The sequence below is a fragment of the Rhea pennata genome, unplaced genomic scaffold (genome assembly GCF_028389875.1).
Source record: "Rhea pennata isolate bPtePen1 unplaced genomic scaffold, bPtePen1.pri scaffold_40, whole genome shotgun sequence".
In the NCBI taxonomy this organism is placed as follows: Eukaryota; Metazoa; Chordata; class Aves; order Rheiformes; family Rheidae; genus Rhea; species Rhea pennata.
In genome coordinates, this window is record NW_026907681.1 from 1500864 (window position 1) to 1556531 (window position 55668).

Genomic DNA, 55668 nt, shown 5'->3' on the forward strand with positions numbered 1-55668 from the left:
GTTCTTGCTTGGGAAGTTGTGTCTGCCTCAGCCTCGGACAGGCTAGCAGCAAGGTCATGGCTGAGGCATGTGTGTGTGAGGTCACTCCTGCCTTAGCAGCTGACAGACCAGCAGTAGCCACATGGCTTGGCTTTTGATGGGAAGGTTACTTGTATTTGATCAGCTGAAAGTGGGAGTTTAGTAAGCATTCTGTCTGGGGACCCTGGCAAGAATTGCAGAAACTGCAGGCCTCCAAAAACCTAGTGACACATTGCAAAATATGCTCAGCTGAGATGGACATCTGAACTGCCAGGTCAGAAATGACTCCCTTAGGTAAGAGACGAGTATCTGAAAAGATGGGGACCATAATACTGAAGAGAATCACAGAGTTATTTGCATAAAACAACTTCAGCTTTGCAAGCCAAACTATGCTCCTAAGGCGTTAAACAGGATAGCTTTGATAAAGGATATGCACTGTAAGGTTACTTTGGGCTCAGGAGGCCTTTAGGACTCTCTGATGTTTCTACATTGTATATTTAACTTTGTATTAGTAAACTAAACTCCTTCCCCCCGCCCTAGGTGGAGGTTCTTGAGGGGAGGGAGGTGGAAAGCAGCAACCTCCTCTGCCTAAAGACAGCGGGATGCTGCCCAGTGAAAAGAGCCGCATCATGTAAGGAGCCAGCTTGGTGCCTGATCTTGTGCTGATCATTTGCACACACCTTGTGAGCCCAGAGGTCCTTGGCCACCTTTGGTGTTAGTGCAATAGATTCTCTGTGTATTTGGGAGAAGGAGGCAAGGGAAGGCAGTGAGCAATGTGTAAGTGCTCCAGGGCAAAGGCTCACAGCTCAGTCTTGATGGTAATAAAGGAAAGGCACAACCAATTGTTCCCTTTTATGGATTGTGCCCAGGGTGACAGAGTGAAGATGTCCCATGTCTTGGAGAGAGCCTTGCCAGGAGATGAAACCCGTCTGCAGGGGACTGTTATGTTTGGAGTGGTAACAGTGTAGTGAAGGGCCACGAGAGTGGCGCAGGTGAGCTTCTCCTCCGTGAAGGTTTGCACCTTTCAGGTCACTTGTGACTCAGTCCCAGAAAGACCAGCAGCAGGCACCTTGATGCCCTTTGTGCTTGCGAGGTGAGTTGTGCCTCTGAACCTGGTAGGCCAACAGCATGCCGCTAGCTTTGGTGCAGATGGTGAGGTCCCTTGTGTCTCAGTGCTTCATGAACGGGGAGCAGGCCCCTTGCTGCTGTTTGTACTTGTTTAGGGCAATTGTGCCTGAGTTCCTAACAGGCCAGGCAGATCTATGGCTCCATGGATGCCTGTGACGTCACTTCGGCCTCAGGAGCTGCCAGTCCCGCTTGATGCATATTGCTGATGTTTGTGTTGGTAATGAAATTTGGCCTCCGTGTCTGCTAGGCCACTAGTGGACACAGTGCTCCTTTTTGTACTTGTGAGGTGACTTTTGCTTCAGTACTTGATTAGACAACATCAAGCACATGGTTCCTTTTGCCCTTGTGCTTAGGGCCTGGTAGTCCAGCAACACGGAAGCACATTCCTTCGATGCAGATTCTGTTGTCCTTTGTATCTGTACTAGGTGATAGTTGGTGGGAATGGTCCGTGTTGTAACTTTTGTATCTATACTACCTGATAGTTGGTGAGAATGGTCTAATATTGTAACTTTTTAGTGCCTAGAACAGTACCACTGTGTTAAGCAGAGTACAAATAAGTAACTAAGAAGGTCTTGGAAATCTGTGAGAAAGAACAGCGTTTGGTTACATATAGATTCTGTGGCAGGAAGCCACAGAATAACCATGAGAAGCAGGCAACATGAAGGTCTCCAGTTGAAGAGTAATGAAATAGTGACCCCCAAAGTCAAAGTGGTCCCCGAAATAAGTCTGCATGTGTGCGCAGTATCATAGCCCAGTTATGCAAGCAGGGCAGAGTTGGGCTAGACTCCCTGCACTTGTTGGCCCCATGTGCCGGGACTCCCACCTACCACCAATAATCATAAATACCGGAATTTTGCCAGAGGAGAGGGAGGCTGCTACACAGCAGAGGGCCACGTTGCCTCCTCGGGGATGCCTGCAAAGATTGTGCCTGTCGACTCTCTCTCTCATCATGCAGATGATCGGGACAAGCATTGGAGTGGTCCTTCTTGAGACTACCATCGAGTCCGTCTGTTTGTAAGTATCTACTGATAAACTGCTTGCTGCTGAAGAGTGTTTGTGTGAGAGAGAGTTTGTGCTGACTTGCCAAACAGGACATTTGGCCCCCGGGAATCTAACTAGGGCATCATTGTTGCTGAAGAATCTGACAGGCCATCAGCAGACCCATTGCTGCTGTTTCTGGTTCTGAGTTCTGGTTCTGCATGAGTACCTGGCAGAGCCGCAGTGCAGACATTAGTGCTGTTTGTGCTTCTGAGATTTTTGTGCCTCTGTCCATGAGAGGCCACAGCACGAGCATGGCTTCAATGCAGAGTGTGAGGACACTTTTGTTTAAGTATGTGAGAGGCCAGGGGTAGGCACCTAGCTGCTGCTTTTGCTTGTGAGGTAGCTATTGCCGTGCTGTCAGATATGCCAGCAGATGGCTTTGATGGAGACTGTGAAGTCACCACTTCCTGAGAACGGGATAGGCAAGCTGCAATTAAATTCCTTTGATACGTATTTGAAACGCTTCTGCAACTGTAAATGACAGACAACAAGGAGACACATTATTACTCTCTGTGGCTGTGAGGTCAGTTCAGCCTCTCTGCCTGACAGGGCCCTGGCAGGCCCATGGCTGCTCTTTGTGCTTGTGAGGCCCCTTCTGCCTCAGGCCCTCGTAGGCCAGTGATAGGCGCATGGCTGCTGTCCGTGGTTGTGAGGTGGCTTGTGCAGCAGGGACCCTGTTAGGGGTCACTGGCAGGCCCCTGGCTGCTGTTTGTAGCTGTGAGGTCACTTCTGCCGCAGTGTGTCTGTTAGGCCAGCGTTGCTCACATGGCTGCTCTTTGTGTTTCTGGGGTCACTTCTTCCTCAGTGCCGGACAGGTCGCTGCTGGGCCCTGGCTGCTGCTTGTGGTTGTGAGGTCACTTGGACCTCCGTGCCACAGAGGCTCGTGCTAGGTCCACGGCTGCTTGTGAGGCCGCCTCTTCCTGAGTGCCTCATGGGTTTCTTATAGGTGCATGGCTATGGTTTGTGGCAGTGGGGTCCCTTCTGCCTGAGGCCCTGACAGGCCAGTGCTATGGCCGTGTCTGCTCTATCAGGCTGTTTGGTTACTTCTGCCTGAGGCCCAGATAGGCCACTGCTAGTAACACGGCTGGTGTTTGTGCTTGTGAGGTCCCTTACGCTGCAGAGTCCGACAGGTCAGTGCCTGCCAGTGAGGTCATTTTTGCAGTAGTGTCTGGCCAGTGCCAGGCCCATGGCTGCTGTTTGTGGTTGTAAGATCATTTCTTGTGGTTGTGTGGATTGTCTCTTTCTAACAGTCCTCGAGGAGAGGTTTGTTCTGTATCTGCAGCTGCAAACCTGTCCCTGTTTGCCCTCCTCATTTCCCTGGGTCATGTCTATAGTTGCTGTGAGTGTCAGAGATGTTGGTGCTGTGGGGTCACAAAGATGACTGAAGGGTTGGAGCATCTCCCATAGGAGGAGACACTGAGAAAGCTGGGACTGTTTCTGCTGTAAAGCAGACTGCTGGTGGGGATCCTTTCCAGGTATCTAAATATCTGACGGGAGGGTTTAAGGAAGATGGAGACCATGACTCTGAGTGGTTCTCTAGCACCCAGCAAGAGGAAGAGAGGCAATGGGCACAAAATGGCAAATCATGACTTTCCACCTGAGGGCAGAAAAACACTTTTTCACTCTGAAGGTAGGTAAGCGCTGGAAGAGGTTCCTCGAGAAGTTGTGGAGTCTTGGCTTGATGAGATACTCCAAACCTGCCTGACCCAGTCCTGGACAACCTGCTCTAAGCCCCCCTGCTTGGTCAGGTGGGTTAGACCAGGGGATCTCCAGAGGTCCCTGCCAATATCATCTATTTTGTCATTCTGTGAAAACAACAAAACTCACACTCAAAACAACCGTTCAGAGAAAACAATGAAGAAACCAGAGGGTTGCTAGCAGCAGCTAGATTGTCTAGGTTGTTTTCAGTGTCTGTGGATGTGGAAGGGAAAGAAAGAGAGGTTTTAATTCCAGATCTGTTCTTTTCATGCCATGTGCATTAAGAAGAAGAAATCACTAGTCAGGATATCAGGATGGAGGCATCTGTGATGCTGCTGACAGGAGGTTGAAGGACTACAGCAGAGGGGCCTGGGTGCAGCAACCGCCTCATCTACCTTGTGCACCTGAATTTGCCCATGTGCTTGTTGCTCGGGCTGCCCTTGTGGGAGCATTTCACTCTCTCTCCTGAGTCAGAGAGCCTGGGAAAAGCAGCCGCTCAGCTGAGGTCTGAGCACCAAATGCTGGGGGTGCTCGCTTGGTCTGGTGCAAGTACTGTAGGTATTGAGGGATTGTTTAGTTTCTTTTGGGGAAACAGTTTCCTGATGTGAAGAAGTAAAGACTAGTGCTAGACCAGGAGTGGGCAGAAGGGGTGTCCATGAGTCTGTTCTGCACTTTCCTTATTCCTGGCATTTCTGTTGATGTGCATCCAGATACAAGACCCCTTGCACTTCCTTTTCCTCACAACAGCCACACTGTCGGCCGCCTTTGTCACACAGACGTGTTGCTTGCTCATGGCCAACTTGCCCACCCGGATCCCTGGGTCCTTCTCTGGAAAGCTGCTCCTCAGCTGGTCAGTCCCCAACGTGTCCTGATGCCTGGGGATTTTTCTTCTCATGTGCAGGACTTGAGATTTCCCATTGACAAACTTCATGAGGTTCCTCTCTGCCCCTTTCTCCAGCCTGTCAATGGCCCTCTGCATGGTGCCACAACCTGCCTGGTTGTGCAGTAAATGTGGACCAGGCAGCACTCGTGTGTGCCTGTTGTGGGTAATGGGCTGCAGAGGGCTGTGGGCAAGGAAGTGCAAAGGCTGGAGGGGTAAATGCAGATCTGTGGATTTATACAAGTGCTGTGCAGTGCTGGTGTGTCCACATGAGCAGAGCTGCTCAGCCAAGGGCTCCGCGGGCATGAACCCCTTTTTTGTAGTTGTAGGGGCAGAAAGGATTGCATGTTGGAGTGTATCACAAGGTAACTGCAGGCACCGCTTCTGTGCTCACAGCTCCTGCCCGACCTTTAAAAACGTTGCTTCATTTTGAAGTAGAATATCCCCTTTCGGGACTTTTTTTTTTTTCCTTTTAATTTCCTTTAAGCTTAGGTACTAGATTTGTTCCTTGATGATTAACAATCATGGAGAAGTATTCAATGCCCAGTTAGCTAGTAGAGGCAAGAGAGACAAAATTTGGAGTGGATTTTTTTTGTAGCTGTTTTTTAATTCAGCTATTAATCCTCTGGCATCCAAACAAGAAAGCAGGTGAAGGTATTCTCTAATTACAATTTGGCTAACTGCATTTTTAAAGCAAAAAAGGTGTTCCTTGGGAAGCACAAACCCATGTGAAACCTGTAGCAGCTCCCCATCCCTGTGCAGGGAACAGCCCAGGACAGCATCTCCCATGGCATGGGCTGGGACAGTGGTTGAGTGGTGACCCCCCACCACGGGGTGCAGATAGAGCAGAGCCAGGACCAAGGCTGGGCACCATTGAGAAGGGGTTCTGCCCATTTTTGAGGCTAGTCACCTCTGGGAGCCTCTGTCCTGCACCTGAGGGGATGCGCTGGGTCCCCCGGCCCAGATGCAATCCCATCTAACGTGCTGTAGGTGACCTTGCTTGTGCAGGCTGGTTCAACTAGATGATCTCCAGTGGTCCCTTCCAACCTTAACGATTCTGTGATTCTTCCTTTGCCTTTGGTGTGCCAAAATCCTCTTGTCTTTTTCAGCACAGATGCTCCCCAGCCTCTCTGCTCCCAGCCTGAGGCTTTGAAGAGTGTTGGGCTGTGCCGGCTGGTTGCGCTGAACTCAAGAACTCATCATTTGTTAAGGAGAAGAATTTCTTGGAGCTTAGCAGTTCTACACCTACGACAGATGCTGGACAACACTGAATACGCCAGAGGTATAGGAAAACTAGAAAGATTTGTAAAGCTCGAAATGTAATGGAGCTGGTAATACAGAGTCATGGTGGGATAGCTCACATGACTGGAATGCGGTCGTGGATGGCTACGTGCGTTCTAGGAAAGACAGGCCAGGAAGGCGAGGTGGTGAGTTCCTCTTTATGTGAGAGAGCAATTGGAATGCCTCGAGTTCTGCCTAGGAGTGGAGGAGGAGGCAGTCGAGAGCTTATGGGTGAAGATCAAAGGGCAGGCTAGCATGGGGACCCCGTTGTGGGTGTCTAAGACAAGTCACCTGACCAAGAAGAGGAAGTCAATGAGGCCTTCCACAGACAGCTGGAAGTAGCCTCCCAGTCACAGGCCCTGGTTCCCATGGCAGACTTCAACCACCCTGACATCTGCTGGAAGGACAGCACAGCTAGGCACAAACAGTCCAGGAGGCTCCTGCAGTACATCTATGGTAACTTCTTGACACAGGTGGTGGAGGAGCCTACGAGGAAGGTTTTCTTGCTGGACCTTGTCTTAAGCAACAAAGAAGGACTGGTTGTAGATATGAAGGTTGGGGGCAGCCTTGGCTTCAGTGACCATGAGGTGGTGGAGTTGAGGATCCTGCAGGAAAGAACTAAGGCAACAAGCAGGACTGCAACCCTGGACTTCAGGAAAGCAGACTTCAGGCTCTTCAGAGACCTAATTGGTGGAGTCTCATGGGTTAAGGCCCTAGACGGAAGCGGGGTCCAAGAGAGCTGGCTAGTATTCAAGCATCACTTCCTCCAAGCTCGAGTGAGGCATCCCAAGGAGAAAGAAGTCCAGCAGATGGGGCAGGACACTGGCATGGATAAGCAAAGAGCTCTTGGCCAAATTCAGACAGAAGAAGAAAGTACACAGAATGTGGAAGCAGGAAGAGGCTAGTTGGGAGGATTATAGGAATGCTGTCAGAGTATGTAGAGATGTGACGAGGAAGCCTAAGGCCCAGCTGGAATTAAGTCCAGCGAGGGATGTTAAGGACAACAAGAAGGACTTCCTCCTATACCGCAGCAGCAAGAGGAAGGCCGCCCAGCTGGAATTAAGTCCAGCGAGGGATGTTAAGGACAACAAGAAGGACTTCCTCCTATACCGCAGCAGCAAGAGGAAGGCTGGGGAAAATGTGGGCGTGCTGCTGAATGGGGCAAAAGCCCTGGTGACGAAGGCTGCAGAGAAGGCAGAATTACTGAATGCCTTCTTTGCTTCAGTCTCCACTGCTAATGGCAGCCCTCAAGAATCCCAGAGGCTGAAGACAAGGGAGAAAGTCTGTAGAAAGGAAGATTTTCCCTTGCTTCAGGAGGATCGGATTAGAGATCTTCTGGGCAAGCTTAATGTTCACAAACCCATGGGTCCTAATGGGATACACCCACGAGTACTGAGCTGCAGATGCTCTTGCCAGACCACTCTCCATCATCTTTGAAAGGTCCTGGAGAACAGGAGAGGTGCCTGAGGACTGGAAGAAAGCCAATGTCACTCCAGTCTTCAAAAGGGGCAAGAAAGAGGTCCCAGGTAACTACAGGCCAGTCAGCCTCACCTCCATCCCTCAAAAGGTGATAGAACAGCTCATTCTGGATGCCATCTCCAAGCATATGGAGGAAAACAGGGTGGACTGTGAGGTTGATTGAGGATTGAGAACTGGCTGAACGGCAGAGCTCAGACGGTTGTCGTCCGTTGTGCAGAGTCTAGTTGGAGGCCTGTGGCTAGTGGAGTTCCCCAGGGCTCAGGACTTGGTCCCATCCTGCTCAGCTTATTCATCAATGACCTGGTTGAAGGGACAGAGTATCTCCTCAGCACGTTTGCTGACGATACCAAGCTGGGAGGAGTGGCTGATACAGCTGAGTGCTGTGCTGCCATTCAGAGAGACCTGGCCAGGCTGGGGACTGGGGCAGAGAAGAATGTCCTGAGGTCTGACAAGGGCAAGTGCGGAGTGCTGCACTGAGGGAGGAATAACGCGAGGCACCAATACTAGCTGGGGCCTGACCTGCTAGAAAGCAGCTCTGCAGAGAAGGACCTGGGAGTGCTGCTGGACAACAAGTTAATTATGAGCCCGCAACGTGCCCCTGTGGCCAAGGCAGCCACAGGTATCCTGGGGTGCATTAGGAAGAGGTTAGAACCTCATTAGGGTCTTGGCAGCAGCAGCAATGTTGTCTGTGATGTTCCTTTTCCCACACTGGCTCTTTTTGCATGCATTCAGATGTGCCCATGTGTAGTAAGAGCACCTGTGGAAGATCTGGTGAGGACTCAGGCAACTGGCAGAGCACGTGAGAGCAGCCCCAAAGGGTGCTCTCTACCCACTGACCAATCCAGTCAGGGCGGACATGCATATTGCCCTTTGTCAATGATGTCTAGCTGCTTTGCAGCCAGTTGCTACTCCAGCTGCATATAGTCGAGATGAAGAAATAGCTCTAGTCTGACCAAGTGTGTAACTCTCCTCAGTGTGTATAAGGATCTGAAGGGAGAGTGTCAAGGGGATGGGGCCGGACTCTTGTCGGTAGTGCCATGCGGCAGGACGTGAGGCAACGGGCACAACCCGAAACACAGGCAGTTCTGCCTGAATATGAGGAGGGAGTTCTCTACTGTGAGAGTGACAGAGCACTGGAACGTGTTGCCCACAGAGGTTGTGGAATCTCCTTCTCTGGAGCTATTCAAAGCGCGCCCAGATGCACCCCTGTCTAACCTGCTGTAGGTGACCCTGCTTGAGCAGGGGGGTTGGACTAGAAGATCTCCAGAGGTCCCTTCCAACCTTACCCGTTCTGTGAAAAGGGCCTTTAGGGGACGCGGAGTGACTCCTGGCTGGCCATCCAACCTGGGTGTCCAGCAGCTTCCCAGCTGTGACCGCTCTGCGCGGTTCCCGGGGCTCCCCATGCACTTTGGAGTAGAAGTCATTCATTAAAGTGAGGTCCTCCTGAATGGCTGCACAACTCTCTGGTGTATCAACCGCTTACGAAAGCCCCATAAACAGCACCTGCTGCCCTACTGCCCTTACGCACTGAGCCCATCCATTCATTGTAGAGTTACCTTTCTTATGCCATGCTGAGTATTCCCAGTCCCCTTCTGGGGAAAATATGTGTGGAAAGGGCTCCGGGGAGGATTTTCTCCATCACCTTCTCAGGGATCAAGCTGAGGCTGACAGGCAGACAGGCTGCCAGGTCTGCATCCTCCTTCTTGCCGTGCTTGTGGGTAGGAGTGATTTTTACTTTCTTCCAGAGCTCAGGAACCTCCCCCAGTTTTATATACGCTTTTCAGGGAGTACTTCATACCAATTTTCCTACCGGTTACAATTTCATTATTCGCTCTGCGCTTGCACTTTCACCTTCCTGTTAATTAGCTTACGAAGTGGAGAAGAGGCGGTGACATCATTATCATGGCATTTCCATCTCATTATTCATTTAGGGGTGTCTAGGATAACATGTTAATAAGCCTTCATGAACCGACAGTCACTTGTGGGTTATTCCGCTGTTTTTGAGTTGTCTACCTCTCACATTCTTTGACGTGCTGTGGTTTCAGCAAGGTCATTCCGCTGCAGCTGGTTATCCCTTGCAATGCTGTTTTTCTCTCCGCCTTGGCCTTGAGTCGTGTTAACTATTTGCAGGGGTTTCCTCTCAGCATCGCTCCAGCATCGCCATGACAACAGCCAGCTCCCTCAGCATGCAGACTGATGCCTGTCCAACTGGTCTACAAGTCGCTGAGGCCTAGTATGAGCTGGGGTACTGCCTCCCTCCTCCCTGGGACCTTTCTGCAGCCCACAGCTAACTGCTAAAACTCATCGCAGGTTGAAAGGGTCAGCGGGTACACCTGGAACGGGTGAGTGAGTTCGATGGACTGCTCCCAAGATGGCTGGGGATCAGAAGTGCTTGCTGGGTGAGGCAAGGGGGCTTGTTCAGCCTGGAGAAGAGCTTTCAAGAGCACCTCAGGGCCTGGGAAACCTACTCTGCCACCATAGCTGACCCTGCTGGGAGCCAGAGGTTGGGCTAGAGGCCGCCGGAGGTCCTGCCTTGCCTCAGCAAGCCTGTGATTCCTTCCGCTCCAGCTCTTCTCTTGCTGATGTTGGAGAAAGCACTGAGGTTCCGTGGGACCATGGAAGTACATCAGACACAAGCACGATCTGCCCTGGGTCCTGCTTTGCTTCACCTCTTAGTCTCTTTCTCGCTCTTTTCCCCAGTCTAAGTTCTTCCCTCTTGCCATCCACATAGCCTTGCCTCCAAACAGCCCGTCTCTGTTTGCCCTTTCCCCACAGGGAAAGGTTTTGCTTGTCTTGAACCGTCTTCTGGTGTTTTTGAGATGCCTTTGAGATGGTAATTCCTACCTTGGCCAGCAATGCCATTACACTAGCAGCTCCTACTAGTAGTGGTGCTGTGCTGCAGTTAGTTCTGCCCGCTGTTATCTTGTCAGAGGCACCACAAAGTGTGGGTGAGCCGTCTGCACACACACATGAGCAGCTGACACCAAGGAGCTTCTGTCTGGTGGAATCCTGAGAAGCCCGGGGATTCAGCCAGCGGCACCTTCATGAGGATTTACAAGCAGAAGGGGCAAGTCGTGGGAAGAGGACTGCTGTGCATCAGGGCAGGCTGGGACCTGACAGGCTGAGGCGTGGCAAGAAGGGCCTGGGTGTTACAAGGGTGCTGTGGGAGCCTGTGGTGTGCACCCGAGGTGCATAAGGCCAGATACGCACGGGTCTGTGCTGGGAGGAGGGTGGCCGTGCAGACCAGGGGAGTTGCTATGCCCCTTGACTCAGCACTAACATGTCTCATTTGGGGGCTCCCAGGAGCTTTCCTTGGCAGTGGGAAACAGCATGAGAAGAGGAGAGCCACAAAGTGCAGCTTAGTTAGTTTGTGAGGATGAAGAAACGTCGCCTGAAGGGTGGTGCTTTGGTGTAAGAGGTCCCCCTGAGGCAGTGAGTGTGTCATCATCCCATGGCTTTGTGTTTCAAGGAGCAGCCAGTAAGAGGGAAGAGACATCAGTGAAGGCAGGGAGATGCCAGGGTGAGAGCAAGGTGGGGAAGCAGGCTAGCGATCTACAGGGACACACGCACAAGAGGCGTGGGACAGCATAGGGCAGCCTGTGCTGGAGACAGCAGAGGGCTCTGGCAAGGCTGAAAGCCTCCATCGGAACTGAGGGCTTGGTGCCCTCGGCTAGGGCTGTTGTGTGTGCCACCAGGGCCAACCAGGAGACACCGGGGCCTTGCCATTCCCTCGCCCCACTGGGCAGCCTGCAAGGTGTTGTGTCCTTGCCCTGCACTCGCCATTGCACGCCCCCACCCTCACACTGCCCCCAGGAAGAGCCTTGAGCAATGTGCAACGGAAAGGAACTCCCTTCCCAGGGGCTGGGTGTCCGTGCCTGGCCATTTTGCTTGATGAAACACAGGAAGAGGTTACGTGGTGTCAGAGCCACCTGCGCATTTCCTCTGCCTGCCTGTGATTGGGGATCACAATGTTCTGCTCTCATCAGCCCCCCTTGTTGCTAATGGCCTTCAGGGGGACCCATTCACGCTCTGCAAACCTTTGGGCTGGGCTTCTGACTTTGACTTCTTGACCATTTGGTTCAATCTGCTCTCAGAAGCTGAGTCCATGCACTCAGCACCAGAACCCCATGGGGCTCATTAAAATGCAGAAAGCCCTGATGAACCACCGCTCTCCCTTTAATTTTCTTCAAGGCTTGTACGGCTAAATGCAGAGGTTTGGGGAGTGTCCCAGCTGAAAGACAGTCTTCCCTAATATGCCCATCTTTCTGCTTCTAGTGTGCTTTCTTCTCCTCCTTCTGCTTCTGCAGCTTCTGCTGCTGCTGCTTCTGCTTCTTTTTCAGCTTGCAGAATAAGGGAGAGCAACATTCTCCAATTGGTATGGATCCAGGGTGTCTCCTCATGAAGTCAGGACACATCAAAAAGCACTGTCCTGGAGATGAGACACTGTATGTGTTGTCCCAAATCTGGGTTCTGTTACCCGGTGTGGAAGCAACCAATAGACACACGGTGTCAAGATGTTTGTTTATTTCATTTCTGCGCAGAGATGGGTGCTAGGTGATAAATCCACAACGCTGGCACACTTTCTCCCCCTCTTATTCTTGATTTATACACACTTTTCAGGGAATACTTTATGCAAATCTTTCTATTGGTTACAGTTTCATTACATCAGGTAATCGCTCTGCGCTTGTGCTTTCACATTCCTGTTAATTAGCATTGGAAGCGAAGAAGAGGTTGTAACATCATTATCTTGTCATTTCCATCTCATTATTCATTTAGGGGTGTCTAGTTTAATATGTTAATAAGCCTTAATGAACCTAAGGTGAATTCTGGGTTACTCTGACGTTTTTGTCTTACCTCCCCCTCACATTCTTCAAAGCGCTGTGGTTTCATCAAGGTTATTTAGCCAGAGCTCGTTATCCTTTGCAGTACTGTTTTTCTTTCCGCCTTGTCCTTGAGTCCTGTTAACTATTTGCAAGGTTTTTTCACAGGATTTCTCCAACATTAGTGCTGACTTGCCAAAGCGGACACCCAGCCACCGGGAACCTAAGTGGCAGAGCAGCAGGGGCGCGGGCGGCTTCTAGCCCTGCTTGTGCCGCAGGCACTGTGACTGCGTTGCCGGCCCGCACCCGACACTTGCTTCCTCTGCTAGACACCAAGCCAGCATCTCACAGCTCTTCTCGGTGCCACCAGCACTGGGCACGCAGCACCCTGCCTTCTGCCCTGTGAGGATGAACACACACCGCTGAACTTCCTGGCAAATGGGATCCTGCCCAGTGCGCAGTGCTGCACAGATCACTTGTCCCTGCACATGCCCAGCTCTCTGTGGCCCAACATGTCCATGTCACCAGGGGTGCAGTCATGGTCGCAGTTGAACACAGCACTGCAAACTGCTAGCCCCTGCAGGGTCATGGGGGACATGATGAGAACAGGACATGCACCTGGTAGTCCTACACTGTGGCTGCAGAGGGGACGGGGCACCCCCTGTGCTTCCCCATCTCTGCATGGGTGCCAGCCCTTGCAAGCTGCCTGGGGTAAGCAGCTGTTAAGCGTGCCTGCGGTGGCCCTACTCTAGCATGGCTTTCCTTGGTGTGTCCTCCGGAGTAGACAGTCAACCCTCTTCTCCATTTCCCTGCATGGGAACTGAGCCAGGGGCAGCTGTGCTCACTAGGATTCCCCACGTCTCTGCATCCGCCAGCAAGCTCCGCTCAGTCTCCACACATCTCCCCTCCTGTGATCCCTCACTCAGCAGCCCCCAAAAGTGCCCAAGTCAAGGGATGCAGGCAGATCCCTGCCACAAACTGGTAGCAGCAGAGGAGAGCGACAGGCACCACCATCACGTCCATGTGCGTGCAGCTCCGCGCTGACTCTGTCCCGGGGTCCCTGCTGGCAGCTCCAGTTATCTCCACACATCTCTGTAACACACCATCCTCTCCATTCCTCTTTCCGGGCCCACCTCACCTCAGGGCAGGTCTCTATCGTCTGCGCAGGGCTGACCTCCACCCACGCAAGGAGGCGGAAGGTGCTCCCGCCGCAGGAAGCAACCAGCAGAGATCATGCTGTTTGTAGGAAGGCAGAGCTATGCTTTGACAAAGGGTCACACAAGCATATGCACATGGAGATGAGACCACATGCATTCTCATGCAGAGTTACATGCAGGTGTGCACACATGCATTTGCACATGCATGCACACAGGGGCACACACACACACACTGGGACAGTGCACACAGGTTCACACCTGTGCTCATACCACCACGTACGCATGCCTATTCACACAGGGACATGCAAGCCGTGACTTTGCACTGCTGTGGAAAGCACCCCCTGGCAGCACTTTGCTGAATCTGGAGCTGGTTCTGCAGGCAGCACACAGGGCAGAGCTGCTGTCCCATGTACCCAACAGGCTCGAGTCAACCTTTGCTCTTTGGAAACAGCCAAATACTGTCAAGAATGGCAGTGGCAGGGAAACACTCCAGCATTGTGTCCTCAAACCAGGTTCACCACTATCCCCAAATCACCTGCCTCCTGAAAGCTCCGATCTGCATCAGTGCAACAGCGAGAAGCATTTTGCCTTCAAAGTCATTTCTCCACGGCTTCTTGCTGCTTTTAATCACAGATTGCTGAAAGCCTGAGGTGGGCAGGAGGTTTGCAGGCCTCTAGTCCACCCCTCTGCTCTAGGCAGGGCTAACTCCACGTAAAGCAGGCTGCTCAGGACCTTGTCCAGCTATGTCTTGAACCTCTCCAAGAACACAGGGCTCCCGCCTCTCTGGTGCCTCTCCCAGGGCTGCACCACTCTCAGGCACAAGAATAGTTTCCTTTCTACCAGTCCTAATTGCCCCAGGGGCACCTCAGGCCAGCTGCCTCTCGTGCCTTCACTGAGCACCTCTAAGAAGAGTCTGCCTCCATAGCCTCCTCCGGGTGCTGGATCACTGTCTTAGATCCCCCTTCATTATCCCTTCCTAAGACAGGACAAACGCAGCTCCTTCAGCCTTTCCTCCTACGTTGTGTTCTCCAGCCCTGACCATCTTCATGGGCTCTGCTGCACTTGCTCCAGCTTACTGGCAGCTCTCATGGTCCCTGCACAGGGCACTGCATTCCAGATGTGGCCTCACTGTTGCCACCTAGGGGGGATTCATCTGGCTCAACATCTCTGTGAGAAGACTTCTGGGGATAGTGGAAGGCTCCGAGACTCTCTGTCCAAGAGAGGCCATCAGCCAGGTCTGACACACTGGCCAGGTGATGCCGGGTGGCGGCTGCAAGCCATGTCCACACTGGCAATGCTCGAGGCCAGCCCAAGCTCTTCCACAGACCAGCTTGCTAATTTCAAAAGCACTTGGCCAAAACCACTGCAAACTCATCCTCTCTCTCATGCCACCCATTGAAAAAGCTAAGATCCTGCCCCAGTGCACCAGGCCATCTCCACTCTGGCCACGCAACAGGCCTGGGGCAGCTGCCACATCTGAAAGTGCCCCACCAAAGTCATGCAGTTGCCTCAAAAGACGAAAGGCTGAGAGAGTGCCTCTCCTCCGCGACAGAGCCCAGCATCAAAGGCACGTTCTTCTTCCCGCTTCTCACTTGTAGAGTCTGGCAAGGTCCAATCTGTTTCCCCTAAGCTTCGGGGCAATACAAAGCTGATCTGCCCTCTGCTACAAATAGCTGCAGCTGGCAATAATAGCCCTGGCAAACAAGGGGGTGCATGTCAGAGCCTCCCCTGACCTGATCTGAGAGTGCCCTCTCCCGCCCTGAACATCCAAAACCACAGAGGCCTGACGCTGCTTGTCAGGGCAGGCAGACCATAGCGCGCCTGCCTGGCTAAGGCCATAGGTCCCTGCCTGGTGCTACGTGCCAAGCTCCGCTGAGCCTGCCGCACAGCACTGCAAAGGTGACCTAACATGCAGTCCCAATGTGTCTGGGACGCAGCTATGGTTGCCTCATCGGGAGCCAAGGACAGTGCTGGGCCTGGAAGAGGGAACACAGGAGTCCCCATGCAGGCAGCGGGGACCACCACACACGACAGCTTCCTTTGCTGGGTCCATCTGGATGAAGGAGCAGTTGGGAAGCCCTTGCAGAAAGTCTGCTGCTCATCTACTGCTCCAAGAGGCCACCCAAAGCAAGCAAGACAAGAGAAGGGAGAAAGGAGGGTCAGAGCCTCACCTCGGCTGGGGCTGGGGGCGGGGGGGGGGAGCAGACGCGGGGGAGGGGGTGGTGGGCTCTGTACACCCCAACATCCCACACCTTGCTTGGTGACTGTGTCACGCCCTTGACTTTGGTGAGGACAGAGCTCTCCGGCTGTCTCCCATTCCTGGTAGCCCTTCTGAAGGATGAACACAGATGTATAGGGAAAGGACAGGAAAAGGAGCTCTCAGTGATCTCCTCGCCTCTGGGATCCAGAGTGCTGCATCCGTACTAGGTGATACTTGGTGGGAATGGTTCCTGTTGCAACTTTTGTATCCGTACTACGTGATACTTGGTGGGAATGGTCCGTGCTGTAACTTTTGTGTGTCTAGAAAACTACCGCTGTGTTAAGCAGGATACAAATAAGTAACTAAGAAGGTCTTGGAAATCTGTGAGAAAGAACAGCGGTTGGTTACATAGAGATTCGGTGGCTCCCACCAACAGAATAACCATGAGAAGCAGTCAACATGAAGGTCTCAAGTTGAAGAGTAATGAAATAGTGACCCCCAGAGTCAATGTGGCCCCCAAAATAAGTCTGCACACGTGCGCAGTGTCATAGCCCGGTTATGCAACTGGGGCGGAGTTGGGCTAAACTCCCTGCACTTGCTGGGCCCACGTGCCGGGACTCCCGCCTACCATGAATAACCATAAGTACCGGAATTTTTCCAAAGGAGAGGGTGGCTGCTTCACAACAGAGGGCTACGTTGCCTCCTCGGGGACACCCGAAAGGATTGTGCCTGCCAACTCTCTTTCTTTCATCATGCAGATGATTGGGACAAGCATTGGAGTGGTCCTTCTCAAGATTTCCCTCGGGTCGGTCTCTTTGTAAGTATTTACTAATAAACTGCTTGCTGCTGAAGAGTGCATGTGTGAGTGTGTGTGTGTGGGTGTGTGTGTGTGTGTGTGTTAGTGCTGGCTTGCCAAAGCGGACACTCGGCCCCCGGGAACCGGAGTGGAACAAGTGCTCCCTAAACCATCTGTGGGCACCAGCACATGGGGCTAGGAGTCACTGGGTCCTGCTGCCATTTGAGGTATTTGAGGGCAGCAGGCAGGATGGGAAGGGCTCTGCTGGGCTACTTTGTTCACCAGGCACCTGTCATCCATCTCCTGCAGCTCTGGAAGTCCCTGGGATCTGGCACTGCAATGCTCCAGCTGCGCCTCCTCTTTCCTATCCCTCTGCTCCACTTCCATTCACACTTCCAGGAGATCATGGTATGGGGCAATATGTGGGCAAGGAGGTAATCTCAGAGCCACCAAAGGCAGGCAGAGTGGACAGACAACTAAGAGAGAGCTGCCACACTCGCCTTGCCCTGTACAGCAACACATGCCCACAGTCTCTGCTGTATCTCGCCCGGCCTGCAGGCACGGCCCCTCCGTTACCTGGTCCCAAGCAGCTTCTGGAGAGCATAGGCTCCAGCACAGCTGCTTTGTGGCACAGGAGAGGGTGGAGGTGGTGGGCGGGGAGTCGTGCCAGGGCAAGCACCAACACCCTGCTCTCTCTGGCTGCCAGCAGAACCTGCTAATCTGGGCTTTGCACAGCTCAGGAAAGGTGAAAGTATCCCAAAGGCAGGGATGAGATGAGGACAGCGTCAGGTCCTCAGTGCCACAGGGGAGCCGCGGCAGCCACCTCAAACAGCCCTTGCCATGCTGATCTGCACAGGCAAGCAGAGCGCCCCAGCAGGGCAGTCTCAGGAGAGCCAGCCTCCCTGGACTGAGGTTTGCACCTCATGGCTACCTTGTCCGTGCAGGGCAGGCCTTCGCGGTTGGCAGAAAGCACAGGCAGAGCTCTGCCACCCACTTCCTTCAGCAGCCAAGCATTACCCATCTCCTGCAGACGTAGAAATCCCTGGGATCCAGCATTGCCACGCTGCAGCCGTGCTATCCACAGGTGTGCATGCCAGGAGAAGCTCTGCAAGCTGCTCAGGCAGGACTGGCTGGCTTGGGCACAAATCAATGAATAAACAGCCAGAAAGCACAGAGAGATGAACTTGTGCCAGATGGACCGAAAGGCACAAGTTATCACAGGGTTTTTCACTGGCTATTACAGAGGAGCTGCTGGCAGGAGGCTGGATCTGGTGGCAGGATGCACACATACCGGGGAGGAAATGGTAAGGGCAAAATCTCCAGCACAGCTGCAGTACATAGGCATAAGTGTCTCCTTCACACCATGACACTTCTTGCACACCTAGAGGCAAAGGGGTTTTAGCTGGGATAGCAGACAAGGCTGAGCAGCTCAGTCCTTTGACAGGGCTCTCTGGGGAGACACCACTGACATCAGGTCAATGGGTCAAGCCTCAGCCAGCCAGCAAAAGGCTGCAGCTATGTGCTGAGAAGAAGTGGAGAGCGCTCGAGCCAAACTCTCCTCATCATATCCCCACTGCATCACATCAGTCACAGAGGTAAGGTTGGGCTGCTCTGGTTCCAAGGAGCAGAGAGCAGCCTCAGCCCTCCTGCTGCAGCCTGCCACATCAAGGGCAGGCTCCTGCAGTGCAGCAGCCCAGCACTCACCAGGTCCTGCAGCAGGTAGACCATTAGCTTCTTCTGCAGCGCTTCCACCAGTGCCATTTCAATGGAATCCGAGTCATACTGGGCCTGGCAGTTGGAGCATACCCAACTGGGCAGCACTGACCCATCCTAGGGGCAGAGAGAAAGGAGATGAACACAAGTGTGACTCTTCCCAAGAGAAAGCATGGTGCAGCCTCAGCCCTCGCAGCCTAACAAGAGCATTCTGAGAGCCCCGAGTGCCAGGAAGCCATAACCAATTTCGGGAGGGGATAAAGCATCAGCCAAAGCACCAGCACACCTCAAACTGTCACAGGCAGCTAGGAAAGGGGATGAGCAGAAAATAACCTTGAAGGGAGGTTTATCGCTGTCACGGAACCTTCAAAGCAAAAGGATTGAGAGAGAGAGAAAGACAGACAACATGTGAGTTCACGACAGGCCAAGAGCACAACCATGCTAGGGCCTCTGGTGTCCCCAAGAGGGACTTCATGCATGCAGCCAGGGCAAAGGGGTTTTCCTGGGAAAGGAAGGCTGTACCTGCGAGAGGGCAGGGTCCTTGCACAGGTCCAAGTCCCTGCAAAAATTGCACTTCCTGCAGATGACTTCAGGGAGCATGTAGGAGCGGCAAGGGACCCGAAACTGGGCTTCTTCTGAGAACTCACCCACCTCAATGAGGCGCAGCAGGTCCAAGCACAGTTTGTTTACTTGGTTAGTTATTCTGGCATCCAGGGACAACACCTACAGGAGAAAGTGTTAGGGAAGGCCACCAGCAGAGAAGACGGTCCTCACGGGGACTCACTCTGATGCGAGTGCTAGCTGGGCAAAACAAACTGATTGTAGAATTGCAACAGATTCTTTTTTAAAAAAGAAAAAAAGAAAAAAAAACACGGCCCACCCCACTAACCTTGCAGACGTATTTGATGAACTCTAGAGCTGGGTTGTTGAGTGGCAAGTAGGAGCCAGGTAGCACTGAGAACATGTCTGAGGGCTCAGTGGCATTACAGGAACCAGCCATCTTCTTCTGGATCTTCTGAGTGATGGTGAAGAAGCTCTGCGTGAGCTCGTTGGCCACGTAATCCTGTGAGAAAGTGATCATGCTTGGAGAGGAGGAGCAGAGAGAGCTCTTGAGCCATATGGAAGCATACGGGGACAGCAAGGTGGGCAGCTCTCTTCCTGCTGCAGGACTGGCCCAGCAGTGCTGCTCACAGCTCTCCCATGCCTAACTGTGGCTAACCGTACTCACCAGGCATGGCTCCCGTCTCTCCCAATGCCTCCTGGGACACCTGGCTCGTGGCCCTCCTCTTGATGGGAGCGCTCCCAGGGGCATTGCACCGCAGCTCCTCCTTCATGCTGTGGTACACAGCCACAATGTAGGCTGCAGAGACACGTAAGAAAAGCTCCAGATGCAGTCCACGATGGGAGAGTGGCACAAGCGCGACTGTGCTTGTCGACTCTCCTGGGGCACCAATGACTAATCAGGAACTAGTGACCTTCTTCCCCTCTCTGAGAGAGTTCACACTGGTGCTGAAACCACCCAAACAATGATATTTACAGACACGGAGGTGGTTCCTTCTGTACTACATCCAGCACAGTGCAGTCTTTGACTGTAAGGGGTTCTTTGGATCAACATCAGAACCTCCTCAGTAGCACAGAGAGCTTCAAGAAGCTGTGGGGAATGCTGTGCATATGGCTTGGGCAGCAGCAGGGTGGGGATAGCTCTACTCACCAGAGGTAACATTCAAAGTAGGACCAGGCGAGCAGCAGACTGCACTCACCAGACACAATCATGAGGAAGCAGTTCTGACAGGAAGCAGCCTGGGGGAGAAACTGCACGATGTTCCAACTATTCTCCAGCAAGTCCTCCACATTTGCTTCTCCATCCTCCTCCTCTTCTTCCTTATTCTCCTCTTCTTCCTCACTGTCCTCATCCAATACTTGACTCTTGCTAGTGTCCTGCTGGAATGGAGCACAAGCCATGCCCAGGCTTTGGGTTGGTGATGTCATAGCAATTCCCTATATCCAAACCAATAGCTCCCTGCTCAACTCAACCCACTGCACCCCTGTCTCTGCAGGACTGAGCACTTCCCATCTCTTACCTCCCCAGAGTGGACGCTAGGATGCACTCTTCCTTTGATACCTTCGTAATTTGCTGGATCCATCCAGAGCAGGAATCCCCAGCAGTGGCAGAAGGAAATAGTCAGAGAGTGGAAGATCTCCTTTGAGTGGATGCTGGAGGCAAGAGACTGCAGTCACACACAGTGTTGGCATCTTCCCTAGCTAATAACCTTCTCCATGGGAGGCAATGAGGAGCAGGCGATGTTAGCAAGAGAGCAGTTCACTTCTCACATCCAACCATGCTTCAGCGAATGGACTCAGTACAAAAGGCTGCAGAGCAGTCATTAGCAGAACTAAGGGCTGCAGAGGAATCATACCCACGCTTCAACTGCCTCTTGTGTCAAGACGCCTGTCTTAGCAGCCCACACATCATAGCTGGGATGCTGAGAGCTACCAGAGTATAAGAGACTGGGTAGAGCGCAACTGCTCACATTCTCCTGAAGGTCTCTTTAGATTGAATCATACAGATATTTTTGGAATATTGCCCCATACAGCACAGTTAAGGGACAGATCCCTACTCCGGGCATGATGGCGCAAGAACCAGGTGACCTTGTCCGCTTTCTTCCAAAGCTAACTTTGCAAGAAATGCAGTGCTGAGGACCAAGAAGAGGCAAGAATCAGCATCCTCCTTCCACACCTTGAGCCATGTCTTAGCTCAGCCTCCAGAAGATTATCTCCAGGCCTGGCTTGCTGAGCGTACCCTTTGGCAGCCAAGTGTGCCCCACCTGTTGATGATGTACTCCATGTAGCCAATGGCATCCTCAGTTCGCCGTTTCTTGGTGCACAAGATGATCTGGTTGAAGTTGGCATAAACCACTGAAGAACCCAGACGCTTGAACTCAGCCACTAACGGTCAAGCAGAACACAGGATCTGGAGGCAGCAGGCTGGAGGAACTGCTGCTATTTAGCTGCCATTAAACAGGGAACAGCAAACCACAGCACAACATACAATTCAGGAAGGATGTGCTGCTCCAGCACAGCCAGTAGTCAAATGCGTTGGTCTCACCATCTAAGGGAGCTCCAACCACAGGATGGCAGGCACTCCAACAAAAGTTGGACCAACTATGCATCTGGAAGTTACTGGGCCTTTCCAGAGGTTGTGCCACAGGTGCTCAGAAAGACACAGCTATGGGTGCCAATGGAGTACCACCCATGGCTATGTCCGTCTGCTCCACGCACAGGGCATGGCAAGCTCCATTTTCACTTACTGTAGGAAAAGCTTCTTCATCACGTTGTGCAGAGGGCGATGCAAAGCTGGGTTATAAAGCAGTGAGGAAGGAGAGCAGAGCCAGCGGTAAAAACGAATCACCTGGTTCTCTGCACAGATGTTGGGATACTGTGTGATCTCCTTCACCCAGCTCACCACCATGCTCTTCAGAATCCTGCCACGGAGCAGAGATGAGCATCACACCAGGCACATGAGCCCTTCCTCCTTTCACACACTGACATGTTTTCAGATAATGCTAGAGCAAGTGGCAACTCTGCCAAAGCAGAGATGCACTAGCTCTCAGCACATAAGCCACAGGGCAATTATGTGCCTCTATGACCTTGTGGAGATGAAAAGAGAAACAGGAAAGGGCAAACTCTTCAAAAGCATCTCCTCACATATGCTGGCTGAGCCACTAGGGAGAGCTGATCCTCAAGCCTAAAAGGGAGGATGTCAACAGACAAAGCTGGGCTTCGCCTCCTTCCCTCTGCCAAGCCAGCTGCCTATTGTGCTTCAAGGCACCCCACAAACCACATGCTAGTAAGAATCTGGAGAGGCTAAGCCAGCCAGTCAGCTGGGAAGGAGGACCCTGCCCTCTCGCAGGTACAGCCTGGGAAGCAGGACCCTGAGGGCATCAGGCAGGATGAAACAGATGCTCCATCTCATGCTGACCCTTACAGACATACCTGAAGGGGTTGGAGCACAGGGCACTCTCATCATAGCTGGCTGGAATGTTGGCACCTTGGTTCCCTGTCACCATGTCTTCTAGAGATGCCTGCTGGATCACATCAAAACTGATACTCACGCTGGGACCTTCTTCCATGTCATTGATGTGATGGGACTGTAACACTGTGTTTACAGCCAAGCTCTGAATATCCGGCTCCAGACACACTGTGAACAAACACAACCTGTCAACAGGCAAGCAGGGCAGAGAACCAGCAAGGACACAATCCCCTCTCCAGGTATGATGAATGCACCCACTTGCCAGGACTTTCCACAAGTTGTAAGAGCTCTTTACAGGTGTTGCTGCATCTACCGAGTGCAACATCAAGATATTCATATCAGGAAATGGTGAAAGCCTGTATGCTACTGCAGCAGCATGGGAAACTGTGCTGCTCTCCAGACTGCCACACACCTTGTGTTACAGGCCTTAAAGGACACTTTTGGCACATGGCCAGACCTCTCCCCTCTACGGCCATGATGCTATGTACGGACGGCCCCATTCACTGCACAGTTAAACAGCAGAGCACCTTCCAACAGAACTTGGATCTACTTCCGCTCCAGGGGCCACCAGCTTTTTCTGGAAACTGCAGCAGAGGTGCTCAGAAGAACTATCAGTCAGCTTGTTTTGCATCACAGAAAGATTCATCCTAGGGACCACCAGAAGTGATCTTCTGAATGCTGCTATGAGAGGCCACAAACTAGAAAATAATCTGTACTTAAATGCCTACATGCATTTTTCTATTGCATACAGGACTCTATCCCCAGGAGATGCCAATTGCATACATCCTGTCCAGATCATTGCTCAACTTCTGAAGCTGTCAGAAACTGCAGAACTGCTCAGGTACTCTTCTGCCACTGCAGCCATCCTTCTCCTGAGCTCATAGAAGAGCACTTGGCTCGGCTCCCACTCAGTGCTATCTTACCTGTGGAGTAGCAGCCAGGGTTGTTTATCTCCACTGAGGCTCTCTCGTCAAACTCCATAACTAAACGGTTGTCATCAGCCTCTTTACCCCCCAGCTCTGGGCGGGCCGTGGGTGAGAGCCACGCCAAATGGTTGTGGCGATGGAGGTGGTGGGAGAAAAACAGGTCAGAACCAAAGGTAGACATGTCATCAGGGAGATTCCCAATGGGGATGTGGTAATATCTGAGGAAAGGAAAGAGGTACAGTCATCGGGGTAAACACATCAACAGAAGAACTGTGCCAGCATCATAGTTGCTTGTCCCAACAAGCGCAAGAGCACAGAAGGTGACAGCATGTGGCCTAATCTTGGCCTCAGGCTCCTGCAGTCTCCCTTTCCCACCCAACCAGGAACAAAGTAACCTCCCTAGGGGAATGTGGCCATGGCAGCAGGTGGGCCCAGGATCTCTCACCAGGACTGGGACAGTTCCAGATACTGGGACACCTGCTGGATTTCCTCTGCCATAGGGACCTGCTTCCCTTTATTTGCGACTGGAACCAATGGCTGAAGGGGCTTAGCAGCCCCCAAATCCTCTATGTCTCCAGTCTGGGAACTGGGTGTTCCCCCCTGGTGCTGGTTAGCTAGGACCTGAGAGAAATGACAGCAGGAAGATTTGGGGGCTGAGGCCACACTATCAGCAAGAGATGCCCATCAGCACAGCCAACTCCTTTCTCTCACTCTTATTACCTGTCTCTTGCCTTCAGAAGTGAAGAGCTCATTAATTTTCTTTTGTTTGTACACATCATTCTTCCCTAGGAGTTTCTTGTGCAGCCAGTCGGGATGCCGGACCCATGTGACAGGATTCTTTACCTGAGGAATATTGTCAAATCACACAAAAGCAGTCCCCAGAGCCAATGCCCTCTGCCTTTCCTCCCGTCACCACAGACCTGCAGCCCTCCTGTCCTTTCCCACCTCCACACCTGCTGCAGTGCTGCAGCAAGAGTGATGATTTTCTGCATGGTGCTGCCTAGTCTCTCAATATAGTAGTCCCAGTCCAGAATCTGGGCAAGACGCACAATAGTAGACAGTGAAGTAGATGGAGTAGAAAGGTGCTGCTCTGGGCTCTGCTGGGTGATGCAGGGACCAGCATTTCTCCTTGCTTGCAGTACTCTCCACAGCACTTCACTTTGTGACAACAAGTAACTGCTGCCCACATAGTGCCTCCTGAGGGAGGAGCTGCAGCCTAGTGCAGGAGAATCAAAGGCTGTGCTGCTCCATAGGGGCGTTCAACTCACCGCCCGCATGCTGAAGTCCTGCAGTGAGGGGCTCTCCAGCCATTTCCGGAGGTAGTGCTTCCGTACACTGGGCTCTGCTTGGAAGACAGCAAGTGGGATGGCCCTGGAGAAGATAGGGAAGCACCAACCAGCAGCAAGGTCACTGGCAGCACAGCACCCCATCTTCTCAGCCTGCACACACCTCTCCGGGCTTCTCCTCTCACCCCTCTGCTATGCCAACAAACAGCAGGCAATTGCACAGCATTACTCACCATTACAGTCTCTTTTATGGTCTAAACCAGTACACCAGCAATCACTTGGTCATGCCACATCAATTCACCCTGCCATTCCCTTCACATCCTCCCAAAAGTCCTGGCCCCTCAAGACAGGTTTACCTTTCTGTGACTGGAGACCCTTCTGCTTTCTTAGCAATGATAAACCGGCAGCTTAGCCCTGCATCCTTCACCATCTGGGCTCCCAAGAATTCTGCCAGACGCTTGGAAGTGCTGATGCAAGTGGATTTCTGCTCCCCGGAGTCTTCTAGCCTGTGAGACATGGAACAGTTCTCTGAGATCAGCTCAAACAGCTCTCAATCAGGCATGTTGGCAGCCTGAAAAAAGGAACAAGGAAAAGAAAACACTATCAGGAACCTCATGATCAAACCTCATTGCTATTACATACATGGAACATTTAAACTGATTGTCACGGCTGTCTTTATGAGGAGTTTGTGAGCAATCTCTGCTCCAGTTGCCAACATGACCTATGGAATATAGAGATCATGGACATGAGGTCAGCATCAGAACTCCTGCTGTGAATGCAATGCTTTGAAATGATGTTGTATGGCAAACTCTTAGTGGGCCCAGCTCTGTAGTGCCAGATGCAAAATACAAAGGGGAAGTGCTCCCAATAAACTCCCAAGCAGAGCAGTCGCTCCGGTTTCTCATCTCTCCTGCTCCCCAGTTTGAGGCTCTGTTTTCTGGCATTGTCTCTGCTCTTGCTGGTTATTTTAAAGCTAATCTCTTCTGGGCTCCTCAGAAAACATTCTGCAGGCAAACGGTTCTGCCATCCTCTGTCTCAGTGAGTGGCTCTAGAGAAAGTCCTTGGTGCAAGAGGACCACCAGGCTACCTCTGTGAAAGAGGTGACTGGAGGACAACGCTTACCCACAGTTAAGCGGTAACAGCTGAAAAAAGTGTTGTAATAACAGGTCTGGTGATAAAAGACCCTAAAGAGCAGCCCTAGAGAATCAAAGGGGCAGAAATTACAGGCAAACAGCCATCAGAGGCACAATGGACCAACCATTCTCTTCAGACAAAGTCCATCCTCCCTACAGTGTTGGGGCAGCTTTGACATCTCTTCTTTGGCCCCAGCCTGAGAAGACAAACATGCAGGGGATGCATATCCTGCAAACTCTACACTCACCTTGCTCTACAGTACATCCAACCAGTAATCAGTCACCTTGGCTACAGAGGCAGAGACCTCCTCCAGTGTGGTGCCTTTCAGAAAGGCCTCAAATACAGAAGACTGGAATATCTTCACCAACTGCAGCTCTCCCCATCGCTTCACCTCAAACCCTTTCAGTTCAGCCAAGGATCCATCTTCACTGAAGACTGCATACCTAGGATATAGAGCTTGTGCAAAACCTGGTCTATGCCAAGGAACACATCACCCAGGATGCTACTTACTACCCTCCTGCCAAAGTACTTCCAGTATTGCCAAACTAGGCAGCCACCAGGTAAGTTAATCCAAGCTGTGGGGCTCTGGACTAGCAGGATCTAGGCATATTTACACAGCTAGAGACAGTAACATCATGAACTACTTCACCTCCAGCTGCAAAAGCACATCAGCCTCTGCCCCCAACTTGCCAATACTAACTGGCAAAATGTTCTTAAATGCACACAAATAAAGGGCAAGAAGTGAGAGTCAGGGTGAGAGGAGTAGAGAAATGGAGTGAGATACTAGGAAAAGCCTTATAGAGGAGAATCAAGCTTTGTTTGGAAAATAGGAGGGGATGCTGGCAAAATGGACTCAGAGGAAACTGGACATCGCTATTGAAACACCTATGACAATACACTGTCCACTTTTTTTCTATTGTGTTTCGTGGATTTCATATGCCTGCCAATTATTTGTATCGCTCAATATAACCATCACAGGAAGCTTCAGTGGAACAGAGGTGAGACTCAAGCGTACATTGCTTTGTCACCCCTCCTCCAGGCAGTCTTTTCTTCCTCAGCTGGCAGTGGTTCCTGCCAGCCAGCTCCACACTACTGCTCTTTCCACTTTGAGAGTGGGCAAGAAATAAGTGCACTTGCTGACATCCCTAAAATCACAGGAAAAAATCAAGGGCCCCGGAGATAAGACTCCATGAGCAGAGTTCATTCAGTGCTTGACATCATCTTGACTTCTGCGACAGACTCCCTTGGCATGCAAAGGCACTCACAGTGGATGCTGGAGTTCATCCAACAGAGACATTCAAGCAGAAACAAACATAGTCTTGTAAGAGCAGGGAGTGCTGGAGGACAGTGACAGTATTTTTTGAACCCAGACCCAGGTCTGTGGGCAGTCCTCTCGTGATTGCTCGTGCTCGTATTTAAGGAGGTGGCAGGAGAAAGTCAGTGAAGTCAAGTGCAATTGCTTTTCTAGAACATGACGGCAATGGCAAGATCCATTCCTTCCCCTAGATGGGGATTAAAGTGGAAACCTCTGGGAAAAGTATTACTAGAGGTCTGTAAATTTGAGAGAGGGACAGACAGATTAGTGAATTTAAAGAGAAAAGATAGAAAGAAAAATCAAAGTTTGCCTGTGCATCTCAGAACCAAACAGGCAGACCATGACTAATCAGAAAGTTTGAGAAGTGCTGTTTCACAGTTATCTTCAGAAATTTACTGTCAGAGTGTGTCAATTAAGGCCAGGGCATAGCTGGATTCAAAGACTGATCTCATGCAGGGAACTTGCCGTTTAAAGACAGCATGATCTCGGTGGTACGCAGCAACAAGCAAACCAAACATGCTGCCAGCTCCAGAGGACTGGCAACACGGGGCAAGGACTAACATGCCTCAAATGTAGTCAAGGAAGAGGACCCTCAATCCCTTCCCTTGGGGAAGTGGTGATTTTTCAAGCTTTGAACTCTTACCTTTTCTTCAGCTTCTTGCCCTCCTCCTTGGACGCTGGGAGGATCATGGCCAAATAGCGCCCATCCACTTCAAAGAAGATGCTGTTCTCTGAGCGTGTGACATAGGTGAGAGAGGCTGGGTCCGCCAGCTCCTGGTACTCATCGTTTGTGAAGCCTTCCTGCCGGCACAGCCCCAACAGAATAGCCTCACTCAACAGCTCGGCTGATTATACGAGCAGACAGCCCCCAGATACATCATCCTGTCTGAAGGGATCACTGACGGCCTTTGTTCCTTCCGGATGATGGGAAAGATCAATCCCTGCTCTCCTGAGGGAACATACTTTATTCTCTGCTAAGATAGGGTAAGTTAGCTTGATCCCTTGTGACCAAACAACTCCTTGGAAAGCTACAGAACAATTTAGCAGGTAGGACTCAAACATGTGACTTGAAGAAAAGTGCAGGAGACTCTGAAGTCACTTCTTTCGGCTTATAGCCATAAATGGCTGAGCAAGCAGAGCATGGGACCTTGTTCTTGTCTTGACTCCTGCTGCTTCTGGCAGTCTATGCACAGAAGGAGACACCAACCCTGGTCTCTTACACTATACCCTCCCTGCTATATCAGACTCTCTCCTTCCACTCAAACGCCAGTTTGAGCTATGAGCTGTGCAGGGCAGAGAGTAGCTGTGTAGCAAGCAAAGCTGTCAGCCCCAACATCCTGCTCATTACACAGGGGGCCAGAGACAAAAGAGAGGCTGTCCTCTCGGCTGAAGCCAACTCCAAGAACAAAGATGCATACTCCGCTGCCAGTAGAGCTACTCCATTCACAAGAACTGCCTGATTGGCTTGCAGGCCTACAGAAGGCTAAAACATTTTCTTCCCTTTCACTGTTTTTACCAGACTGTACAGCTGGCTGGTACAGATGCCAGACTCACCTTCACGGGGATGTTCGGCATGGCACCTGGGTAGCAGATTGTCACCTTTGGCTTCTTTGCATTGGTTGACTTGATGACAAAGTTTTCCGGGAAGCTGTTGGGAAGCACACACCAAATCCCATCTCTATCCAGTTCTAGAGGTCTCCTAAGAACGGAAGAAAAAAAAGTCACCATCAGGAAGAGATTGGAAAATATGCCAAAGAACTGTTCTCTGTCCACAAGTCAGGCAGAGGCAGTGTCCTTTCTGCAAAGGAAGTCCTAGTCATACAACAGCAGTTGCGTTAATAAGCCATGGCAATGTCAGAAACCTGAATCTCCAGAACACCAGAGCTTCCACTGATTAATCCCACATCTATCCCACTGCCCCTCTTCTCTGCCGGTCAAATTCTGCCCTTACCCATCTGCTCACACTACATACAGGAGAACCTTTCTTCCTCAGCTCAGCACATACTCACCCAATCTGCTCAATCAGCTCCCTAGCCTGTGTGATCATATTTGCTCCAGTGAAGCACACAATCCCAGCCATTTCTAGGGAGTACCAGCGAGCTCTGTGAATGGAGGAGGGACAGTCAAAAGGATGCAGTGCCACCTCTTAAGTACTGCTGTGGGGAAGCGCATCAGGTCGTACAGAAAATAAAGTCTCAGGGAAAAAAGACAACCACAACAGCCCTTAGGAGATCATTTTCCTTTCCTTCCCTGTGATACTTCAGGAAACCGCACACCCTGAAGAATCACCTATAGACAAACCCTGCCACTCATTGCCAATGCTACAGGGCCTTGTTTAGCAAAAGTCCCTGCTAAGGGGACTAATAAATAAGAAGTCATTAGTAGGAACAAAAACAAGTGTTACAGGGATCACCTATTGTCGCGAAGAAAATGAGACATCACCACACATTCAATGTGAACGCTGGAGAATGTCCGACTTCATTGTGCAAGCGGACATACTTACAAGCTGCAATCAAGCTGCAGAGTCTGTGTAAAATCACGTGAGAGCATATAACAGCATAGTTGGCAAGTACCCAGGGAGAGTACAACGGGAGCTCATTAAAAAGTCCACTAAAACAAATCAGAAGTCGCTTATCCTTCCAGAACTCCTCCATGTCCTGTCTCACATCTTGTTTTAGTTTCACAAGAAGGTCACCAGAAATTCTCATACTTGTACATTTCCATCACATCTGTCTTTATACAACAATCCTACTGTTTCACTTGAGACAAGCAAATCCCACAACCTATCATCCCCCTTGTGCTTCGGAAGCAGGTTAAGAAGGTGACAGCCTCACTAGAACAGCTCTGGTTTACAAGGCTCCTTGTTGGAGGACTCCAGCAATGACCGCAGGTGAGACTCACCCTTTACGCATGACATAGCCATAGAAAGAACTGAGGACACACTTGTGTGCCAGCTGCAGGGAGTCATAGAGGATTTCCATATTCTTGCAGCGCTTCACTTCAGAGGCATCGCCTGTCTCCACAGCCGCACACAGTTTTTTCTTCCACACCTGACGGCAAGAGGCAGAGTCAGGACAACCCTACATTCCACTACAGGCAGCATCAATAGTCAGATATTCCCCCCATCGCAATCCTAATTTGACACTGTGATCTAGAACAGTATCAGTTATTAAGATAATTCCTCTTTCTTTTTGCTCCTTCTGCATTTGAGGGGGAAGCGTTGGGCATAGGCATCATGCTATATTAGGGAAGAGTCTTGCAGCATCAACTGTAACTCACACCCATAGTTAGAATTACCTAATCCCAGCAGAACTGCCATCCTACATCAATTCTGCCACACCATGTATTGTGCTGGCAAGAACTAAATGCTTGCAGCAAGAGATTATATTGAGACTAACAGCAGAACCATTTCAGCAGAAAAGGCCTCCCAGCCACCTCCGTGATTCACAACAGAACTAGCAACAACTGCAAAGCAAATGGCTCTTTATGAAACTCTTCCAGAGACAGAGTCCCAGAGTCTTGTCATTTCTTTCAATATATTAGCAATTACATTTCAGTCTCCTCCCTCTGCCACAAGACTCCAAACATTTGAGAACTAGAACATGCTGCTTCTTTCTCCTAGAATCAATCATTTCTTAACCTAAGATCAAGTTTGTTTCTCTGCTTGTCTCATCCTTCTGTTTGAAGAGTACCCTACAGTGAACACAAACCAGATCACAAAATAGTTGAGCTGAGGATTTTCTAGATCCAGTAAAAGCCAAAAAAAACCTAGTTGTTTTTTTTCCTAGCACTGAAAGTGATTGCATCAGAGAGCTAGGAACCACTGTGGTAGCAGTTGTTTAGGATTCAGCAGGGGAAAAACTTGCACTTGCACCAGAGCTGTCAGGAAAGCTAATATTTCTTACTGACCATACAGATTGAGCAAAACGATCCTTTAGGGTTCAAGTTTTCAGTGAGAGGTGAGGACCTTCTAGCTTTGGCAGCACAAATAAAACAGAAATTCAAGCCCAGCACCTTATGCAGCCCCTTGAACTCACAGCGACAGTCTCTGAAAGCTCGTACACTGTCTACACAGAAAGAGTTCTCTCGCTGGCAGATGGTGGCTCCTCCACCTTGGTGACGTGGATCTTCTCATAAGCCTTGTGGCAATAATCTAGTTAAGGGAATAAATAAAGCTTTCTCAGAGATCAGTGCCCCACTATGGATGGGAAGGATGAACACAATGGCATCGGGCAAACCACACAGATCCACAGATCTGAAGCTTTCAAGGCACCAGTCTGAGAAAAATTCCATCAATGCAAATAAACACCATACCTAGGAAAGCAAGGAAGCAGACCTGCTACACAGGCAAGGGCAGGAAGATACTAATATGGGGAGAAACAGCACCTCTCTATAGAGATGCAGAGGTGTGTGTGGGAAATAAATTGCCCATGAGGGCTCACCCACAAATTCAGCCTCTGCTCAGAGCCCCCACTACCTAGATGCTTCTGCTGAGTAGTATCACTTTAGGAGCAAAAAGTGAAAGGATATTGATGCATGTGTTTCACTGACATGCTTTAATTAGCGCTCATTAAAGAACAACAACAAAAACAAAACCAAACAAAAACCACCTTTCATGTTTCTCAGCTCAAATACATGGCTCTCAGTGAGAAAAGAGAAACACTGAGACAAAAAACAGCACTTGCCTCCTCCTCAAAAAACGTACAGGAATTGGTTGGGATCCTAGGGGAAAACTGTTGCAGCACAAAACTGAGATCAAATTCAGTCTGAGCCAGCATGAACTAAGTAGTCCCAGACCTGAGAGAGAAGTAATTAATGATGTGTTTATAGTCTAGGCAGCAAAAACCTGCTCCACATAACGCCATTTATTTTTACCTGCCAGTCGCTTCTTCTCATACTTGGCCTGCTCTTCACGGGAAAGCTCGTGGAACGCCCAGGGTGCTCCATCTGGATACAGAGGAGGAAACTTCTCAGGCTCCAGCCATTGCTGGATGTGGTGATACTCGCTGCAGCTTGCAGGCACTGCAAAGGAACAGCAACTAGGAGCTTTCCAGGGGAGGAACAGGAAGTGGTCTCTGTGTCTTCAGCTCATACTGCAAGCTCTATCCATGCTGCAATGCAACAGGGAACTTGACAAAGCAGACAGCAGAATTACACTTACTGAATTCTCCTCTCCACTGCCAAGTCATCCGGCGCTGACGATTAGCACCTGGCTTGTTGAAGTCACAGGCAGCACATGTGGCCTCATCCACCATTGCTGAGGGCTGGACACAGGTCAGGCACATCCATGTTAGAGATAACAGAACTGCCTCCAGTGACATATGCCAGAAGGAATCGATGTTGGGTACTAGAAGAACACAAATGTGAACATCACAGAGGTGATGTTCAGTAAGTTCTCCTTTCTAGAAGCTTTTCAGAACACAAGTTACAGAAAGAACAATGACTATTCTTTGGAAGAAGCCAGCTAAAGCTATTGCTCTACCTTGGACAGACCTTTCGGCTCTGCACACCTGCCAACTGTAACAGCCCGACTGGATTTGAAACCGAGCCTTATTTTATCCCCCTGTCCAGGGCAGAAAGTTTATTGTTTGCCGCTAAGGGGATCAAATCGGAGGGACTACCTAGACCATCCGCAAGACAAAACAGAAGACTCCTTCCTGACTGGACTGAGGTTACCCATCTGCAACCTGTTGGTCAGAATGATGTTGGGGTACATGGCCCCTACATCTAAATGGTAGACAAGGGGGCATTCAATTCCGTTAGGAACATCCTTCAAGGAATTCAGCTTGACTTTGATTTCATCACAAACCTGTGGGGAGATGTAAAGAAGTAAAATTCAAACAAGAAGGAATTAATGATGCAGTCACATACGCACTATATTTGGTCCTTTACTTCCGACATGCACAGAGACACCTGCCACTGATTCTGGGGAACACAGGAAGAGTATGAAGAACTAAACGAATAGGATTAAGAAGAGTGGCAGCAGCGAGTCTTCTTTAGCCACCAATCTTTAAGGTTTTCTTTTGGACCTCCAAGGTAAGTTTCATCTACACTGCAAATGTCTACAGATAAGTTTCTCCTGTCTCTCTCCATGGAGTATCAAATGAGTCTAAACAGGCATCTTTAACATGTGCTGTCTCACCAGACATATTCAGGATGAGAAAAATCAGCCTTGCCTCCAGCCTACACCAGTTCTTCATTAATATGAGAAATCAGGCATAGATGTACATGAGGCAGAACTCAAAGTTGAAGAAAGTTGTTATACAACACCAACATATGTGCACAGGACCCAGGCTTGCCTAAAGAAACGTGCTGCAACTCCACCCTCACAGTTCTGCTCTCCCTGGAAAGCCCAGTCATGCCTCTGGCCCTGCAGGCTGAGGCAGGACGACAGACCTCCTGGAAGTTGGTGACTTGATCCAATGGCAAACCTTCTTCCTCTTCGACAGCATGCCGGAGCGTCTTCTCCACATACTGCACCAGGAAGTCAAAGCCAGCAGGATTCTGCAAGGATACAGGAATGATACTGAGACCTCTTCTAGGCACGACACCCATCCTCGCACACCGCCCAGGGAAGGGGTGCAGGGGGTGACAGCTTCTGCAAGATTATCCATGCTCCAGCGTAACTTCGGGGATATTTGAAAACGGGCTCACTACTTAACAGAGCATGTCTCAGTATGGGTAGAGAGCAGTTCATCTCATCTGAAGGGCAGATGGCTGAAACAGGTCAGCTGAATGGCATCTTGAAATGCCCCTTCGTTCACTGATCAGCTCCGATGTGAGCAGGCAGATAATGTTGGCCAATTAGCTGGCCTGACCTCCATAGCCAACTTGAGCTCTCTAGAACTGAAGGACGGTGGCTTTCTGCTAAGAACTCTACAACTCACAAAAGTCTACACCACTGGCACTAGGGCAAAACACAAAGCAGAGAAGAGATGGTGGCTGCTCCCCGGCCCTTGGAGTTCTCCTGCAAAGGAGGCTATGTAGGGCAGCTAACAAGAAGAGATGATTGCATGTATGTTCCACGGGGCAACACTTATGAGGCGGGGCTGACCCAGTAGTCAGCTGCTCACACATCTCACTGCTCTAAGGGGCCAAGGAGTTAGATTTAAGATCCTTCTAAATTCACAGTGCACGTTCCCTTAAGATCATTTACGAGATTAAGGCCACTAAAATAAGCAGCGCTGAGGTGTGGTGTATCACACAGCAGAGAGAGAATTTGCCTCTAAAACTTACAATCTAGACAGTAGCACCAACCAGAAACAGGTAAAAGAGGCCAAATGAAGAGGGCAAAAGAAGCTTGGCTTGAGTGGGAGAAGGACAAAGATATAATCCTGACGAGACAAAAACAGAGTCATCTCTGCCAACAACTACTGGCCCAAAGAAAACCAACCCTCCCCCCCCCCCAAAAAAAAACCCTTCAACCAACCAATAAACAAACCCACACAACAATGAACCACTCTCCTTGCTGTAACACTGTCTTTACCCAATAGCCAGCCTGAGGTCATGAAGAGCAACTTCTCCAACCCTTCCCACCTAAACTCTAAGCAGGTTCATGCACTCAAGCCATGAATTAGATATCAAAGTTTTATAATAAGTATTGCTATTGGGTATCCCCCAAAAGAACAGAGGATGGTAATTCCAGTTGGAGGGTTATTCTCTACTGCCATGTTCTCCAGAAAGAAGAGCATGATTGCATTACCATTTTAAAGCCTCCGTTGCAACACCTTGATTGTGTCCTTACCATTTTAAAGCAGCAAGGGATGTCACTGTGAAAAAACTCAGATTACAGAGCTTCCACGTGGCCTCCTACATACATCTCCGAGTCCAGCACGTGGCCATCATCTGTAAGTTTGTTGAACTCCTGCTCCTGCTTGTTGCGGAAGATGATGTTGGCGGGATAGGCCTGAACCATCAGCAATGCCTCACACAGTGTCCTAGAAACTTTTCTTAACACCTGTAAAAAGACAGACATCAAAAACTGGACTTAGAAAGAAGAGCTGTAAAGGGTGCTGCTGGAATTAGGCTGGCCTTATCACTGCATCATTGAACTTAAATGTTTGATTTGGTGCCCAACATGATGCGTTTATTCAGGTAGTATTGAAGCCCAAGGCAAGGAGCACAGTAAGGAAACAAAACCAACTCCTTCACTTAGGCTACCCATAACTGGTCTATGGAAAAACAGCTATGACTGCTGCACTGCAGAAAGGAAGCGCATTTGGAGACTACTTTCCCTCCTTTCCTTGGGAAAAACTATCCAAACAGTAGAAATTAGTTCTATTGCCAATGTGTCACTGTTGCAGGAAGGATGCAGCTCTTTGCCCAGAAAAGAAATTGTTTCAGGCATGCACTCACCTCATCAGGCTCCATGGGAAGGATGGTGCACAACGCGAAAATGAAAGGGTGCCCATACTTCATATACATGTAATAGGTAGCAACTGCATCAGACACCGATCAGGTGGCCAGAGTCTGTTGAGGAGAAAGACAAATCAATCCCAGTCACATTTAATACAGCAGTTAACACGTACAACGGGAAACAAGGAAAGGTTGAAATCAGCAGGAAGATGCAAAAGGTATATTTCTGCATACAAACATCCCAGCGTGTAAAGAGTTATCAGTCGGCTTAAGACGACATTCTGCTTTAACCTAAATTACATAAGCCAGCTCCAAATTAGCAGAAATGGGGAAGATGAGCTCACTGCCACATATCTGCACAGATGCCACTCCGGAGTGGTCAGGAGGCCACTCTTGGCCTACAGAGATCTCCAGGGCTTCAGCAGAAACCTCATTAAGGTGTCTCCTGGACTCTAGCAAACTACTGCTCCGTTGCAATGCCCCGAGTACTACCATTTTGCAGAAGTGTAAATAACACAAATATACAGTGCAACACCAATGCCAGAAACACATCAAAGAAATTCTATTCTTCCCTAAGCTTAAATTCTTTCAGGTGTCTGAAATTCAGCAAGATACACTGACAACTTCTCAAAGACACTGCATTAACTTAAAGGATTTCACAAAGCTCTAACTCAAAGGTTCACTAATATTGCAGATGCCCAGAGATACAGCACAGGGTGGGAATACCTGAGGCTCCTCTGTAGCCATCCGGCACATCTCTTCAGGGTCCAGCTCCACTGCATCATAACCCAGTTTTGCTTTCGCTGCTGCTTTCAGGTTGTGACTTCCCACTGGCAGGTAACTCTCTCTCTTCACCCACCTAGACAGAATAATGAAAATGCCAGTCGACGAAGAGACAGCCCTGCACTTCAGAAAGGGCTGCTACGTACACGTACAAAAAAGATCTTGATTACTGTAACAGGGAAAGGTGAGAGCAGAACATCCAAGTGCAGTGGAATAAGAAGCTGCACAGCTTTAGACAGTCTGCATATCTACCCATGCTCTTAAATCCTGACTCGTACAAATTCTGCCATTCAGATCATTTCTATTGCTCAGATTTTTCTCAACCCTCATACTTCAGAGACTTCAGAGATAAACATTTAAACACAGGAGGAGGTATCAGCAGGACTGTAAAGAGAGGCAGTTGTTTTCCAGAGTCTGGACACTGGTCCAATGTGAAAAAACATTCAAGTCACAACTGCCAAGACAGACAGCCCTCTCCTGCACACACACACACACACACACACACACACACCCTTTCTTTTCCTCTCTGTGCGAGGCAGGCTGTTGGGTTAGAAAATGGCCCTGTGCCCACTACAACAGTTTGGTCTTATCCTGTCCTTTTACCTGCTATCCAGGACAGTTCTCAAGCCCCCAGTGACAGCCACCAGCAGACTGTATAAACAGAGTTAGTCATTCAGGCTAGTGTGGATGAGATGTAACTTCTGTAGCTAATGGCACACAACGGAGTACCGAGTAGAAGCAGCACAACCAAAGATGGGGGTGCTAGTCCTTTCCTAATAAGATGTAACCCATGATAGCAGTGCACAGAGATGGAAAAGGGACAGTATTCAAATACATCAACTGTAGGCATTTTATACAAATTTAACAGATAAAGATGCAGTTATACGGTACAGACGCAGCATTCGGTACCTCAGACAATCCATGTGGATGCACTGCGGGGCTTTGTACTCTCCCTGGCTGCCCTTCTGAAATCCAATCTCCTGATACATATTAATTCCATGAGCTGCTGCTCTTGCTTCCACAAAAGGCCTGAGGAGAGAGACAATGCAGAAGAGAAGAAACAAAGCAGTCCCTTTCCTCCACCCCATCCCCACCCCAAGGGTTTCAGGATTGCTTTCTTGTAAGCTACTTAATGAGGAATTTTTCTTGTGAAGTCTCCTTTGCTCCAGACCTTACCCGTGAGAGCTGGCCACAGGGAAAACTCCCTGTAGGGCAGAGCTACTGCAAGAAGGAAGCTGCTTGCTCACATCCTATACCAGGAGGCAGAACATTATGATCGAGTTTCCCTCGCTCCCCAAAGGCTTGGCTGCTCTGGTCTCCCTATTGTTCTGCAGTTCTCTTTTGACACTTTGCCTGTTCTCCAGTTACTGAGGTCATCAGTGTACAAACATTGCCAAATCAACAACAATCTAGAAGTAGCTCAGCAATCCCAGGACCAACTGATGAGACTCTATAGAAGTTCGTATTTCAAAGCCAATAAACATAGCTCTGCTCAGGGAAAAAAAAAAAAAGTTCTGAATTCCACCTCCCCCTCTTCGACAGTCCTCTGCAGGCTGGCAATCCAAGACTCAGCCCAGCACTCCAGATAAAGAGCACATAATCAGGATGTAAACAGGTTCCCAAACTGGTTGGATAGTCTGTGTAGATAAGAACACACGTGGCCGCTATGTGACCTCCAGACAAAGGACATACAGGCTGGTATCCGATCGCACCCCATGGCCTAGACAACATTTCCTTTTAGAAACCAGGTCAGTTTTCATTCCTGATCTTACCAGTCAAAGAAGTCTCCATCGTATGTGACAATGATAGTAGGTTTGGTCTCCTGGACATGTTCAAACCACCTCTGGATTAAACGAGCCTAGTATGCAACAGAGGATTAAAAAAAAAAAAACCCAAAACAAAAAACATCTCCCCCACAAACACAAACACTCAGCAAATTCACCTCCTGCAGGCAGGCACTGGATATAATACAATTGATGCAGTCCTTCCCCTCTGCTCTTGACCTAGCTAGAGCCCGATCTGCCTCATCATCACACCACGAAATGAAAGCATCACCAGCACTGTGACTGTCCGCTGAGCTCCCCAAAGATACAATCTATTGCATGATAAGCTCTCTTTGGCCTACAAGAGACCAAGGCAGATAAAAAGCAGCCTGATTTCCCAAGTAGAACCTACTTACCTCATCTGGTTCATTAGACACAGAATGGACCCTCACACTCCGGCTTGGGAGCAAATTCAAAGCCCTCAATATCCTCACAGACAATCTCCTTGTTTATGATCAGATAGCCCTAGAGAGTTGACAAAGGAAGAGTTACTGAGGACTCAGATCCCTGCTACACCAGGGACACGTTCCTGAACAACCTAACTAAAGGATGAAATAGATATTTCATCCCTAAAGGATGAAATAGTCTTCCATCGATGAGATAATCCTTGCACAGCTTGATAGGTAGAGCTTTTGTGAAGTGGGAACGACTCTTTGGAGGTCACCTTCTGAACAATTGCTTACAATCAACTAAGGGTGCCAAAAGGGAGACAACTTAAGGACTATACTCTCCAAATTACTACTGCCCCTCAAAGGGGCACCAGTAGCCTTAGCTGGGTTCTCCAACATACAAAACGAGGAAATCCTTATGCATCATTCAGACTAGACTTCAATTTTATTTCCACAGACATTACATATAGACCAAGCAACTAGCAACAAAGCAAGCCAGGGACCAGACCGCCAAAGGTGACATGCTCGTTTGCTGTCTAGTATTTTGCTCCAAAGCATGAAGAAAAGAACTGTTGTTCCATTACCTGCCCATCAATCCTGTAGGAGATCATCATGATCCGGTCTGCCTCTGCATCAGGAAACTTCAAAGGGAGTTTGGTAGTTTCAATGTCAAAGGCAAGAACAACCGGATCCTGAATATGACCACATACATCAAACTCAAATCAGCTTTAGAATATGATTTAACGAGCAGTTCTCATTAGATTAACAACTAATTTACCTAAGTAGGTTTATGCACATCTCAGACCCAGCAGGCTTGACTGTAGGAGACAAGGTAGCAACAGTGGTACCCACTGATAACCAAACAGCAAAATTCATTAACAGGAGAGAACGGAATAACAAAAGCTTCTCTTTAATGCAACAACCCCCTTCGAGAAAGAGAGTCATCAGGATTGACAGCACGTGAGGAAACATTGCGCAGGCAAAAAACACTTATTACCTCTATGCCTTTATAATAAAGGTTTCTTATGGCACTGGATTTATAAAGCATAGCAACGAGTTTAAGAATAGTTGGGCACCCCAGGAATCACCTGGAACAAATGATGTACACCTCTCAGTTGGGCAGGAAGTGCTCACTTCACTAGATTCCTCTTCCTTTGAAATGGTTCAACTGAAATCAGACATCAGGTGTAGGAAACCAAAGAGAAGATTGGAATTCTCATTTGTACTTTTTAGTCTGTGTGACTAGGGGAATCCTAAGAAGCCCATGGGCCAACCGTCCTAAGGAGACCTCTTTCCTTGACAGCATAGACGTATAGACATCGCTCGCCTGGTCTCGCTCACTGTTTTTCCTCACAGCAGGAGAGATCTCTTTCCGCATCTTCACCAAGTCCTCCACCACGTGGAAGGATAACTTAATGTAGTTCCGCTTAAGACCCACCAAGTGATTTGGCTACAAAGCAACAAGACAGTGCCAGCTAAGGGTGGAAAAGAGTAATGAGGGAAAGGGAAGACTGCTAACAGTAAGAAACCGTTGGGAAGGCAAATTATACTGGCACACGTAGAAGAACTGGCCAAAGAAGAGGTAGTAATTGGATGGAAAGACTCGGAGTGAGAAGAGATGCTAGCAAGCACGTAAGCCAGCAAAGAACATGTGAGCTATGCCAGTTCACACCAAAGGCCATCTTGTCTTGTTGTCTGTTTCCAAGCGCAATCACCAGTACACACCCAAGAAAGAGTAAATGTATAGTATTTCCCTCTGCCACAACACTCTTAATCTCCAACCATTTCTAGCTCAGGAAGTTTCTTGAGCATCCTGTGAAAAAGACTATGTGCTGGAGCAGAACATATATTTTATTTACTATTACTATAATAAGCAATTACTATCAATAAGCAATAATTAGCCTATTCATGATATGCAATGCAAACAGTGCTTGAAGATTAAAGGTAAGCATACTGCTTCCCTTTACTGCTTAGCCCCTTTCTACTCCACTTGAGCTCGAAAGAAAGAAAGAAAGAAAGAAAGATTAGGGTTATTCAATAGTACAGCAGGCAGAGGAATACTGACCAGATCCAAATCTTCTTTGGGGACAGTTTCTAGCTCTGAAATGTTCCCTTGAAACTTCTTGGAGAGGAAGGATGACACTTCTTGTTCACAGCCCTGCAAAGAAACTGGAGAATGAGCAACAAAGCCAGACACTTCTCCAGAGGAGAAGACAGGCTCACAAGAGGTTCTGGTACTAGTGTCCTAGAAGATGGTTGGTCACAAGGCCTCTCAGCTTACTGGGGGACCCTTCAATCAAACCTGCCCTTGTCTCTGGGACCTCGGCCACTAGTTTACTCCAGACCCCACTTGCCAGTGCGCAGCTTCCAAGTCCATACTCGCCTTCTGGGGAGCCATGTAGAAATACGGCTTATAGGGCAGGGCCACCCAGGAGAAATCAAAACCGGTGAACATTGCGCGACCCCGCAGCCAAGGAGAGAAACCAACCCAATGGTTCCCAACGGAAGCAACGGGCACCGCGCTGCACTTGCTGCGCGTTGCTGGCATTTGTGCGCCACATACACATCCCTGCATCTCTGCAGCACCCACCTTGGCCCCCAAGGGTCCCAGGTGGACCCAGCGTAGGGCAGACAGCGCTGCTGCCTTGTGGGTGATGCCTGGGGCCCAGAACAGCCAAACCGGTGGGGGCAGGCAGGACGCCCAGCCCGGGCACCAGCGCTGCGCTGGAGGAACGGGATGCACCTCGAAGCGGCTCCCATCCTCCGGGATGAAGTAGTCCACAGCGCTCACCAGCCGCCGGTCCTCGCCCAGCACCTCCGTCTGCACATGCACATGGCCTGTTACGACACACGACCCCCCCCGCCCCCTCCCACCCCAGTCCTACTGGGTGCCTGTCAGTGACACCTCCCCTGCCCCAGTCCTACTGGGTGTCTATTGGTGACACCTCCCCTCACACCCAGGTCCTACCGGGTGCCTGTCGGTGACATCTCCCCCCCCTCCCGCCCAGGTCCTACCAGGTGCCTGTCGGTGACATCTCCCCCTCTCGTCGGTGACATTCGCCCCCCGTCCTACAAGGTGCATGTCGGTGACCCCCCCATCGTTGTCCCCCCTAGTCCTACCAGGTGCCTGTGGGTGACACCCCCCACCGGTGACATCCCCCCCCCTGGCCCAGTCCTACCGGGTGCATGTTGATGAGCCAGCCCGTGCGCTCGCCACGCTCCGTGGGCCGCTCGAAGCCGAACAGTGTGTCCAGCCGCTCCGTGCGCTGCGAGCGCTCCAGGCGCTTGAGGGAGGACAGCGAGGAGCCATCCTCCCTGCAGGACACCGCGCCGCCAGCCACCGCCCAGTCCCCCACGCGACCCACCCCCCCCCCCCCACCTCCCGCTGCCGCCTGGCCCCAGTGCTCACTGCCCCCCCCAGCCGCCGCCGCCGCCGCCGCCGCCGCCCGGCTCCGCGCCGCCCCGCAGCACCATCCCGCCGCGGCCGGAGCAGCCCCGCGCGCTGCCCCCACCTCCCGCGAGCGGGAAGCCTGCCAGCCCCGCCTCCCCAGGGAGAGCACCAATCAGAGAGCGGCACCGCAGCCAATGGTCGCTCTCTTCCTCGACCTCTGCCCCGCAGCAGGGCGGCTGCGCTGGTCACGCCCCTCGCGGCACCTTCCCGGGCAGGCCCCGCCCCCGCCCCGGCTGCCGCTGCCGCGCACGCGCCTGCGCGGCGGCGCCCGGCGCGGCCCGACCCGGCCCGGCCCGGCGCGGCCTGTCGTGGGGCGGCGGCGCTGCGCGGGAAGCGGCTGCTGCTCCCGAAGCGGCGCCGTCACGGGGGCAGTTGCGGACCGGCGCCGCCATCTTGGCCGCCTCTCCAGGTAGCCCTCCGGCTGCGAGGGAGCTGGGAGCCGGCTGCGCCCCCGAGGAGCCCTGGCCGGCCTTGAGGCGCGTGCCGGGCTCCTTGGGCCGTGCGAGTCTTCCTGCCTGGAGGCCGGACGGGCTGCGGGGAGCCGTCGGGGGCCGAGGCGCAGCGTGCGAGCTCCGTCCTTGCTGCGCTTTGGCGGGGCGGGCTGAAGCCCTGGCGGGCTGCGCGGAGCAGGCCTGGCATGGGCTCGGCGAGCCTGGCCCGCCCCGTCTCGCTGAGGTGCCGCCCGGCCGTTCAGGGCGCGGGAGGGAGCTGGCCGCTGAAGCTGGCTGGCTTGCAGTGAAACAACAAGCAGCACTGCGGTCAGTCTGTGGAGTCACTGCCTGAGAGAAGAAAAGAGGGGCAGGTGCTCTGCAGGGACCCTAAAAAAAATCTCTCAGACGTCGGAAAACTGCACTGTGGAGGTAGTGCACAGGAAGCGCTTTCTGCACGGCTGTACGAACCGTGTGTTTGGGGTTTTAAGCATATGCAGTGTGGAAATCGGGAGGCTCCTGGGAAGTTTCTTTCTGGGCCCCAGCCAGCTGCGAGCCGGCACTGCCAGCTTGAGCAGCCCGGATTGCGTTGTCCTTCCGTGGTGCTCGGGCGGTGTTGGGAGCACGTAGGAAGCACCGCTGCCTTTTGCCCAGGCTGTGCTCTGTCAGCGGCCCCTTGGGCACAGCCCCCGCTACTAAAGCAAGCCTCTTCTGTGTTGGCCGCTGCTAAGGCTCTTGTAAATAAACTAGGGGGAGCACACTGTTTTTTTGAATTTCCTTGTTTGTATTCAGTTGAACTTCTTGAACTGGATCCTTTCTAATGACCCAATACTAGTATTATTTTAATAAGAGTGTAAATTACCAAAGTTGTTGTTTTTTTCCAGATATGAATGTCATCATTATAAGATAGATGGGATGTACAGGGTTTGTGCTTCCTCATCATAATTAAATAAGCAAATATTAAAGAAAAATGTGGGGAGAAAACAGGTGGTTAACATAAATCTGATTTTAACCAAAACTATGACCATTGAGTTGCTGAGGACTTCTCAGTGGGGGATGTTTTGGAAGGAAGGGCACTTTCTTTCTCTCTCCCCAAACTGTACTGCCAGCCATCTGTTGATAATTATTGTCCAGTCTCTGCTGAGAACTTGTGATAGTTAATATTTCCTCACCGCTTGAACAAATAAGCGATAATCACTGCAAGGTACTTGACCACAGGAGTAGAAAGATGAATAGCGTGGAAGAGTCAGTGTATACCTTGGTTTGTGAAAACAGCTCAGTTTTCTATAAGTGATTATGACAAATTCAAATTCTTGAGGACTTGGAGAATGAGTACATTGAGTTACATAGTATCTCTGGAAAAAGTAAGTTAAAAGATCAAAATTATCAAAAATCTTAAAAATTCTCCATTCCTGTTTGTTTCGTATTATTTTTAATTTACATTATCCTTTCTCAGAGGAAATATTGAATGTTTATAGCTAAGCTGGGGATAGCTCACTTCATGGCAATGTTTATTCTCTTAACCTGTCAAATCTTTATAGTTTTATTGAGCCCTATGTAACAGGAGAGTAGAAATCATTCACTCTGGTTTAAAAATGGCCTCTGAAACTGTCCAAAATCATTGTTGTGATTTTGTTTTTCTTTTTTCAGTTATGTTAATAATACATACTAATAGGCTATGCCTTTAGTTCAAAGACTTGTAGGTTTACAAATAACAGCTCTTTCAACTTTGTAATACTCTTGATGTGATAGCTTCTAAGTTTGTCTAAGAGTGGTCTGGGAATCTTTTTTTTTTTTTTTTTTTTTTTTTTTTTTGAGGCTTCACAGTTGGACTTTTTCTATCTCTACAGTGACAATCTCTGTGTTTTTTCCTAACACGTAAAACTCAAGATTTTAAAAACTTATTTCTGGACCCACAGAAAACTTCAGATCTTAGCTCTTTGAAAACTCACTCCCTTTCAAAATGCCACAGAGTACGTTTTGCTGATAGCAAGAAAAACGTGTGTTGCTATTGAAATGGCTTTGGGTAATTTGATCAAAATGTCATCAGGCCTGATCCATTTGAGTGTATACTTTATGCTTATTTTTTGGTTATTAACTTTCCTTTTCTTCATAGGTTTCAGTAGGTACAAGTCCTTGACGGCTTGCAGCACCTTTTCCAGAGGAAATGAACTGGGCAGCGCTGGTGTGCCCCGGTGGGCATGAGAAGCGTCTCAGGGCTCCTGGGACCTCAGAGGCCTGCCCTGAGGTGAGGTGGGCCTTGGGAAGAGGAATGGAGAGGATGGCAGGTTACAGAGATGTGTGGAGCTGCCAGCAGAGACCCCAGGACAGACAGTGCGGAGCTGCACGTGGACGTGATGTTGGTGCCTGTAGCTCTCCTCTGCCGCTACCAGTTTGTGGCAGGGATCCCCCTGCCTGCCTTGGCTTGGGCACTGTTTGGGGGCTGCTGAGTGAGGGATCACGGGAGGGGAGATGTGTGGAGACTGAGCGGAGCTTGCTGGCGGATGCAGAGACGTGGGGAATCCTAGTGAGCACAGCTGCCCCTGGCTCAGTTCCCATGCAAGGAAATGGAGAAGAGGGTTGACTGTCTACTCCGGAGGACACACCAAGGAAAGCCATGCTAGAGTAGGGCCACCGCAGGCACGCTTAACAGCTGCTTACCCCAGGCAGCTTGCAAGGGCTGGCACCCATGCAGAGATGGGGAAGCACATGGGGTGCCCCGTCCCCTCTGCAGCCACAGCGTAGGACTACCAGCTGCATGTCCTGTTCTCATCATGTCCCCCATGACCCTGCAGGGGCTAACAGTTTGCAGTGCTGTATGCAGCTGTGACCATGACTGCACCCCTGGCGACATGGACATGTTGGGCCACAGAGAGCTGGGCATGTGCAGGGACAAGTGATCTGTGCAGCACTGCGCACTGGGCAGGATCCCATTTGCCAGGAAGTTCAGCGTTGTGTGTTTGTCCTCACAGGGCAGAAGACAGGGCGCTGCGTGCCCAGTGCTGGCGGCACCGAGAAGAGCTCTGAAATGCTGGCTTGGTGTGCAGCAGAGGAAGCGAGTGTCGGGTACGGGGCCCAAAGATGGGTCGTGGCACTGGGGAGGAGAGTCCTCTGCTAGGATGGAACAGGCACCAAAAGGCTGGCCCATCTTCGAGGTCCCGTTGGACACCAGGGGATGCTCTGGGCGGGACACCTCTGAGGGTGCTCTTGAGAGGTTTGGCCCCTTCAGCAACAGGCCATGGCCTAGGGAGGGTGTGCCATGGCCCTTGATGCCACTTCCCAATGGCAGCATGGGAGCGGACTCTTGCCCTTTCTGCAGTGACCTGGGACAAGCCTGGGGCAGCGTGGGGCGCGTTGACACAGAGCAAGGGGCCCGCAGGCATCCTGGGCCATGGCCCGCACACGGCCCCACAGCAGGAAGCGCAGCTGCCCTGGGGTGCTGGGCACAGGGGCAGCAGCAGGGCTGGCAGCCCCAGGGCCTTGTGCCACGCCGACGCCGGGCCGGCAGACGGCTGGCAGGGAGGCTGCAGCGCGGCCCCAGGGCCCCCATGTCGCAGCACTGTGACCCGGCAGCGCAGTCACAACGCTCGCGGCACGAGCAGGGCTATAAGGCGCCCGCGCCCCTGCCGCTCTGCCAGGCTCCGCAGCCGGCTCGCAGCTGGCTGCCGCCCAGGGCCGAGGCTCTCTGCAGGCTGTCCTTGGGCGCAGCCGCACCCACCGCCACGAGGGCAGCAGGGCTCTCGACGGCCACCCAGCGCGACGTTGTCACAGGACATGTGGGGGAACGGCTGCCTGCACCTCAGGCCGCCAAACGATGGACGTGCTCAGCAGCTGCACCTCCCTTTGGTATGGAGACCTCTTTGTGGCCTTCCTCTGACCTTACTGCCAGCTCTTGCTTTGCATCTTCTCTGCCCTGCTTTGGTGCTCAGAGCACTCCCTGCCGTGGCCGTGCCCCGTGCCTTGCAGGCTTGGAAAGTGCCTATGTCTGCTGCTTCACTCCCTAACACTGCCTAACGCTGCCTCCTGTGCCGGCGGCCTCTTCCCCAACACAAATAGGCACGACCAACCCCTTCCTCCTGCAGCCCTTGACCCCTTCCAGCACCGGCTCTAAGACTGGCTCTTTGGCTTGCCTCAGCCTCAGAAAGACTGTGGATCCTCTTCCTCTTCCGCCTGGCACTCCTCCAAAGACGCACAGAGCAATACCAAGTGACAGCAAGGTTTTCACAGTGTTTTCACCCTCAGGAGAGCAGAGGGAGGTCAGCATCTGCCAGCTCCAGGTCTCCTCTAAGCTGCCTCAGCTGAGCTGACGCAAAGGGGCCAAGGCAAGCAGGCTTTCTGCTTTTATTGCTGTACTCGTGTGGCGCTGCTGGGCACAGCTGGCCTGTGCATGCCTCCTGTGGGAAATGGAAGTGACCCCTGCCACCACTGTCAGCAGCCATTCTTGTGCGAGCGCAGACTGTGCCCAGGCATTTGCTCAGGGGCAGGCAGCGCGCTGAAGCTCACAGCTGATTCAGCCCTTGTGCACCATCCGATCGTGGAAGGTTTTCTGTTGGAAGAGCTCGCTGGAGGCCCTGCGATCCAATCTGTGCTCCGAGCAGGCTCGGCTTCAAAGCCGGATGTAACTTTGGTCTTTCAGAGACCGGAGCAAGCCCTTGGGAGCGGGAGAAGACCCCTCACACGCCCCTCAAGCTCCGCAAGGGCTCCAGGCCTTTTCAGCTGGAGATCAGTGGAGAAAGTTAACTCGATGGCCCGCAAAGAGCAAGGGCATCCATTCTCGGAGCCAGAGACCCTTCCAAAGATCCCCATGCCTATCTGCTTTGGCGCCACATGCAGCACCCAGGAAATGCAGGCCATGCGATGCGAAGATGCTCCAAGTGCTCATCATCAGTGTCATAGGTCTCAGGCAACACTCTGGAGCACCCGGCCAGCTGGTCTCCTGCAGGGCCCAGGAAAGAGTTTTTTCCCCCAGGCTCTATCAGGTCTGGCTTTTGCTTTTTTTTCTTCCTTTCTTTTTTTCTTCCTTTCTTTTTTTCTTCCTTTCTTTTTTTCTTCCTTTCTTTTTTTCTTCCTTTCTTTTTTTTTTTTTTTCTTTTCTTTTTTTTTTTTCCCTTAAATTTTGCCATGCTCTGGAGCCCCTAAAGTGGCTTCAGTTTGAGAGAGAGAGGAAAGGAGCTGGGCAGCGCTGGTGTGCCCCGGTGGGCGTGAGAAGCGTCCCAGGGCTGGCCGGGAGGCAGGCCTTGCTCACATGCGCAGGGAACAGCCGATCGCCAGCTTTGGGGTCAGGAAGGAATTTTCCCCCGGCACAGATTGGCAGCAGTGCCTGGGGGTTTTTCGCCTTCCTCTGCAGCACTGAGCACGGCCCACTCCCAGGGCTCCTCGGAGCCCTTTCAGGCCACTGATTGCCTGCTCTTGCAGCACCAAGACACCAGCTGTGCCCTGCAGCTCTCTCGCTCTCTGCCCTGGGGCAAGCTCAGGCACTTCCATGCATTCCATATGCTTGGGCTGTTCTGCCTTGTGCAAAACAATGTGCGTTTGCAAAGGCTCCGGGCTTGATGCTGCATCAGGAAGCAGCTGCCGCTTGTCAGCTCTCTCTGCATGTAATAAAAGTGCAATGCTTGTAACCTCTGCTGGCTCTGCTGTGTGTGTCGTGTGAGTCGTGGCTGTGGCCTGAGAGCTTTGTCGTGCAGCTGTGCTGTCAGGAAGCGCAGGTACCCTGCTGCCTGCAGGGTCTGTTGTGGGGCTTGCAGGGTTGCTCTGCACCGCAGGGAGTTTAGCCCAACTCCGCCCCGGTTGCATAACGGGCTATGACACTGCGCGCGTGTGCAGATTTATTTTGGGGGCCACATTGACTTTGGGGTTCGCTATTTCATTACTCTTCAACTTCAGACCTTCTGGTTGACTGTTTCTCACAGTTATTCTGTGGCTGGAAGCCACCAAATCTCTATGTAACCAGCAGCTGCTCTTTCTCACAGATTTCCAGTTACTTATTCGTATTCTGCTTAACACAGCGGTAGTGTTCTAGACACCCAAAAGTTACAGCAGGGACCGTTCCCACCAAGTATCATGTAGTATGGATACAAAAGTTGCAACACAGACCGTTCCCACCAAGTATCCCGTAGTACAGATGCAGCACTCTGGGTCCCAGAGGCGAGGAGATCACTGATAGTGCCTTTTCCTGTCGTCCTTCAGAAGGGCTACCAGGAATGGGAGACAAGCCTGCAGAGCTCTGTCCTCACCAAAGTCAAGGGCGTGACACAGTCACCAAGCAAGGTGTGCGATGTTGCGGTGTACATAGCCCACAACCACCACCCCCCCGGCCTCCGCCCTCCCCCCCCACACACACAGCCGAGGTGAGGCTCCGACCCGCCTTTCTCCCTTCTCTTCTCTTGTCTTGCTTGCTTTGGGTGGCCTCTTGGAGCAGTAGATGAGCAGCAGACTTTCTGCAAGGGCTTCCCAACTGCTCCTTCATCCAGATGGACCCAGCAAAGGAAGCTGTCGTGTGTGGTGGTCCCCGCTGCCTGCATGGGGACTCCTGTGTTCCCTCCTCCAGGCCCAGCACTGTCCTTGGCTCCCGATGAGGCAACCATAGCTGCGTCCCAGACACATTGGGACTGCATGTTAGGTCACCTTTGCAGTGCTGTGCGGCAGGCTCAGCGGAGCTTGGGGAGCTTGGCACGTCGCACCGGGCAGGGCCCTGTGGCCTTAGCCAGGCAGGTGCGCCATGCTCTGCCTGCCCTGACAAGCAGCGTCAGGCCTCTGTGGTTTTGGATGTTCAGGGCGGGAGAGGGCACTCTCAGATCAGGTCAGGGGAGGCTCTGACATCCACGTGATGTTGGTGCCTGTAGCTCTCCTCTGCCGCTACCAGTTTGTGGCAGGGATCCCCCTGCCTGCCTTGGCTTGGGCACTGTTTGCGGGCTGCTGAGTGAGGGATCACGGGAGGGGAGATGTGTGGAGACTGAGCGGAGCTTGCTGGCGGATGCAGAGACGTGGGGAATCCTAGTGAGCACAGCTGCCCCTGGCTCAGTTCCCATGCAAGGAAATGGAGAAGAGGGTTGACTGTCTACTCCGGAGGACACACCAAGGAAAGCCATGCTGGAGTAGGGCCACCGCAGGCACGCTTAACGGCTGCTTACCCCAGGCAGCTTGCAAGGGCTGGCACCTATGCAGAGATGGGGAAGCACATGGGGTGCCCCGTCCCCTCTGCAGCCACAGCGTAGGACTACCAGGTGCATGTCCTGTTCTCATCATGTCCCCCATGACCCTGCAGGGGCTAACAGTTTGCAGTGCTGTATGCAGCTGCGACCATGACTGCACCCCTGGCGACATGGACATGTTGGGCCACAGAGAGCTGGGCATGTGCAGGGACAAGTGATCTGTGCAGCACTGCACACTGGGCAGGACCCCATTTGCCAGGAAGTTCAGCGTTGTGTGTTTGTCCTCACAGGGCAGAAGACAGGGCGCTGCGTGCCCAGTGCTGGCGGCACCGAGAAGAGCTCTGAAATGCTGGCTTGGTGTGCAGCAGAGGAAGCGAGTGTCGGGTACGGGCCCCAAAGATGGGTTGTGGCACTGGGGAGGAGAGTCCTCTGCTAGGATGGAACAGGCACCAAAAGGCTGGCCCATCTTTGAGGTCCCGTTGGACACCAGGGGATGCTCTGGGCGGGACACCTCTGAGGGTGCTCTTGAAGGTTTGGCCCCTTCAGCAACAGGCCATGGCCTAGGGAGGCGGTGCCATGGCACAGGGATGGCCTTGCACAGGCCATGCCAACAGGGACCATTTTGCTCCCAAAGCCATAGTACTTAGGTCTTTCCACAGTGAGTCCCTGGCGAAGATGGCACCACAGTTCCCCATCCTTATCAAGAGGAACATCCACTTCCCCTGCTTCGGCTTCTCCAAGGATGTCCATGTGGAAGAGATCAATGTGGGGCCTAGGGATGGAGCAAGTAGACCAGTGGGTACCCAGGCTGCCATGTGTGTACAGGGTATAGAACAAAGTGGAGAGCAATATAGGTGATGCTAAGCAGCTGAGTGCAGGTCAGGCCCTGCTGCTGGGACCAGGACAGCCTTGCTGCAGCAGCAGTGCTTTGTAGTCAGGTCTTTGGCATAGTGGGGAGAAGGGGGCCACCCTGGCCCTGCACTTGCATGTGTGTTGTCTGAGTGTGTGTGTGGAGTGCAGCCAGATACCTTCCTGAAAGTGCAATGGTGGATAGCACAGCCATTTCCCGTAACAATTAGGTACCAGAGGAATGAGTGTTCACTGACAGCAGGGAGATGTGGTTGAAATACGTGGACAAGCCTGAAGGATGGAGAGGCAGGAGTGGAGCTGTGCAGGAGCAGTGCCATTTGGCAGCTGGAGGAGATGCCGGCTTTTCACAGGGGATCCCTGTTCCTAAGTTGCTCCCAGAATGACGGAGGTTGGAAGCACCTCTGGAGATTGCCTAGTTCAACAGCTGCTTAAAGCGGGGTCACCTACAACAGGTTGCTCTAGGCCAAGCCAACTCGGGTTTTTGGTATCTCCGAGGATAGAGACTCTCTAACCTCTCTGGGCAACCTGGTGCAGTGTTTGATCACCCTCACTGTAAAAAAAATGTTTGTTCTTAAGTTCAGACACAATTACTGTATTTCAGTTTATGCCCATTGCCTCTCATATGATCACGGGGCACCACTGAGAAGAGCCTGGCTCCATCTTCTTTACTCTTACCCATCAGGTATTTGTACACATTGATAAGATGCCCCTGAGCCTTCTCTTCTCCAGACTTAACAGTCCCATTTCTCTCAGCCTCTCCTTACATGAGAGATGCTTCTAGTCCCTTCATCATCATTGCTGGACTTGCTCCAGTAGGTCCATGTCTTTCTTGTACTGGTGAGACCACACCCACACACAGCACTCCAGCTGTGGCCTCACCAGTGCTGAGGAGAGGGCAGTAATCACCTCCCTCAACCTGCTGGGACAGGATGTTTTTTTGGTGCTCAGCTGCTGTCTCTGTGATACGGAGTTCTCAACCCTTACTCCATCCATCTATCCTTCACTCTTGCTTGCCCCTGCCTCCACTGAGGAAGGTGGTGATGATGAGGATGGTAATTATTGAGAAAGAAGGAGCAGGAATGCTCACACTGGTGGGTAGATATGGGGCATGTGGCCTTGCAAAGGGAGCGGTTGAAGTCTTTGGGAACAAGAATCCCTTTGATAATGCCAGCATCTCGCCAGGTAACTACCCCAGGGTTCCTCCTCTTCCTGCTCTCCACCCTCCTGCTGTGCAGGCCATCCCCTAGTCAGTCATGTGCATTTCTGAGTGCCTGCATACATCCACGTCTGGTATGTAGTTCTCCTAGGAAATCCCTTCACCGTTCATCAGCTGGGACCATCAGTGATGACATGGATACCAATGAGCAGAGCTGGGGTTTAATGTTTCGTTTGGGTGCTTCACGATATTAGGAAGAAAATTGAGGCGTATTGGTGTGCTGCTCTATGCCATGGCTCTGGCTTTGTCTCCCCAGGGGCAACATTCAAGCTGCTGAGAGCAGTTACTTGAAAAGCTGCACCTTCAACACCACCTCTGCCCTTTGCTGCCCCATCTTCATGGAGCAGGCGGGAGAGAACTTAAGGGAGCTGGCAGAGAAGGTGTCATGTCCTGGGAGGATGGTCCTCCCAGAGGGCCCAAGGTCTTGCTGGCTGGGCACAGGGCGTTCCCTCAGCACCTGCTCTAGTGCTTGGCTCCACGGGATCATCACTCACACACTGACACTGTTGAGACTCAGAGGCAGCTGGAGGCAGGTCCCTGGCCCTGCTGCCCTGCCAGTATGCTGCAGGGGCTAGCTGGGATGGGCTGAGGGCAGAGGCAGCTTAGCCAGCCTCAACAGCTCGGAGCACAGCACATCCACTGCAGCCCCTGAGCAGTCCTTTCTGCCCACCTTGCGCATGCAGAGCCCTGCAAGGCTCCCAGGCCCAGGGTCTCTCTTACGAGGCCCCTGTGCAGAGGCTGGAGAGCAGGAGGCCAGCTGGCAGCAAAGCATAGACTGCAGGTGTGCCTGTATCACTGCCAGGACTGGCAGGTTTGCTCGCCCAGCGGTGGGGACTCATTCACACACTTTGGGAAATACCATGACATTGCCAGGGGAGGGCAGTGCACCCAGCATTTGGTCTCCAGCCCCATCCAGCCCTGCTGCCTCTGCTGCCCTCTTGGGAGTAGATAATTCCCATCCAGGGAAGGAACTCAGCACTGTTCCATCCTCCCTCCAGGTTCTGCATCCCCTGCTCAGCCCCAGCACCCTCCAGACCCTAGAGGCCCCCCACTCTGCATCTGGGAATGCTCCCTGATGCCTAGCCATGCTCCCAACTCAGGCCTGACTGCAGCAGCCTTGCAAGCAGTGCTGCTGGCTTCCCTGGCAGGGCCGTGTGCCCCAGTATGGTGGCATTCCTGGCTCTTCCCAGCTGGTGATGAGGATGACAGCTGTGCTAACGCCTGAGTGGGGGGAAATGCCCTGCTTGCTTGCTGGCTTATCATGCCCATGGCCAAGCTGTGTGCACAGTAGTGCTGTGCCCTGGGGTCACTGTGTCCATGGTGTGCTGGTGCTGTGCTAGGCCTGCTGGTTTCTGCTGCAGGGTGGGGTGGTCATCAACTGGAACTGTAACCTGGGCCTGCCTGAAACCGACTGCAACCCCCACTACTCCTTCCACTGCCCCGATCCCAAGACCACTGTCCCAGGCAGTGGCACTTGCAGTCCTGCATCCTCCTCCTGGTCCTGCTGTGGCTGGTCCCCATCACTGGGCCCTTCTACCTGTCTCCCCAGGAGGTCTGCGAAGTATTACAAATGGAACGGGACCCACACACGAGTGTTGATCAAGGCCTGTGGGATCCATATTGATGTCATCGTGCAGGGCCAGGTAGGATTTTGCATGGTCCATGTGCTACTGGGGTGCATATGTGCATAATATGCTGCCGTGGTGCTAGGACCGTCCTGGAAAAGCAGCTCTTCTCCACTGCTGCCTCAGAGCTGGGATGAACACAGCCAGGCCTCTTCTGCTCAGCCTTGCAGAGGAATGGGGGAATCCCAGGTGCCTCAAATTAGAACCTTTGGCAAAGTGTGCAAAGTGTGCTGGAAGGAAATGCAAGACCTCATAGTGTGCGCTGCTGCTTGGGTAGGTTGTCCACACTGTGGCTTGGGCAGAGGGAGGTCTCTGCTCAGTCTCATTCCTTGTGCCCAACCCAGAGTGAATGCAGGCCCAGGCAGGAGGCAACCTGGGCTGGGCAGCGATTGCTGATCCCATCCTTTCTGCCAGGCAGGGAAGTTTAGCCTGATCCCCACTGTCATCAACCTGGCCGTGGCTCTGACCTCGCTGGGAATGGTGAGTATTGGTGCCGGGGGCTCGGCCCAGCTGCGCACTCCCAGCACTGACCTCCCTCTCTCACCTTCCAGGGCTCCTTCCTCTGGGACTGGATCCTGCTGAGCTGCATGAACAAGGACCAGGTGTACAGCAGCAGGAAATTTGAGCAGGCACCACCCTAGATCCTGGCCCTGGATGGAGGTTTGGTCCTCTGGGACAGAGCAGTGGCCACGCTGCCAGCAAGGCAGGGCAGGGTGCCTGGGCATGGCTGCAGGGTGGGCAGCAGCATGTGGCTGGGGCTGCCAGGGCATCTGGCCCCTCCAGCCATCTCTCACCCCCGCGGCAGGCGGAAGGTGCCTCAGAGGCTGCTCCACGACATACAGCACCTCAGGGCTCTCCAGCCTCCAGAGAGTCTGTCCCGCAGGGACTGACCGCTTGTCCCTCCCCCACCACGTACAACCACAGCTGGAAGGAGCCACTGTGCCAGGCAGCAATAACACTTCCTCCGTCCGGGCCCTGCTCGACTCTGAGCTACCTGCTTTTCCCACGCGATGATCCCTGTGCCTGGCCAGGATGCACCGGGCACCTTGCCGGCTGCTGCTGCTGGCCACCAAGAGCCACGGCCCCCTCCCTTCCCTCAGCCATGCTTCAAGCAGCTCCAGGCAGGTCCTGTCCCATGGCTGCCAGCTGCTGTGAGAGGCTGGGGGTCAAGAAAAGCCCCAGTGGCAGGGCAGACCCGTGGTGCCCTGGCTGGCTCCTGTGGGGGCTTTCAGGAGCTTTTGCTCTGGAGCAGAAGGCAGTGCCTGACTACTGGCTCTGCTTCAGCACACCGGGAATGGGCATTACCATTTTCTGGCTGGCTTGGAGCGCTGGCAGCCCCATCCTGGAGCAGCTCCTGGCTGCGGGCACCCAGGGTCCTGGGGGCAGGGGTGGGCACATCTCGAGTAGGCCTGCCCTGCTCATCCCCTGTGCCCCTGCAAAGCTGCCACAGATGGAGCTGCAGCAGTGGTGGTGGCCCTGGAGCCGTACTGAGGACTAGAGCAAGTCCTGCACTAGCCAAGCAGCCAGTACCCAATAAACTGCAACCACCCAGCCTTGCTGCCTGGGGCCTGATTGCTGCAGCATGTGCTGGGGGGAGGGGGAGGGTGACAGTGCAGCGTCATGGCTAGCGGGGTGAGAGATGGACATGTGCATCGCTCCACCCTCCACCCTAAAAGCTGCACCCTGCTGCAGTGCCAGGGCACGGATGCTCTTGCCCCGGAGCCCGGGTGGTAGGGAACATGAGTACAAGCACCTGCTTGCCCTGCACTGCAGCAGTAGGGGAGGAGGACAAGTCCCCCCCCAACCCCTGCCAGCCTGGTGCATGGACCTCTGCCAACACCAACCCTGCCCTGAGGCTGCAGCTCTCTGAGCCTATGCCCAAAAGCAATTCACAGCAGGTACCTGGCAGTAACTCACCCAGGCATAACCTGATTATTTTCTGGCTCTCAGGTTACAGCAGCTCAGCTCAGCACATCCTCCCCCAGCATAGCTCAGCCCAGGCAGAAGTTTGGGGGAAAGGGGTCTTGTCACACCGGGCAAGGGAAGACCCCAAGCCATGTCTTGAAGGCTCTCCCACAGGCTGGAGGGTGGGGATGCAGATGGAGGACATGCCAGGGGTACAGGCAGGGGACTTCTGGTGCACCAAAACCTTCTCTTGCTCCCCTTGCTGGGCTGGGGAGCATCTTCCCCCTTTGACTTGGGGTGCAATTGCTCACAGGAACAAGGTAATACCATTGCAAGAGGAGTCTACCTTGTCCTCATTCCAAGAAGAGGACCTGGCTTCTCTAGGACCAAAGAGCAACTCTGAGCAGGCAAACCTATGGGAAGGGCTTGGGGGAAGGAGCCAGCCTCTCACTGTAGAGCAGCAGGATGAAGGCAAGTGCCTGCCCCCACCTCCAGCAGCTCATTGCCCTGAGGAGAGCAGGAGCAATGATGCAGGGCTGAGAGGAGCTGCCTGGCGCAGGTTGAAGCCACTGGAGGCTCCGCTGGACCAAACCTTAACTCAATTGCACAACGCAGTGATTGCATTAGGGCCAGGTTTCTCTGCCCCTCCAGGCCAGCTCATTTCCTCCAACTCTAATATCAAGAAAACAAACACATAGGTACAGCCCCCTCAACCCCCCTTTCAGCAGTACTAGATGGAGGGAGGGCATAGCGAAGGACAGGACCAC

The 55668-nt window shown here is 52.0% G+C and overlaps 2 protein-coding genes and 1 pseudogene across 2 annotated transcripts; 1 reads left to right on the forward strand and 2 right to left on the reverse strand.

Annotated features, from left to right (window-relative positions):
* Window positions 1-9819: 9819 nt before the first annotated feature.
* LOC134154743 (DNA polymerase epsilon catalytic subunit A-like) lies at window positions 9820-20838 on the reverse strand. Its single transcript, XM_062601418.1, has 7 exons — window positions 20830-20838; window positions 19436-19593; window positions 19101-19293; window positions 18734-18934; window positions 18203-18328; window positions 17790-17879; window positions 9820-9948 (listed from the first exon to the last, which is right to left on the reverse strand). Exons 1-7 carry the CDS (start codon window positions 20836-20838, stop codon window positions 9820-9822), a joined length of 906 nt encoding a protein of 301 aa, XP_062457402.1.
* A 123-nt stretch (window positions 20839-20961) lies between these two features.
* Window positions 20962-43634, reverse strand: LOC134154744 (DNA polymerase epsilon catalytic subunit A-like; annotated as a pseudogene).
* Window positions 43635-49861: 6227 nt separating this feature from the next.
* LOC134154745 (P2X purinoceptor 2-like) lies at window positions 49862-53637 on the forward strand. Its single transcript, XM_062601419.1, has 5 exons — window positions 49862-50025; window positions 51628-51751; window positions 52733-53014; window positions 53411-53476; window positions 53548-53637. The coding sequence occupies exons 1-5, from the start codon at window positions 49862-49864 to the stop codon at window positions 53635-53637; spliced, it is 726 nt and encodes a 241-aa protein (XP_062457403.1).
* Window positions 53638-55668: the final 2031 nt, after the last annotated feature.

What these genes read in the sequence shown, in the direction of transcription:
- LOC134154745 (XM_062601419.1), top strand. Translation starts at nt 49,862, where the DNA reads ATGGCACAGGGATGGCCTTGCACAGGCCATGCCAACAGGGACCATTTT. An exon ending in CCCTGCTTCGGCTTCTCCAA is followed by an intron (nt 50,026 to 51,627) that starts GGATGTCCATGT and finishes TTGTCTCCCCAG; the next exon opens with GGGCAACATTCAAGCTGCTG. An exon ending in CTCTGACCTCGCTGGGAATG is followed by an intron (nt 53,477 to 53,547) that starts GTGAGTATTGGT and finishes CTCACCTTCCAG; the next exon opens with GGCTCCTTCCTCTGGGACTG.
- LOC134154743 (XM_062601418.1), bottom strand. An exon ending in AGGACCCTGCCCTCTCGCAG is followed by an intron (nt 18,329 to 18,733) that starts GTACAGCCTTCC and finishes CTCTGCCCCTAG; the next exon opens with GATGGGTCAGTGCTGCCCAG. An exon ending in CCCTTACCATTTCCTCCCCG is followed by an intron (nt 9,949 to 17,789) that starts GTATGTGTGCAT and finishes GCTCTTCTCCAG; the next exon opens with GCTGAACAAGCCCCCTTGCC.